This window comes from Nilaparvata lugens, chromosome 3 (assembly GCF_014356525.2).
Source record: "Nilaparvata lugens isolate BPH chromosome 3, ASM1435652v1, whole genome shotgun sequence".
NCBI classification, from domain to species: Eukaryota; Metazoa; Arthropoda; class Insecta; order Hemiptera; family Delphacidae; genus Nilaparvata; species Nilaparvata lugens.
In genome coordinates, this window is record NC_052506.1 from 65,714,093 (window position 1) to 65,786,181 (window position 72,089).

Here is a 72,089-nt window from a genome sequence, read left to right on the forward strand (position 1 = left end):
TGTTTAAATGTTTAAATGTTTAATGTTTAAATGTTTAAATGTTAAATGTTTAAATGTTTAAATGTTTAAATGTTAAATGTTCAATGTTTAAATGTTTAAATTGTGCCTAAGAAGATAATAGATAAGATAATTTTGAATAAAATTTAGAATTTAGAAATAGGCCGGCACATCTAGAAAATACCTGAGTCTATACCTAATTCATGCAGGTGAACGGGCTAGAGTCAAGAAAACTTCAATTAATCTTGCCATGCCTGATTTAATAGGTTTATACTATAGAATAACACTACAATTTGAAATAATAGAAAAATACAAACAGTTTCAATAAACATTGGCAGCTAAAATCGAACAACAGAAACAACAATATCATGTTACTTTGTTGACATTCTTCATCTGATTCGGGGGCGCATTACTATCCCCGTTTAGATAGCAATACGTCACAAAACCAAACAAGATCAGTCATAAAATAACCAATCAATTTCAACATGAAATTACTCAAGAAAAAAAAAACCCGTTGAACCCAAATTTCGTCGATAGTAACCCATATAACCCATTTCATAATAATTTTGAATCCCCACTTTTTATTGACATTCTCGAATGAACCTTTGTTTCACTACACTGCACTTTCGTTGGTTTGTACGTTGCTTTATCGTCGGGGTTACAGTACCTTGTTTTTGGCGGTGAGCTTTTACCGGTTGAATTTGGCTTGACGGCGACGTCCTCTTACGTCCCTAGACCTGTCGTCTGAACGGGTGTCTTGAAGCGGTTTTACATAAAGTTGCGGAACCAAAGGGGTGGTAGTACAAGAAGTTGGTTTGGGGACACACATGAACCGCTGTAAATAAATGTATTACAGCATTAATTTCTAACTCTTCCTACAATTCATCAAAAGCTAAAACAGGAGTTTATTCTGTTATTTAATTTAGATTTTATCTTGACGTTCTGATTTCCTTCTCAAAATTTAACAGATTTAAAACAAATTCACTTGCCAGAGTGTCATTAATCTACAATGCAACTTTATGAAAACACTCGTAATAAATTAATATAATGCTTTTAGAAAAATGAATACTTCATTAATTATGATGTTAACTTTTATGATATTTTTCGTTTGGTTTGCAAAATCAAATATAATTTTTCATATAGTAGCTCGGCTAGTATTGTTGGAAACTTGTGCGCTAGCCAACATTTATTTTATTTATTAATTATGAACTTTAGGACGCAATCCAAGTGTAAATAACGGGCATTTGCCCAAAACTGCTCAGAACCTTAATTAAAAATGAACATTCCAGAGTTTATGATTTGATTTACCAACAAATACAAGTCCAAAAACTAGTATCAACTGAAATTATGAATTTATCACCTAATAAAACAAGACACTTTATAACACAATAAAAGAAAAAAATATTAAAATTTGAACATTCATTAATATTAATTTCCTGGAGAAGAAAAACTTTCTTCTTCATCTATTAAGATTTCTATCATAAAAAATTACTAAATCATTCAAAAGCCTTAATGACATAAGAAAACAGAGTCTGAAAAATATAAATTAAAAAATGTCATAAACTCAATATGAACAATTCTTAAAAGTTTCATTTCAATTTAAAGGCTATCTTCCTGACTTTCAGCAATACTCTACGATAATATATCTCCAGGAACAATAACTCAAATGTAATGTAACTGAAAACTTTCTATACTTCTGTAGAAAAAAATTATAAGTATCTTCCATCACTAATAAAATCAAAAGGATTATTCTCAATCAATATTATTAACTTGAAAAATAACAGGCTTTGTTGATAAAATCTTTTGATTGAAGTTTCACTTTATTAATTTCCCTAAATTATATTTTAACCTTAGTTTACGTACCTTAGCGGTTATTTGAAGAAACAATTATTCGTACATGATGAAGAAACACAATTAAACCTTTCAGGACATGGCACTAATAGTAAATTTAAACATTAATAAAAAAATAAAACTAGCTCCTACATTAACTACTGAAATAAACTTATAAACCTGCCCAAAAAGGGCGAAACATAGTGACTACATCTTTACTCTCGTAGTGCTCCTAGCAAAGTGTCCTCCGAAACGTAATCTGGTCTGTCGGCTGGGGAATCGCCCCACTACTGTATTTAGAAACAGGTCTCCTATTGGGCGAACGGAATCAATTTGACCAATCGTCGCGTGGCTTCTACAGCCTTTGGACCAAATAGTAACTGCAAAATCGGTAGTTTGTTATAATTTCAATGCTTGCTGTTTTCCAACTTATCACATTTTATGTCGCGACAAGAAGGCTAAGTTTTAGAGATAATTCCATAATCTACATTCCTCGACGACTCGGAGCCACAATTTTTAAATATCTATCATGGGAAACTCGAAGTCATGGCCGTTCATAATAGAGAGAGAAAATAATTTATTTCGCTAACTCACTTACAATAATGGCTCTAGTCTATTGCGTATTAAATTTACTATTATAACTAGGGAAAAGGCCTGAATTAAAGAGAGTGTCCGGCACACTCCCCTTCCTTCCGGTGTGAAACACGCAAAAAGAAATCTAATCAGGATATGTTACCATAGAGGCATTCTGTATGATTTGGAGAGTCGAATTTCTGGATTGATAGTAGGATCCAATTTGAAGCGGGCCCTCTTCAAAAGAAATCTCTTTAATCATTCCGAAATTCAGCAAAATGTATAACTAATTGAGATTTGTGGCAAGAGTCTTTAAAACTGTGGCAAGAGTCAGGACAAAACAATATGGACGTGTCCACCTTTTAAGTAGGTACTAAAGACGGACCGAGTATAATAATCTTGAATACTTCAATCACTTTATTGAGTCCCTGGTTATTTTCTTGGCAAACTCTAACAAGGGAAAACGTTTAAAAGACATCATAGTTTTAATTGGTCCTATGTTACTCTGCTGTTGTAAAATATGGAGTACGTTGATTATAATAGTAAAGGATGAAACTTTTTCACTCTGCTGAATGTATTGAAATCTAACTATCATTACTATAGAGTTGAGAGTGCAATATATTTTTAACAATATAAAGCAATTCAGTAGGCAATACTATTCTACATCGACTACAATTCAAAGATAACAATGATTGAAATTGCATGATTAGATCAACGCGAGAGCTATATGACACAAGCACGATTTTGCATTCCACAATCATGAGAAAAACACTTTTCATTATAATATTCCAGTAGGAAACCTTTACCACAGAACGCTAGTCAAAACAAAACTATGATTGAGTGCCAGGCTATTATTTATCGCAAACTCAAAATACGTGACATTTTCTCTAAACACTGGAAGAGTAATTCTCAAGGCATGATTTAATAATATTAAAGTTCAGCTCTAACTTAGCATTGATGAACTGCTGCTGCTTGCCTTCTGATTACCAACATTATGAAATTTACCAATACCTTAACACATTAATAGGCTACTAATACACTATTACTGATTCTCAAGTTCACTGACATTTTCAACCTTACTGGAGCCTCACATAATTATTTCTCAACAATAAATTTCATATCCAACTAGTTTCAATTACTCTACTAGATCTCAAAATATCTCAACTTATTCACATGGAAAACTTGATTGCAATTTTACTATTCATCATTAAAAAATTTATCATTTCATTAAAGATTTTCCTATTTTTTTTATTTATTAATTCTTTTTGACTACTTATCTCTAAAGGGTCCTACTACTGTTAATTACCTCAATTTAATTTTCCCAACAAAAATTCTATTTCCTTTTTGACACGAATTTTCCTACATATTTCTACCTTATATCCCCATTTAAATTTTTAATCAACCTTTCAACTCTCAACTACAGAATAATTTAAACTCATGCTTAACTCAAGAGATTTTCCCTTTTCATTTCAAATTCAACTAGAAGAATTTCACTGTTAATTTTATTTTAATTTAACCCGTTCAGTACTGTTCCAATATTTATTTCTACTTTCACTGATAACCATTTTAACATTACCTAGGTACTCGAAAAAGTTTCTCTGTTATTTTATTTGTATACCTTAACTAATCACTTTAAATATTCATTGTCTAAAACTTTCAATTTTCGTTACCATACCAAATTTCTAAGCAACTTTAAACTCAATAATACCCCTTTTTTTACCAATTATTACTTGTGTTTTTGCGGCTGACTTTCCTACCAAACATTAACGAACCTTTTGACTGGGCTTCCCTAAACTGCATTACGCTGATTGTTTTCCTTACAATCACTACGAAGACTCACTAAATATTCTAGATTTCGGTTTACGTTATTCTACTGACGAGCCCCATAACTCTCGAATGAACCAGACCGTTTACTAGATACAAAAAAATCTTAGCTCACACCATCTTCGGTGCCTTTCGCTAAAATTATACAATTCCACCGTACAAATTTGCAAGGTTAGTCACAGCTAGATTCCTTGATTTGTTACATGGACAACTTTCGGGCAGTGCTCCGTTCTCTCTGGACACGGACCTACACTCGCGCCGATTACCTAAATTCAACAACAACACACACAGGCAGGACATCCCCTTGTCCTCCTCTAAATCTTGAGTCTCAACTAAACAAACAAAAAAATTCCCCACAGTCTACAGGAAACGTCACCAACACAACGGATCTTTACACTATCACTACGCATGCCTACCGCAAAAATCACACCTAAAAAAAAATATTTCCAATAATAAAACTGATTCACCTTTTCGAGAATAAACATTACTGATAAAGGGACTTAACAACCTCATCTCAATCAACTTATTTTTATACAAATTCCCAAGGATTTGATCATCGTTTCAACTTTAATCTACAATACCCAATTATTTAGTTTAAACATCTCAAGGCCAAAACTACTCATCAACTTTTCAAAACTACATATCAACAATAACTAATAAAACAGTTTCCTATTTATTCTCTGATTACCTTCGATCTACCTAAACTTATCAAAAAAATTTCCTATTTTCCTCAAACATTCTCCCATAATAATTTCCGAATTTTCCTAATTTACTTGGGTTGACCTTTAAAATCTCAATATTCACTTTCACTACTACTATAATGATATTCAACTACCAGACGTGAGACCAGAATACGTACGTTGACATTACAATAATTTCTATCATCATTCACGGAATTACAGAATGCAAAAAATTTATTCAGCACTTAGAATCAGTTGTTTTTCACCTATCTAGTTTCTTCTACCCAATTTTATTCTAACGTTAAACCTTTCAATATCAATGATCAATTTCAATATGAAGTTTCAGAATACTTTCAACTTAAGCCTCAATGATACTTGACTTTATCTTTAAGCACTTCAAAAGATTATCATTTTAATGGTTTAACATAACTGAATAACTTTCCTGTTTCATCTACAATTATTTAAACTTCAGAAAAATTGGAGTAGCAACAATAAATTATTCATTCAACTCCAAACCCAAAATATTGACAGTTAACACGTTCACAGAATGAATTATTAAGTATAGACTCAGAAAAATTGATCTAGTATTATTAGAGTAAGTTATGAAAAATTTAATTTTTTAGAAAATTTGAATTCCAGAGATTTAAATATCTCTAGACAGCAGAGTCGGCGCAGTTGTGTGCCTAAGAAGATAATAGATAAGATAATTTTGAATAAAATTTAGAATTTAGAAATAGGCCGGCACATCTAGAAAATACCTGAGTCTATACCTAATTCATGCAGGTGAACGGGCTAGAGTCAAGAAAACTTCAATTAATCTTGCCATGCCTGATTTAATAGGTTTATACTATAGAATAACACTACAATTTCCAATAATAAAACTGATTCACCTTTTCGAGAATAAACATTACTGATAAAGGGACTTAACAACCTCATCTCAATCAACTTATTTTATACAAATTCCCAAGGATTTGATCATCGTTTCAACTTTAATCTACAATACCCAATTATTTAGTTTAAACATCTCAAGGCCAAAACTACTCATCAACTTTTCAAAACTACATATCAACAATAACTAATAAAACAGTTTCCTATTTATTCTCTGATTACCTTCGATCTACCTAAACTTATCAAAAAAATTTCCTATTTTCCTCAAACATTCTCCCATAATAATTTCCGAATTTTCCTAATTTACTTGGGTTGACCTTTAAAATCTCAATATTCACTTTCACTACTACTATAATGATATTCAACTACCAGACGTGAGACCAGAATACGTACGTTGACATTACAATAATTTCTATCATCATTCACGGAATTACAGAATGCAAAAAATTTATTCAGCACTTAGAATCAGTTGTTTTTCACCTATCTTAGTTTCTTCTACTCATTTTTATTCTAACGTTAAACCTTTCAATATCAATGATCAATTTCAATATGAAGTTTCAGAATACTTTCAACTTAAGCATCAATGATACTTGACTTTATCTTTAAGCACTTCAAAAGATTATCATTTTAATGGTTTAACATAACTGAATAACTTTCCTGTTTCATCTACAATTATTTAAACTTCAGAAAAATTGGAGTAGCAACAATAAATTATTCATTCAACTCCAAACCCAAAATATTGACAGTTAACACGTTCACAGAATGAATTATTAAGTATAGACTCAGAAAAATTGATCTAGTATTATTAGAGTAAGTTATGAAAAATTTAATTTTTTAGAAAATTTGAATTCCAGAGATTTAAATATCTCTAGACAGCAGAGTGGCGCAGTTGTGTGCCTAAGAAGATAATTTTGAATAAAATTTAGAATTTAGAAATAGGCCGACACATCTAGAAAATACCTGAGTCTATACCTAATTCATGCAGGTGAACGGGCTAGAGTCAAGAAAACTTCAATTAATCTTGCCATGCCTGATTTAATAGGTTTATACTATAGAATAACACTACAATTTGAAATAATAGAAAAATACAAACAGTTTCAATAAACATTGGCAACTAAAATCGAACAACAGAAACAACAATTTCATGTTACTTTGTTGACATTCTTCATCTGATTCGGGGGCGCATTACTATCCCCGTTTAGATAGCAATACGTCACAAAACCAAACAAGATCAGTCATAAAATAACCAATCAATTTCAACATGAAATTACTCAAGAAAGAAAAAACCCGTTGAACCCAAATTTCGTCGATAGTAACCCATATAACCCATTTCATAATAATTTTGAATCCCCACTTTTTATTGACATTCTCGAATGAACCTTTGTTTCACTACACTGCACTTTCGTTGGTTTGTACGTTGCTTTATCGTCGGGGTTACAGTACCTTGTTTTTGGCGGTGAGCTTTTACCGGTTGAATTTGGCTTGACGGCGACGTCCTCTTACGTCCCTAGACCTGTCGTCTGAACGGGTGTCTTGAAGCGGTTTTACATAAAGTTGCGGAACCAAAGGGGTGGTAGTACAAGAAGTTGGTTTGGGGACACACATGAACCGCTGTAAATAAATGTATTACAGCATTAATTTCTAACTCTTCCTACAATTCATCAAAAGCTAAAACAGGAGTTTATTCTGTTATTTAATTTAGATTTTATCTTGACGTTCTGATTTCCTTCTCAAAATTTAACAGATTTAAAACAAATTTACTTGCCAGAGTGTCATTAATCTACAATGCAACTTTATGAAAACACTCGTAATAAATTAATATAATGCTTTTAGAAAAATGAATACTTCATTAATTATGATGTTAACTTTTATGATATTTTTCGTTTGGTTTGCAAAATCAAATATAATTTTTCATATAGTAGCTCGGCTAGTATTGTTGGAAACTTGTGCGCTAGCCAACATTTATTTTATTTATTATTTATGAACTATAGGACGCAATCCAAGTGTAAATAACGGGCATTCGCCCAAAACTGCTCAGAACCTTAATTAAAAATGAACATTCCAGAGTTTATGATTTGATTTACCTACAAATACAAGTCCAAAAACTAGTATCAACTGAAATTATGAATTTATCACCTAATAAAACAAGACACTTTATAACACAATAAAAGAAAAAAATATTGAAAATTTCACTTTAAGGAAAGATAATGTTTGCCTTATAAGATTCACCTTTAATTAAATAAAATTAGTAGACACATAGAAAATAATTTAAATTGTATTAAAATTTGAACATTCATTAATATTAATTTCCTGGAGAAGAAAAACTTTCTTCTTCATCTATTAAGATTTCTATCATAAAAAATTTACTAAATCATTCAAAAGCCTTAATGACATAAGAAAACAGAGTCTGAAAAATATAAATTAAAAAATGTCATAAACTCAATATGAACAATTCTTAAAAGTTTCATTTCAATTTAAAGGCTATCTTCCTGACTTTCAGCAATACTCTACGATAATATATCTCCAGAAACAATAACTCAAATGTAACGTAACTGAAAACTTTCTATACTTCTGTAGAAAAAAATTATAAGTATCTTCCATCACTAATAAAATCAAAAGGATTATTCTCAATCAATATTATTAACTTGAAAAATAACAGGCTTTGTTGATAAAATCTTTTGATTGAAGTTTCACTTTATTAATTTCCCTAAATTATATTTTAACCTTATTTTACGTACCTTAGCGGTTATTTGAAGAAACAATTATTCGTACATGATGAAGAAACACAATTAAACCTTTCAGGACATGGCACTACTAGTAAATTTAAACATTAATAAAAAATAAAACTAGCTCCTACATTAACTACTGAAATAAACTTATAAACCTGCCCAAAAAGGGCGAAACATAGTGACTACATCTTTACTCTCGTAGTGCTCCTAGCAAAGTGTCCTCCGGAACGTAATCTGGTCTCTCGACTGGGGAATCACATCTTGAAAATTGTATCTTTCCATCAACGTTGTAGACAGTTGCAGCCAGACCTGATAACAGCGCTCACACTCACATTCCGGGACGACACGTCACGGTACGATATAGGACAGAAAGCTGTATTATGTTTATTTAGAATTTTTTCTAGACATTTTTAATTGGTAAATTATTTATTACTTTTTGAGAAAACATAACAATAGGTCAATGTAACTCACTGAGCGCGAGGTCTACTGTTCACAGAACTACTTGTATAGAAGGAAAAAGAAGCCTCCTTCATACGCCAATATTAGAGTAAAAATCAGACTATAGAATTATTCATCATAAATCAGCTGACAGTGATTACACAGATGTGTGGAGAAGCCAGTCTATTGCTGTATTTCCATAAGGTCTATGGTTTCAATCAGGTACTTGTGGATGAGAATACTACGTGAGATCTACTGTTCACAGAACTACTAGTATACTAGTAGTATAAAGCATGGTATTTAGATGATATTCCTTCTATATACCGTGGTATAAACATTTATTATCATACCAGTTCAAATTTTCTGCTCATTGATCTCTTACTCATAATTCTTGTTACTTTGTAAAGACAATAATTTTTAATGATGGATTGATTATGACGTATTTCTTGCTTAATATAGGATCAATGAGAATCAGTTAATAACCTCCCTGAATGAAATTATAGTAGATCTCTGCTGGATATTTTTTATTGGAAATAAGCATTCTCAAAATAGAAAAGAGGGAAAAGTAAAATGAATGTGGTGTGTGATATCATCAAGTTAAGATCCTGCTATATTATCATCATTACATTCGTTAGCACATTGAGACATTCAATGAGATAGAATAAGATACCAGTGATATGGACTGAACACGACTTTTCCGAGCTGAATGGAGTGCGGCGAACAGTGATGTGATGCTATCTCCATTCTCCATCATGATAGACGAGCCCGTCTCATGATTCCATATAAATTCGTAGATAGACTACGGATAAAGCAGAAAGATGATTAATGTGCGTTCAATAGGTGCCCGATTAGGTATAATAACAATTTTCCACTTTTAGACGAGAAAAGTTCGGTCATAAAGCTGCATAAATTGCAATATAAGTAACAAAGTATCCTCGCCCCTCTTCCTACAAACAGTTTGTGAATAGGTCAAGTGCAGAATGAGATAATTTCATGCCGTAACTAGAGTTTGAACGTGGTAGAAGAACCAAGCCGATGACTGGTATCAGAGATTGATCATTGATGAATTGAGAAGGTTTAAAGTTACAAGTTCAGCTTTGGAAGTACACCTCATAAGCGGAAAATTATTTAGAATGATTGAAGACTATCTATCAAACTTGATGAGGAAATAGAACTAAAAACAAAAAACTTCACACTCTTGATTGTAATCTACACCTACTACATGTACAGAAATGTTTTTGGATTAATTAATAAATACTATAAATTGATCAGCCTGTATTTTTAAAATGAGCAAATTATCGTATGATGCTGTGAACTGTTTTCTGTTGTAGTTTGGACACTGTGTTATATTTGTGAATATTTGAAAAACACTTACTTTTCTTGGCCAGACTTGGTCAGCCTCAGGTTTATGAAGCTCCTCATCAGGAGTGGAATGTATACCTCAATACGCCGAAAAAAGTAAGTGTTTTTAAAATGTTACTCAGTGTCCAAACTACAACAAAATTATTAATATATAGTGTTTCATCATGGAAAGCAACATCAATTCCAACTGTTTTCTGTTGTACGATTTCCAATGAACTAGAAGAATCTGCTATTTCAACACCAAGAACTCCCTCTTCTATTCTCATCACTCAACTCCTAGAAAAGAACGTGTAGGCCCTACTACATAAAATGAATTTCGGTATCTATACACAATAATTTTCCTCCACACATTAATATTATTGTTGTCTACTGTGAGTATCGGGAAGTTAATTATGATATATTATGATTTTTTATTTTCTACAAATCGTTGATAACTGAAAAGAGTTGATTGTCACTGAATTATGAATAAATGGTGAAAGGGCAACAATATACAAAAGAAGGCAGACGGTGCTTTCTTTCCATCTTCAAGCACATTATCCTGATTGATCATTGATTATTGTTCAAGATTCTGATTCAGAAGACTTCAGACAACTTGTGAAAATGAATTCTATTCACTCAATTTATTGAAAAATTAGCTCACTGTAATGATATAAACTCAATGTTTATTGCAATGTTATATCACTCACACAATCATTATTATCATTCACATCTACTAACCATGATTATGCTCATCATAGAATACTCAGGTGGAGAAAATCAGGATAAAGATCATTTGGATATATTTTGAAGATGACATTGGCAAAATTGAATACCGATATCGATAACGCATGCAAATGTCTGTCTACTTTGGAAATGAAAGTGGACGTTACATTTGGCCGGGTCTCTCAACACCTCGCACCGAGAAAGGTGCTTCGAGATTGGCCTGGAAACTGGTTTTTTCTCCACAGTATTTAGGGTAACAAAGCACGATAACAGTGAGATCGTGGTTCAGAAAGTGGAAGAAGGAGAGAGATTCGCGCCAGAGGTCGTAGGTCGAATTTGTTCCCGGAACCGGTCGCAAGTCGCAACGACCGACCGCCGGTTGCAACTGACGTTGTACAAACAGGATGCCCACAGATAATATTTCTGCCAGGGATGCACTTCATGTTATCTTCCCAACAGCTACAATCCGATTATTTGAGACGATTGGGCACCGTGATCCGTGAATTTATTGTACTCTACTGGTTTCCCAAACGTTGCAAAATGAATGTTCAAGCATCAACTCACTCCTCTTGGATTTCGACTCTCATTGAAAAGCGTTGTATCATTAACATAGACTAACTGTACATTTGGTCTCCTCTTAACCTAAATGGTCTCTAGAGATAAATGTTGAGTACTTCTCTCCTGTGCAATCAAAAAAGGCCACAAGGTCGTCTCACTGGCAGCACCACGGGAGTCAATAGATGTGCGATTAGGTTCAGCCTTCTTGGTTGGTTCAGAATGAACTGCATCACTTTGATGGTGAGGTGTCTCTGAGAAAGGGAAAATCGTTAATCTCTCATTCCAATTCAATATTTTCAATATAAAAATTAATTTTTATTCTAAAAAAATACAAGGCTCATTTTTATTCAACCTTCGATTGATCATAAATAAAAGAATGATTCTCCCACCAGAAGTTACTTATACTTATTATTATTCTTCAACATAATTGTCTTGAAGTTTGATGCATTTGTTGTATCAGTGGACTAGTCTACCAAAAAATCCTCTTTAAATGAAAATCTGCCGCCAAATGAGCTTTAAGTGGGCTAAGACGTTGTTTTGGAGCTCCTCGTTAGTTTGGAAGCTTTTCCCTCAAATTCATATCTTGATTTTGTTAAAAGTTATAAGTTACTTTTGGCAAAGTCAGGTTTGTAATGTGGTTGATTGAAATTAACAGAAGCCGATAGGTAGCACAGCACCGAGATCTCATGGATCACAACGAATTCGGAAGTCTTTTCAACTGACGTCTTCAACTTTCCGACATCATTTACGCACAATATCCTCACTCAAAATGTTCCCACTTGGATAATCCTTCGTTCGATTTATACTGAACTATTGCCTTACGCTTGCAAAAATAAATAGCGCTACGCAACAAGCATTTGGCGGGAGACTCAAGTGAGGCAGCCATGTCTCGGGGTCTGTAACTCGATAACAATATGGAAGATCTGCGGCAACGATCATAGGGCTTTTGTACGGGAAGACAAGGTATTCAGCTCTGTGGAAATCACACTCTACCGCTTGTCTGAGTCAAATGATAATCATGTGATCGGAGGTTGAAAAAGATAACCTCGTATATAACCGTGTTTTTGCGGCGTCATCCATGGAAACGTCTATCCATTTCAGATAGATGAATTTCAAATGAACTATTCTCCATAAAAATATCAAGAGTACGCAAATTTTAGTTATCAATTATTTATAACGCACTGCAAGCTTTTCCTGGAATGCAGTGATTAAATGAACTCTCTTAGACCATACAATATTTCTCCAATTACAATTATTAATAATGAAAAAAAAGAATGGAGATGGAATTTTTGTAATTCGGTGACATTCGTTCAGTGGAATAGGAGGAAAAATTGCATGCTGGTGATGGCTATCTATATTTCTCTCATCTACATAGTAACTCAAATGTTGGTTTTATAAATTATTAATCTCTGCTTTTTCTATAACTTTTACAGTCTCCTTCAAAATTGTCACGCTCCATTTGTCAATAAATGACCAAGTCGCATGCTACAGTCCAGGCAGGTTTCAATTCCTATTCAAAGCTGGAGATAATATAGACTCCAAGCGCGCCTAATCAAAACGGGAATCAACAAAACTGGCGGCATTTGAAGTATTTGTCACATTTGAAAAATTACTCCAGTGACAGGATGTAGTTATTAATAAAATGGGAATACAAAGAGGCCTATCCGTACCGTACAAATTGAATCTGTGATTACAGTCAGATGTTTCTCGCCGAGGTCTTCTGAATATGATTTATTGCTTTATTCATTAAGAAAAATAACACGCGAGCTGGATTTCAGACCACACGCGAATGTAAAATTTTTGAGAAAGATGTACAAAGATTTATAGTCGATTATGGATGTGGCGTGTCCTCAGATGGTGATCATTTACGGTTGTTATTGTTACAGTATAACAACTTGAGTCAAAAGCATCTTTGACTCACAAGAGAAACACAATCTTATTAATCAGTAAAGTATGGTTCCAACTGAGAGTGTTTTTGTACCTATCTTAAGTCACTAACATGAATAAGGCTTATTCAATAAGCTAAAATCCTTTCGCAATCAATTACAGTCACATAGTTCCTATTTATTATCTTACAGGAGTTTACTGAGCTAGTTGTTTAGTGTCACAAGTCAGTTGATCAAATTTTGGCTCGGATGTTGAAATGTTAAATAACAAGTTTTGACAAGCAATATATTCTCCACCAAAGATCTTCAAAATATCATTAATACCCTCACATATTTTTAAAACTGTAGGCTAGAAACTGAACAATCTGTAAATTGATAGAACTGATCTCTTCAAATCCAATAACAAGGATTTCTCAACTGTTCATGAACGATCATTATTACTAAAAAATGGACTAATGGACAATTCAGGGTTCAAAAATTAATTCTTCGATGTAACTTTGTTACAGCATTACTCCACCAAAACACGATGAACTTACACAATTTCCGATAAATGATAATATCTCTTTCTAACACTATCTAAATTCAACAAATAACAATAATTTTTCCGAGTCCATTCATGATCCACACTCTCGACAATTCCAATTGAAAGTGACCGAACGTATAATAGGCCTTCAAATGAATTGACTAATTCAGTTCGTGTGCCTTGAGAGACAATGGCTATAGGCAACAACAACTCATTACACTCTGAGGTTTCCGAGACAGAATTGGACGGGAATTAGCAAAATAATAATTTCGCATGAAGCCATATTGGGACGGGGTGAGCTGGTGCAGGCGCAGAAGACGTGTGTTCGGACCATATTTGATTGCGACACACAGGCCTAGTACAGCGAATTACAACAGACCTACAAGAAATGTGATTGTAAGATGTAAGAGAGCGCAGATGATACTGCATTATTACTATTACTGTACCTAGGAGAGCATTATTAACTAGACAGAACGTTGTCTCCTATTTGGGCCAAGGACTCGCCATCTCCTTAATTCAATCCTTAAATAATCCGTTCAGTAATAACTGGAGGAGCAGATGAAATGTACAATTCTCCTTTTTGATTTAGGTTTTATTGTTCTTCCTCCTGTGTTCCTCTCAATCACCGCTCGTGAATACTCTCTTGCTCGTTCTTACATTGTTTTTCTCACTTTCTTCAAAGGCTTTGTCAAGATTCCAATCTAATCTGCAATCGGACGTCGCTCTATTTTATTAAATTATTGAAACCGGTCGTCTTTGTTATGAATATTTATTCGCTCATTCACAGTGAGCTTGAATCTCTACTTCCCATTTGACTGATTGCCGTTGCTACAATTCACCATGGCACGCTGCTTTCCAATCATTTTAAGACGAATAATAGATCTTAGAAGCGATAGTTTCCAGCAAAGGCTTCGATTCCATCTGGTATCAATTCCAGCCTGATATTCAATTCAGTTTCTGCATCTCGACTCTAAGTGCATTTGCCGATGCACCAAGCAACGGTTCCCATTATCCGCTCAGAAAAAGAGAGCATGCCCAATACAATTCTATTTTATATAGTTTTGGAAAATCTTGATAAATCTCACAACAATGATTTGAATCGTCCTTTTAATATTATTTTGATGCTATGATTTTGAATAATATTCATCATTGGCATCTCAAGCATAGCTCTATTCACTTTTTCATTTTTATTCTTGAAAGACTAAAGACATAGATAGATGGAATTTTTAAATACTTTTTTGAATGTTTGAAAAATATTTGAATACTTTGTGGTCTGTGGTGAGGAGCAATAGAGATTATGAAAGATCTTGTCTTATGAAAATTTGTAAGAAAATCATAGATCAATTTCCTAATGTATTTTTATCTGTTCATCATTCCTCTACCTTTCCAGCTTGATTATTCCTGTAGCATCCAGTCGATAACTTTACTAGTGATCTAATGAGCAGAGTAATCGACTACACTTTACCTGAAATGTTTCAATGTGTTTGATGTATTCTCGGAATTAAAAAAAATGTTTTCAATTGGAGAGGGAAGAGCTCTCTATGATTTGTTCATTTGGAGTAAATTATTTATAAGAAATGTTTAATATCTTGTTCAAATTTATGTAACTTAATGCAATTTGTTCTGCAGGAGCATTACAAGCACATTTTTTGAATTCGTGTTGAAGATACGCTGGAGTGCAGCATTCAATGTAACCCTACACTTGTATTTTCATTGTGTCTGTTTCTTACTTTATACCATCTCCAACCCTACCAGTTGGAATGAACAGGTAGCACGGTTTTGAGCATCAAATCGGCATGTAGCTTCTTTTGAGAATCCTCTTTTACAAGTGGTTATACAGGAGTAATAAAATTATTCTCTGTCTACAAAGCTAGTACAAAGCTCTCAGCTATTCGCTTGTATAACAGAAGGTAACGTCTTCTGTTAATTGGCAAGATAAAGTCCAAGATAAAATCTACAACGTGTTGCACTCTTTGGAATTCCTAAATTGTCAGAAATTTAATTGTAATCGGTGGTGGTAAGTGGTATTAGCTATTGTACATGCCTTGTCTGGCAATGAAGACCACCTCGCGAATATCCGACGAAAATGTGAATAGGTTTTTCACTTCCTCGTGAATGTCACGCATAGTTTTTACTGCATTATTCTCATGATGGTTCATTTCGACAAGTATGGAAAAGTTATTTGCATAGCCTCAACAGTCAAGAATAGTTAAAGTCAAGATAGGCCCATCCGAACAATACAAGGAAATGACTCAATCATTTCATTATTATCATTAGGACATATATTATTCTTGAACTCTGAACATCATGAAAACTTCAAATTTATTTTGTTATGCAAAATCAGAATACAATAGAGGTTTACAATATTGATTATTTTGTAGTAGCCTACATTGCGAATTTAATTTCACTACATCAGCACACAATATTCTCTTTTGGGAAGTCATCTTAAACATGGTCACACTACTCCTCTACTCTGAGAACCAGGATAATCAATTTTCACACTTCATGGATGAGCAAATTATAAAATCGAAAGAATATTATATCTGTTCAAACATTATAAAAAAGTGATCAAAATTACAATTCATTTGTTCTGTTGTTCTGAATGACGATATAGCCTACTCGATCCCAATCACAGGCATTATGGTCACATTTACATTACCACCATTATCATGCGACTCTAGTAAGACTGGTATTACGCATTTAAAACGCACATATCCGGCTGCAAGTCTGAGAAATCAAGTGAATAAAAAATGATAAGAAAAAATGGATTGGCATGATTAATCGATACGAACTTCTGTTCAGTAGCGGTGTATTATGAGTCGCCTTCAAGCTATACCAACATGCTGCTATTATGCTGTTGCAAGATACACGAGATAACCAATATTTTAAAACTGACAAGATATTTAAGAATGCGTCAGAAACAAGTTGATTGATTGTGGAGCCATATATAGGGACAGAGATTCTCTGCTACTCGTTGCCTTCTTGAATAATAAGGTTCGTTTAACGATTCTGGTACCACAGCAAACACATCTTTGGGACGAAAATTCCGAGTTCTGCATCAAAAAGTTTAAGATTCTTCATCTAGAATTCTAGAATTAGTATTTTTTATCAAAAAATCTTCATTATAAGTCCTTATGAGTGGATAGAATCTGAATCTGAAGTTGAAGTAACGTACAATATGACATTATAATAGATTCCTTCCTCTCAAGTACAAATTCATATTCAATCGAATGTTTGGATGTTTTGAAAAGATTATGTGGAACTCGTTCGCTGTAGAGCTGATCAGTAAAGTCTCTACAAATTTCGTTTATACATGAAAGTTTCACTCAGAGCTAATCACTGTTCACACTGGATTGATGGACAAATATTTCTATGAAATTGAAATAACAATAATTGCAACATGAATGGTATAATAAACATTGATCCAATTATAATCACATGTAATATCCCATGATTTAATTTCAGTGGTAACTAATACCAGAGAAAAATTATTTAGAAAATCTACAGCTACGGTACTGTATAATCTACTGTATATATGAGAGGTATAATCAAAGAAAAATAATTTATCTATGATCTTTTATACTCTAATAAAGGAAAGAATGAGCATGAACGGGATAGGGGATTCGCGAATGTCGCATCATCACGTTTGAACTACTTTACTAGCAATTTTATATAACGATTCTGAATTCACCGACGATGGTCAAATGCCTATTTTCATTATTATTAATCAATTGCTTCCAATTGAATAATCCAAACGAACTTATTCAACTTTTGATTCAAAGCTTATGCAACTATAAAGTCCAACCAAACAGGGCATACTCCAACTTTATTGATAGCGCGTGCGGTTCATAAATCAAAGGTTGCGGATCCGAGACCTATCAAACTCATTTTTTTTTCTGGAAGTTTTAATTCTGATGGAGATTATCCACTTAATTTTGAACAAAATATTGAAAAGTTATTTGAATTTACTGATGTTAACTGGACAAGAGAAGATTGTTTTATTTTACAATATCACATTTTTCTCGGTGCAAAGCTATTTCTTCAATTAAGTTGAAAAATTATTGTTTCAATATCATAAATCGCCACTACAAACAGGAATATTATTTACTTTCTGTCGGATCTCTTATTTTACCCCTGTCAGGTAAAATTTGTTATTATAAAGATCAGTTTTTGCTTGAGCTACCTCTCCTAAAACATGATAAACAAGGGTGTAATGAGAGGCTATTGGAAAAGTACACAGCACGGAAGATTCAATATAAATTTCAGGAATGGCTCGCAGTATTCACATCCTGGCTATCATTTATCATTAAGGTACGGAACAGTTCTTTTAATTATATAATCATTGTTATTATAAGCAGCTTTCAAGAACCGGATTGGGGATCCGGATACGTTATCAGCCGCGGGCAACAGTCTGAGAGGCTGACTGAGCTTGTCACACTGATCCATTGGCCATTGGCCTTGGACCCATTCCATTATTGAGATAGATCGAGCAGTTGGCACATTGCAATTTTATTCTCCGCCACCAACATAAAACTGACAAAGATGTCAGAAAAAATGTTGTGGGCCTATTCCACGAGTATAGTTGACGCTAACAGACGTTCAAGCTATAATCTCTGATTATCATGAATCTCAGAATAGTTTGTAGATTTTTGTGAATAATGATATCGATAGCCTACTCTTATCTTCCGAACTCCAGGTATGCTCTGATATCCTAATGATTTTTTTTAAGGATGTCCGTTATGGGTTCAAGTTTTCCTGAGAATCTGAATTCGTAAGTTTTTGCCAACTGTAGTGCACATTTTCAACTACTACCATTTGACAACCCACTGTGGGTTGAGGCATCCTTTTGAGCGTACATCACTAGCTAGTGCGATCATCACTAGTTATGGGAAAAAGTTCATGTGTCAATTTTTGTTATTCCTGATGATACCCACATGAGCTTTTTGCTTGTGCATGGGTGATGATGAGAGTGTGGTTGATTTGATGAGATGATCAAAGGTCTATGCCTACCGGCGTGTTTCGAACCGTCGATCAGCTAGTGCTAGCGGACTGAAGGTGCAGACTGACGCCTTTGTCGTCTTGGCTATCCTGGCAGGCAAGCTTCAAATTTATTATTGTAATCTCAGGTTTCATTTGTCTTGACAAAATTCTCAGGAAACGTAATATTTAGAAGGGTTGGAATTCATTATTACATCCTCTTCCTATTTCAATGACTCATTGAAGTTTGAACGATTATCGTTTTTTATAGATGGGAAATACCAAGGAGGAGTGGGAAAATGATTATTCTCATAATGGCTCTTCTCATGGAAAGAGCATCAGGAGGCTTCTACATATCAATGAAATGAAATTAATAATGATTCTCTAACAATTGATTCTGATTAAAAAAGCTGAACAGATAAGTGGTGTGGTACTAATATCGTTCAGTTTCTTTGTAAGAACGTACAGTATATTTAAACCTGCTGATCCCATTCTTGAATAATTATGTATTACAGTATTCATATAATATACAGTAGGCCTACGTTCATACAACATGAATTCTGTTCCGAATTTATCCAGAATGAAACTTGATATTGAAAGTGAAACAGTTCGATTTGTAAAATGCTATCACTGTTTGGAAGATAGCGCTTGAAAGGATGTGGATTCAGCATGATGTTGTTTACCGTGGCTTGATGTTGGCGATGCATTCCATTTTGGATTGGCAGGGCAGAGCAGAGCAGAGCAGTTACCTGACAAGGAATGGGCGTTGGTGTTATGCGTAACATGACAAAGCCAATCTTGCAGCGTCCGAGCCAACTCGTTTATCTTGACTATTGTTTGTCGGGCCACTGATTCATGGGCTGGCACTGGTTGCATAGCAGATGCAATGTTCACTGTTCACCCTCGAAACTTTCATTAGCATACTAGAAGCGTACACTAACCATGATGGCTGGCTAGTTCTTCACCGAGTGACCCGCGTACAGACAACACGTGCTACAAGGTGACGGCTAGAATAAATTTGTGCTTTTATAAGTATTTATAGTCGCAATCACGTCCGTTTGATGGCTGATAGCGGATTCAGATAACCGACGCGGGAGCATATTCAACACTGTTTATTGCATAGCACTGATAAGTCGCATTACCAGAGCTCTACGCTGTAATTACTCCTTCACTGTGCACCTTGTCAATTTCTCATGAACTACAATGGATTGATATCATATACATCATTACTCTCCATACAGTTATTATTCATTTGCAAAAATACAAGATCGTAATTCAATGTTATTATTTGAGAGTAAACCGGTTACCTGTCGAACATACAAGTAATAATTAAGAGTAATTGAGTGGTCTTGTTTTGAAAAAAGTTTTGCTTATTCAATACAAGCCTTCTACCGAGTAAGAAGCAAATCTGAAGATTTCATGATTGTTGGATTATCAGTTGGAGTGAATTGGAGCTGACTCTTCATTTGGTTCTTACATGAAAATGAAAAATAAGTTTTCATCAAATAGTCATCATAATGATGATGAGAATCATCCTCGTTTACCATAAATAAACTTCGGCATATTTTGAGAATAACCGCTTTCATTTGAATATTTATATTATCAGGAATTACAATGGTTCAGAGTTAAAAGTCAATAATAATAATAATAATAATAATAATACTAATAAAAATCCAGAGGACCCATCACAATACTGGCCAATCACTTGCCTCTGTACAGCCTATAAAACCCTAACAGCATGCCTCTCAGACTCAATTCAGAAGCATTTGGCTCAGGGCGACATATTCTTTGATGAGCAAAAAGGTTGCATGAAAGAAGGACGTGGATGCAAGGAAATTCTGACCATTGATGCGGTAGCAATGGGGCAGGCAGCCAATAAGAAGAGAAACATTCATATGGCATATATTGATTACCGCAAAGCATTCGATAGTGTCCCACACTCCTGGCTCATTGAAGTACTGCGCATTTATAAGATTGATCCTTCAGTTATTAGATTGCTTAGTCATCTCATGGCATGTAATAAATTAATTTGGATAAGCAAGCAAAATCACTAAATGAAAGGATTTTATAGGTCTCGAGTAAACAGCTGCTCTATTATCGCCGGGTGCGATAGCAACAAGTGAAAGATTAGATAATAATGGGTATCCTGGCTACAATTAGAACAGCCAAATAGAAAAGAATTTTATTTGCTATTCATTGTATTATATAAAATATTGGAATTTTGAGATTAGGCTATAATACTTACTGGTCGGCAACCTAAATAATCGATCAAGCCGTATAATTTGAAATTTAGCCAGGCACCTTTGGCAATTTTTTGTTGTAGCATTCAACTAGAGGATTTGGTAACCACATGGCATGCTATTATAAATGGCAAAACAACTTAAAAAGCTTATAAAAATTTATTGTATAAAATGAGCATGTACAAAATACATAAAATAAATAAAAATATTAAGGAAGTATGTATATTCGTTAGGCGCATGGATACATTTGTAATTTTTAGATGAACCAATCAAATTGCAGTAGTTGATGGGTGGCAATAACGAGCCGATTCAAATATAACCATTGATATTTATATAAATGATAAGAATTTATAAGTTATCACTACTCAGTTCATGATCCGATACATCCGAATAATTATAAAATGTAATACCTAAGATATAGGTAATAATTTAGCAGATTGGCACGGACTATTTTATCTTTTTAATGGCATAGTAGTTGAATATTTGAATGTATGCAAATTTGGGAGATGGAAGTATGATCATAGAGAATAGGGGTAGATCAGGGCCCACTTGCTTGCCAGACGCCACCATGGAATGCCACTAAATTTATAGAGCACAAGTCCCTTTTTTGTTAAATTGTACGTTTGAAAGATTTTAAGTTGAATTCATCAATTAATTTGTATAAGACTTCGTGATGCCATATTAAGGCGTAAGTCATTCAGATATTTAATTATTCCCTTGGAGAAGACGACTTTGGCCACAAGAAAACCCAAGATGATGGGAAATTCGGATCGCCACCATCATCTTTTGAATTTCAGCATGTGAGTGATAATTATCGAGAAATATATAGATCTAGGGCGCCCTTAGTGCTTCGAGTGAAACAAGATTAAAAAAGCTAGCTCGTTGAAAGGTTATATAAATATTGAAATTAATGAAAAACTTGCACAAGTCTTGAAAAGTACAAAAAACGTATTCTACTAATTAAGAACTTTATCAGATTTAAATGTCTAAGGAAACACAGATGGAAGAAATATTAAAATTTAATGTTGTAATATATATATATATGCTCACTCAATCATTAATTTTATTAGCAAATCATAAAGATATAAATGAAGCTCATGTTCACATGATAAATTAATTTATCTAATTTTCCACCAGAGGCCGAACCTTTAGCCCTGAGATATATATATATATATATATATATATATATATATATTGTAATGTATCTGAAATTTGGGTAGATGTAAAAATCCCTAGCTGAAGTACTAATAGGTCTGAGTAAAGTAACTGGCTAATATCGCCAATGAGATAACAATAAAGATTAGATAGCATCAGCTTGTTCTGGCTAAACGGTACAATAACCTAAAAAGGAATTGAAATAATTTTGCTAATATATAATATATTATATAAAATTTTTGAAGATTGAGGTTAGGTATATACATTCAGTGATCGGCGACCTAACGATCGACCGAGCCATGCAACGTAGAATCTGACCAGACACCTTGGCAGAGATCTATTGCGGCAAAACGGTATGCAATTTGAAAGAACAAATGGTCACGTGGCTAACTATTAGGAAGCATGAAATAAATAGTAGTATATAGAATATTAACTAGCATGTAGAGAGCATACTTAAAAAACCTAATAAAAATAATTAAATGTATCCAGGAAATAGGAGGTTACTAAGCGCATGAATACTGAAACAATTTGCATGCACCAATCACATAATGGCAGTTAATGGGCGGCAATAGTATGCCAACTCAAAAATATTTATATATATTTCTATAAATGATTGGGATTTATGTAAAAATGTTATATAGTCTATGTTATGGATATGGCCCGACGGCAAAGAAATTATTAAACATACAACATAAGTAATAATTTAATATTTTAGTACGACCTATTTGAACCTTAAACGGCGGAGGACTAGGATATTCAAATTTATGTAAATTTGAAAGTCGGAAATAAGAATTGTAAAATTGAGAAAGGAGAACCATCACTCGCCTGCCAAATGCCACCATGAGAGGACCCTAAATATTTTAGAGCGTAATACCTTGCTATAACTTGTAAAAGCTAAAGTTAGATTGAATTATTAAATTTCTTAAAAGACTTTGTGATGCTCTTATAAAGCAGAAGTCATTTTCAATTTCAAATAATTTTTGTAAACCCTTGGAAGAGACAATTCCGGCTACCATAGTCCAGGACCACCAGGAGTTGGATCGACATCGGCGGCTTATAAGAAGATTTCGACACGTGAGTGAGAAAATTGAATTAGTGATGGGCGCCCTTTGTGCCTCGAATTATCTAATAATCAAAGCTGGCTCGTCGAAAGGGTTTTATTATAAATTAAGAATTTAATAAAAAATACTTGCGCAAGTAAATATAGTATTAAAGGTATTTTATTAAAGGAATAATGAATCAGTACATTTCAGAAAATTCTAATAAATCAAAGAAGTATAAAATCTAGGCTATTAAAACATATTCACATGATCTTTAATTTTTGCAATATAATTTGCGATAGTTTGTTGTAGCTCTAATTCACTAGATGAATTACTCTACCTATTCCATCAGGTGCCGAATCTTGCACCCTGAGATGAAATATATATTCATTACAAGGAAATCTACTAGATACTAGAGAATTTAATATATATATTTGGATTATTGGTTGCCAATTTATCAAGTTGATTTAAGGAACCTATTTTTAATTGAATTGTCCAAGTCGACAAGTATTAGCAAGCTCATATCGCAGCTACATGCAAAAGGATGCATATGATTTTAAAATAAAGGCACATGGTAATGTTTCGTGCTATAAATCTAGAGTATAATGTTTAGCCTGTGATATTTTACTGATTTCAATTATTGTTCTATTTTTATATTATATATTTTTATCGCTCTTTATATTTTTTGCCTTGATCTATTTTTTGCAATATTTGTTAATATATGTATCAAATTATTTATGGTGTGCAATTTATTTTAATTCCTCAACACTATAGGATAAGTATCATATATATATATATTTATTTTTTCAATGAATTACAAGAATTATAGGGGAAGCTCATACCTGGGCCTATAAAGATTTTTATGAGACTATGTCCTATTAAAAAACCACGACCTGATTTTATAATATATATAAAATATTTACTGTTGGAGCAGCCGACGTCAGTAACTGGCAAGAGCAGAGAATTGCGGGAGCTCCTGGGCGAGCCAGTAAGATTTTGGTATAATATATATTCTAAGAACCACAACAAGGGTTATATAATTTATTACTCATGCTCTATCGACTGCAGCCAAGCAGGGCAACTCGTTATTGAAAAATATAACGTGACAGGCATCATGGTGGACAGTAGTGATGATTGGAAGTGGTCAAGAACATTTACAGTCTGACGAAATTCCAGTTCGCCAGGGAATCTTCCAAGGGGACAGTCTAAGCCCTTTATGGTTTTGTTTAGCATTGAATTCAAGTTGAAAGGAAATTCCAGAAATGTGTACCACTTATCCCACATGATGTACATGAATGACATAAAGCTCTATGCAGGAACAGAACACCAGCTAGGGGAGATGCTGCAGTTGGTGTGAACATTCTCTGCTGATATTAGAATGATATTTGGCCTGGAAAAATGCAAAACACTGAGTCCAAGTAACTGATTTATTTAGATTTGATAAAGACCAAGTGATAGCCACCAAAATTAACAAAAAATATATAATGAAGCTACCTTTGAACGATGACCTTAGTAGACGCTGTGGTATGGCATCAGAGACCAGGGACAGTACAGCACATTGTGTCTTCCTGCCAGTCAATGGTAGGCACTGAATACTTCAAGAGGCATAATGATGTTGCTGGCATACTGCACCAGGACCTGGCATTAAGGCATAAGTTGATTGTCGAGAAAGTTCCTTACTATCAATATGCTCCAACTTCAATCCTAGAGAACAATACCCACAAGCTGTATTGGGACAGATCTTTGCTGACTGACAGAACGATTCCACATAACAGGCCAGATTTAATCCTGATGAATAAGCTGACCAGGGGAACAGTCTTAATAGATGTAGGCATTCCATGCTGCCATAACATGGAACACTACTACAGTGGAAAGATTTCCAAGTATCTCACCCTGGCAGCTGAGATAAAGGATATCTGGCATCAAGAGAAAGTGGAAATCGTTCCAGTCATAATATCTGCAGTTGGATTGATGGGGAAAAAAGTGACTGCAAACCTAAGTCATCTGGGTACCTCGAGAAACAAGTTCTACTTGATGCAGAAGGCAGTGATGCTCAACACTGTACCAATGGTTAGGGCATTCTTAAACCTAGCAGCAGAATAATTCATCAAAGTCTTGTTAAGGACTGATTTTTAAGAAAAACTCACATAGTAATGTGATGAAAAATGGAAATAATAATAATAATAATAAAAGCCTTTATTGATGTTCAAGTACATTACAAGCAAGTGCACTTCTAAAACGTTAATATTATTCTGCCGGCGAAATACCCCATGGATTAAATCCGTCCGGGGGAGAGGAGTAAGTAACATTATATATTATTTGATTTGAAAACAAACTAAGTTGACATCCTTTTTTAGTTCAAAATAAAGAGATAAAAAAAAACTTGAAACTTAACAATACATTTGTGAATTGTCTTTTACAAAGATTACTTCAGAATACAACTCCTTAACTAATGGAAATCAATATTGCCAAGTCGCCTAAAGAAAGCAAAGGAAAAGACGTCTGTCCAACTGCTGCCACTCAGGTACTTCAACTCCTTCCATGTTAGCAAGCTGGTTCTAGTTTACGCACAAAGTGAACCACATCCTCTTCTTCTCTCAGTCGCATAGGGAGCAGAGCTAAAAGTCAATGTATATCAGTGATAACGAATTTAGATTTTCCCAGTTCTCTACTCTCATTTCATTCTCATTCTGCATAGGATGAATATACTGATCCCTTCTCAATCACCGACAGAAGCATAGAAAATATGTCACTTCCAAGTTTTAAAATTATGGAAGAAAGCTTACCTACCTAGGAACCACCAAGCTAATTTACCATAACCTGTGCGAAATTGAGCTTATTGCCTATAAGCCTAAATGTATTGGGCCAAATCATAACCAAATTGAAAAAATAGATAAAATAGATCAAAAAAGATAAGGGTAATCAGAGCTTTTTCTTCAATTTACCCTTTCAGTCCGATATCTTCATTGAGGATAATCGACTTATAATAATAATAGCGAACCACTTACAGTAAGTTGTGCAGATGTTATCAACTCTAATAATGTGCTTATCAGCTTATCAGCTTTATTTGAATCTTATTTTAGTATTTTTTAAGCTACTCCCACCTTGCTTCGAAGAGAGATGTGATTAGCCTATCTCTAGTTAATGATTCCTTATCAGATGGAACTTCGAACTCGAGAGATAAGACAGCAGTATTTGGCTTGCACCTATATCCGTTTGCTCTATAAGCGATCAAAGAAACGATCAGAATGCCATCTCCAGAAAACATTGTTAGATTATGCAAGAATATATTGAAAACCGGTTCAAATCAAGGTAGATTTTTTGTTTTTGAATCAAGAATGGTGTTAAATTTTTCAGTAGCTTAATGAGTCAAATTTCGCTTGATTTATGAGAAAACACGTTTGTAAGGAGCTCACCTGTGAAAACCACTGTTTTCTAGTGGCTCGATAGGAAATCCAGTGAATATTAATCTCCAAATATACAGTATTAGTCCAGGCAATGGATGCTCAAAAAAGGGTATAGTAGAAAAGTTTGGAAGACAATTTTTGACCTCGCAGTTCTGTTTAGGGTAGTGAGGAGGTAGACATATCAAAAGTCCCCACCCCTACCCACTGAGCTGAGTGGTTAGGGATGGTTCAAAGGTACCATTTTTTGGTTTCTCGCATATAACTCGAAAATTATAAATTTTACAGACATGACTATTCCATAAGAAATTGAAGCTTACATAATTTCCTACAATATCAATCGAACAACTTTTTCCATATCTCTTTCACTTTTCAAGAATTCCGCTCTGAAAGATGTGACATTTTTGAAAAAGGAAACATATTTTACTTCGATTTTTTTGCTATTTTTGCTCTTATAACTTTTTCAATATCGATGGGAAAAATCCATGCTGATCATAAGCTTATAGAGCATCAAATTCTCTTCAATTTGATGTATAATTTTACAAGTTCACGCACATCCCCACGACTGTTGCAGCAGCTTCAGTGTTGAGTGTGAGATCTTCAGTTATGCAAAAATAGACCAATTGACAAAGGAATTTGGATAGAATGTTTTGAACACAATTTTTAACTTCGCAGCTTTGTTGGGACCAGTAGGGGGTGAACATCTCAAAAGTCCCTATCCCTACCGCTTGTGCTGAAGGGATGAGGGTGGTTTAAACGTTACATTTTACAATGTTTTGCTTCCACGCTCATATCTTGAGAAAAGTGCATTCAAACGACATGAATAACTATAAAAAAAGCTTGACAAATACTCTACAATATTTGTTATGTAGTGATTTGTGATATCTCTAACAGTTTTTTGAGATATACGCTCTTAAATGTGTAATACTGATAAATGACAAATTTTAATCCTATTCTTTGATGTTTCACGGCCTACAACTCTCCAACAACACATGGTAAAAATGAATGCTCACCGTAGATTCGTAGAGCTTTGTTTTTTCTTCAATTTGATGTATTATTTCACAACTCAATGTTTTCCTTCTATTGTTATAGCAGATTCTAAGTGGGGAGTGAAATTTTAATTTTGTAACAATTGATCACTTGACAATGAAATTTAAGTCTGGAACATCTGGTACACATTTTTCACTTTGTAGCTTAATGAAGACTAGTTGGGAGGTAAACATAGCGAAAATACGCATCTCTAGCCCGTCTATTGTAGGTGTGGAACTGCTAAGTTGACACTTGTTGAAGAGTTGAAAATTTCACCCCCCACATTGAATCTGCTACAACAATAGAAGGAGAATATTAAGTAGTGAAATAAAACATCAAATTGAAGAGAAAACAAAGCTCTACAAATCTACGGTGAACATTCATTTTTAGGAGGAATTGTTGGAGAGTTGTAGGCCATGAAACATCAAAAAATATTTTTAAAATTTGTCATTCTAACAGTTTTACACATTTAAGAGCGTATATTATCTCGAAAACTGGTAGAGATATCACAAATCACTACATAACAAATATTTTAGAAAATTTATCAAGCTTTATTTTTTTACAGTTAGTCATGTCGGTTGAACGCACCTTTCTCAAGATATGAGCGTGTAAGCAAAACATTGTAAAATGTAACTTTTAAACCACCCTCATCCCTTTAGCACAAGCGGTAGGAATAGGTACTTTTGATATGTTCACCCCCTAACCGGTCCCAACAAAGCTGCGAAGTTAAAACTTGTGTTCAAAACATTCTATCCAAATTCCTTTGTCAATTGGTCTATTTTTGCATAACTGAAGATCTCACACTCAACACTGAAGCTGCTGCAACAGTCGAAGGGATGTGCGTAAACTTGTGAAATTATACATCAAATTGAAGAGAATTTGATGCTCTATAAGCTCATGCAAAAATGCAGCATGGATTTTTCCCATCGATATTGAAAAAGTTATAAGAGCAAAAATAGCAAAAAATCTAAGTAAAATGTTTTTTTTTAATATGTCACATCTTTTAGAGCGGATATCTCGAAAAGTGAAATAGATATAGGAAACGTTGTTGGATATTGTAGGAAATTATGTAAGCTTTAATTTCTTATAGAATAGTCATGTTTGTAAAATCCATAATTTTCGAGTTACATGCGAGAAACCAAAAAATGGTACCTGTGAACCACCCCACCCCCTTAGCACGGGTGGTAGGGGACTTTTGATATGTCCACCTTCTCACTACCCTAAACAGACTTGCGGGGTCAAAAATTGTCTTCCAAACTTTTCCCTCTATAACACTTCGTTGACTGGGCTATGGTACTGTATTTCTGATTTAAAAATTACGTTTTTGAAGACCGATTGATATTTTTACAAATTTTTAATTATAGTGCAGTGTGATAGCTCTACTAATATGATTGGGAGATTGCTCCAATCCTTGAAATCAAAATCTTTTTATCAAAAACTGCTACAACAGCTGGAAATAACATGGATTATAATTTTCCGTCCTATTACCCACGCACGATCTCTCTTCCAGTAGGCCTACGCATCACTCTCAGCCAAAATAGAAGAGAAAATTTTAAGTTGGCTGAAAATATTTATTTGTGCAACTATTACGCAAAGTGACACTTTGCTGCACCGAAAGAAACGTTTACGCACGAGCCGTAGGCGATTGCGGAATGGTTTCTTGAGTGCAGCAAAGGAGCTTTGCGCATGTATTTCACATTAAATTTATCCTACATTTGAAAAGTGAGTAATCATGAGTAAAATGTCATGAAATCAAAAAAGTGTTTGCCCTGTGTGATTTTGTAATTAGTAGAAAATTTGATAGATAATTGTATAAATTCAATCAATTTGAAAATTTAATTATATTCAAATCAATTTTAATTTTCAAATAGTTTATGAACCAATTGATTGAAGAAAAATCATTCAATTAATTTCAATTTTGATAATTTATAAATTAATTTTAAATATATATTTTCTCAAATTCACATAGATAAATTTTATTGAAGTTGAAAATTCTCAGCCAAAAAATAGACTGAATGTGAACTCCCTTAGCCTCATCATCCTTATCAATCTTTCACTTACCAGTCCAGTACGCTCTTCAACTGAGCTACTGAGCAACGCTCTGATGATAGAATACTTGAAAAGGGTTTCATCTAATGTAAGTATTGAAATTACTACCACAGTTATTGTTACCAACCCTTTACTATTTTTCCGCACTGGTCCTGTATATAACCAACTAACTATTTTGCGTTGTCATGTTGCAAAACTGGAGTACGCAAAGTACTTACTTTGCGCACTAGTGAGGAAAAATGATTACTTGCAGCCTGCAATCAGTGCAGAAGTGGTCACTTTTCAAGGTATCTGTAGAAAAAGTATGTTCTTGGCATTTTCTTGGGCTAGAATAGTTTTTTCAACCTACCTATGGAGGCAAATCAATGACAAAAACAGCCCTCTCTTCCCATCAATCCTCCAGTACACTTATCAAATTCGACAAATTGAACAAGAAAAGTCGTATTATTTAATTTTAGTTTTGTATTGTTGAATATAATGAAGATGGAAGTGACTGAGATGAGAATGTTAAGATGGATGTGCGGGGTTACAAGAAGAGATAAAATAAGAAATGAATTGATCAGAGGCACTGTAAAAGTTGGACCACTGGGAGAGAAAATGCAGGAGACAAGGATGAGGTGGTTTGGGCATGTACAGCGACGGGAGGAGGATTATGTTTGACGAAGAGTGCAGGATTTGGTTTTGGATGGTGTGAGAGGACGAGGGAGACCTATGATGAGGTGGGGAGATAGCGGCTGACTTGCGGGAAAGTGGTTGGTGGAGAGAGGAAGCATTGGATAGGGCTATGTGGAGAGGCAGACTAAGAGGAAGGAATGCCGACCCCATTTAAATGGGATAAGGCACAGCCAAAGAAGAAGAAGAAGAAGATTGTTGAATATAATGCTTCATCACTCGAGTAAAATATTTTTCTAGACTCTGGTGAATACATAATAAACTATCGTACTATAATGATAAAAAAATATTTCATAACAGGATATCGAACAACTGAGCAATACTGCAGTGACTGGATTATGACTTGAAAATAAGGAAAAAAAATTATTGTTTTGTTAATGATGTATGTAAGGTGATTAGGTACTTGTTCGTTGAAATTCAGTACTGAACTTAATTGTGTAACCTGTATTCTGATGATGCCCTTCAACGCAAAATCACTGCCACATGTTGCTCATCATTCATAAAGTGTGTTGGAGTATTTCCTCTTGAGTTACTTATTCTCACTCATTCAGAACTTCCAAGTTACTTATTCAAGTTTCAATTTACTATTTGCCTCAATTCTAAAAGCAAATACAGTCAATGCCCAGATAGAAAGAAAACCGACGACCCTCATTTATGTAAATACTATTACACATTCACATCGCAGCTGAATACTTGAGAACGTCTTCCATCTCTCTCACTATTGCAGCCTCGTTATTTCACATTAATCTTTGTGGACCTCAAAGATATCGAGAGTACCAATAATGGAATGAGAGTAGGTTAAATACGCTGTTAAAGACAATCGGCCATTACATTCAGGAACGAAGCACTATTCCAACATCAAAATGGGTATTCATACCTTTGCATTATAAATTTCACTTACTTATGTATTCATTGTTATATGGATGCATTTGTTCGGTCATACAAAGTTTTGCAATTTCTGAGGCTAAATGATCGGATTAATTTATCCGTCTCTATAATTACAGTGAAAGATTAGTAATTCTCATGAAATACAGATGATCCAGTGTCAAAACTATACCGCTCAGTGAAATGGTTGCAGGATTCATTGAAAATATTTTCATGTTAGAGCATTTCATTATTGTTACAGTATACCAAGATCATTCGTATTAGCTTGGGTTTCTTAACTCGTATGCAAAGATAGTATCAAATACATTTGAGAAACGTGATGCTGAATAACCGATCCATCTGTCTCATGTTCGATTCTCACAGTCATGACAAATCTTCTGGGAACCAGTTTTCAGCTTTAAGAAGAGCATGGATTTAATCAGTTGCAGCGAAAAGAAGAATCTGTTGATACAAAGATGAGATCAGAAGATAGCAATGAAAAGCCCGATCCCGTCAGGGACAGCTTTGAATATTCAGAAACAAAGCTGTTAAATTTATAACTAATGATGCTAAACCTATATTGTTGCAGGAGGTGCCGACATATCTTCTTTTCTTTTATTTAGTTTCAGCTTGTTAATTTATTTCGAAAATATCAGCATCGTGAGCTAGGTCCTGAATAGGGGACACAGTGATGTGATCTTCAACCGTTTGTCATCAAAGAAACACTATTCAGCGCCGAAAATAATTTATTCTATTAATCTTCTTGGGATGGCAAACGCATTCTGGAGGACCGAGGAATCATCCACGATGACCCAAGTCACCACACAATCCTTATAAGGACATTCATCTGTAGCCTAATAGGTTATTGGTTACGTTGATCCTTTACATGTCATCTGTCTTATGGTAAATTCAGGAAATCAAAATATTAGAAGTTCATATATTTTTTCAAGTATCGTCAGCCTGTTCAAACATGTTAATAATAATAATAATGATTTACCTCATCAAACAACCAAAGTAATGGATTTTCAAGATCATCGATTTCAGTGATATTGTGAAAGAGAACTTGATCAAATGATACTGAATTTTGCTTTACAGGCTGCAAGGAGAGAATGAGTATTGCATCTGGATACTGGATTTCGATAGCTCACTACGATTTAAGCTTTTAAGTAGGAACATATTGTTCATAAATTCAACAGGGCTACTTTTGCTAATTCGGATTAATAATTTATAATTTTATTACTAATTAGAAATCAATAATATAATAATTAAGTGCTGTATTAGCTTCATAGAGAAATATTTTAGCTGAATACAATAATATATTAATCATTCATCATCAATATGCGGTAGAGCACTACCACCGTAAGCATGTCACGGAGGTAGTGGGTAGAGCCGACCTTGCACCCCAAGGCCCCCCCCCCCACCAACAAACAACATGCTTGAGTTTTGGCTCCCACCAAGAACGTTAATTCAAAATATACTCCATTTTGAATTAAGGTGCGTACAGACGTACGCGCATTTCACTTTCCATCAGCGTGTTCGTGGTGCTCAAATCTGTAGGCACCTTAACATTCTCAAATACATATTTCAATGTCCTGGAATTCCAAAAAATGCAATTAATAAGCTTATATTTCAACTCCATTGACATTTTCTTTCGTTCAGAACTTGTGAAATTGTTCAAATCTGTAAAAAGTGTATTCATTAACTAGAATCTTAAAATTGGATTCACTCTTTTTTCTTTTTTCATCTTGCTTGTACCCTATTTTACTATTTTACTATTAAACTTGGTCAGCAGCTCACACTCGGTCATACACATCGGACCTTTGAGACTCCCTCCCCCCCGCATGACAGCAATAATTCTATAAAGACTGCTTCCATTGAATGCGCTATAACTCACAAGAACTATATGATTGATGTGGTCATAATACTCCTTATGAACCATATTTACTACCAAATATAGGTAATAAACTGCACATCAATTGGTATTATAGACAAGTGAAAAAGTGTCGAGAATGTGATGAGGAAGCTACAGCTTCTAATGAGTTATTTTTATTATTTTTTTTTTTAATTAGCTACAGCTCATTAAAGTAAGCATACATACTGAACAATGAACAGTGGATCATAAATTTTGGAATGTGATAGTTACCAAAAGAAACTTATATTCGATCTAGAGTGGGAATTTATAATTTTCGCTAAGTATAAGAAGTGAGCTAAGTGTCAGCCTTGATTTGAGCTCTGAATGACTGGGCTTAGCGGGAGGTGGTCACTAAGTGCCTCTAGCCACAGCTCCGTGGTGGTCGTCATTAGTGATAATCGTAAAATTAGAAAGCACAGAACGGTGAGTGTGAATCCAGCATCTCTTCCCAATAAACAAATTCAAGTGCAGTAGCTTGTTCTATTAACTTACCTGAACCAACGCGATAATCTTCACAACCTGTGATCCTCGTTAGACTTTGAGATTTATAAGAATTGATCGGAAATGCTTTGGTTCTCCCGACCTAGGGGTCTATCTTCAATACATCGCAAACTGCTATAATATTTTCCAATGTGCAAGCTTCCACACATTCTACGTCCTCGGGTGACTCGGCTACTCCGCAATAATTACTCCAGATTGCGTGTGTGTATATCACAAAGTTGAACCTATAATGTTGTGAGCAAACTCCACTTGCTGTACTTTTCACATAGTCGCAACATATAATAATATCCTGGAGAGTGCAGTTGTCTGCTATCTTCAAACTGATCGAATACACACACATAATGTGCTCAGTTCGAAGCAATAATATCAATCGTAATGTTTCAATTTGCGAAAATAATTTGGAAATTATTTTTAATAACCTCATCCATATTATGAAAAACGAAATCCTTTCCTCATAGAAGCAGTCGTCATCAGTATCAATTTGAAAATGAATAATAACTATCATCAAATTGAATAGGAAAGTATATGTAATGTGAAATGAATAAAGTTTGTTGTCGAGAAGAGACTAATCCTTGAAAAAAAATCCGTTTAACACTTTCGCAGAATGATTTCTGACTTGGAGATTATGAAAGGCTTTAAAACAAGGAGTGATATTATAACATGACATAGATAACTGATATTGAAAGCATAAGAACCAGCTTTGTGTGAAATTGCTCCAACATGAAATGCTTGAAGAGAGAAATATTCGAGAATATTCGGCACTTTTGAATATCTCCTTGGACTGGAAATATTGGCCGATTACTACTTCTCTAATTCACATAATTTTAACGATCCCATCAACTTTTTAGTTACGCTAGCGATGTGCTCTATTCTTTTGATGAGAAAATTCTTTCAACAATCTCTACCGTTTTGGTCAGTCTTTTGAATTTAATGTCTTAATTTCGCAAAGGTTCAAGCATTATCACGGTATTTCAGAATGTAATTTTCTGTGGTAGTTCCAAAGTTTCACTGTTACACGGTATAATCAATCGATTCCCATCCTTATGTCAGTTTTAAACAGCAAACTACTAAAATCTAATTCCTTTCTTATACACGTTTCCAATATAGCTTCCAAACTTTGGTAGCTCAATTTTGTTTTTAAGGATTGCAAAGACCAAGGAGCAAGGAGTGATGCGGAACATAACATGGGGATCCATTACTGATGCCAATCTGCTATTCGGTTACGGTTAACGAGAAAGCATATCTTCATGATATCGAATAAAGATAGCATTGGATTCAAATTGTTGAAGAAATATTCGTTGATTCTGGAGCCTACAGTGAAATTATGAAGAAATGAACAGTTCAACAACCGATAGTCCAGGCAACGAATTTTCAAAAAAAGGTATAAAGGAAAACGTTTGGAACACAATTTTTGACCCCGCAACTCTTTTGAGGATAGTGAGGAGGAGGTGAACATATCAGAAGTCCTCATTCCTACCCCCTGTGCTAAGGAGGTGGGGGTGGTTTGAAACTACCATATTTTGGTTCCTCGCACATATGTCGAACAAGGTGCGTCTTTCGGAGATTGTTGTCAAATACGATATAAAGCTTACAAATTAGCCTACAAGTTCCATCTTTATTACTCAACAACAATGCATTAACAAAATAAGTACTGAACGTAGGGTTGTAGAGAATTCAATTCTCTTAAATTTGATGTATTATTTCAACATTTTATGCTTTTCATCTGTTGTTATAACAGCGTCAACTGAGTGTGACATTCTTAATATAGCAACAATTGATCGTGAAAAGTTATAAGGCCAAAAAGATGAAAAAATCTAAACCGAAAGGGTTTTTCTTCAAAATGTGACACCTTTGAGAACTCATACCCAGAAAACTGAAAGAGATATGGGTAAATTTACAGATGAAACTTGTAGGCTAATTTGTAAGCTTTAATTTCGTATGAGATGCATATGAAAATATGTATATATATTCTATAATAAACTAGACTTGATACCGATTTAATCCTGTTTAAAATGAAATTTAGTTTAAACTGTTACTGTGCAAACGGCCCTAAATCTGCTGCAAGAGTTGTAGGGAAATGCGTAAAATTGTGAAATTAAACATCATATTTGGTAGTTTGTTAATGCATAGTTTCAGAGTTATGTGCGGGAAACCAAAAAATGGTACCTTTGAACCACTCTCACCTCATCAGCACATTGGGTAGGAGTGAGATCTTTTTATGTGTTTACATCTTACTATACTAAACAGGACGCATATTGGTGAAAGACGCATATTGTTCGAGATATGTGCAGAAAACCAAAATGTGGTACTTTCAAACCACCCCCACTCCCATAGCACAGCATGTAGGAGTGAGGACTTTTGATATGTTCACCCCCTTACCATCTTAGAAGAGCTGCGGGGTCAAAAAGTGTGTTCCAAACCTCTACACCTTTTTTTGAGCATTCGTTGCCTGGACTGTAAGTACAATCAATTATTACAGTTTGTATTGGGCTAATAGTCCAGGCAATGAATGCTTATGAAAGGGTAAATAGGGAAAAGTTTGTAAGACAATTTTTTACCCCAACGTCCTATTTAGTATAGTAAGATGTAAACACATAAAAAGACCTCACTCCTATCCAATGTGCTGATGAGGTGGGAGTGATTCAAAGGTACCATTTTTTGGTTTCCCGCACATAACTCTGAAACTATGCATTATACGGACATAATTGAAGCTCACATAATTTCCTACAATATGACTGGACAACTTTCTATATCTTTTCTAGTTTACGAGATACCCGCTCTTGAAGGTGTAACATTTTTGAAAAAGAACACATTTGCCTCCAATTTTTGCTCTTATAACTTTTCAAAAATCGATGGAAAAAATCTATGCTAATGATGAGCTCATGGAGCATGAAATTCTCTTCAATATGATGTATGATTTCACAATTTCTCGCATTTCCCCACAACTCTTACAGCAGATTTAGGGCCGTTCGCACAGTAACAGTTTAAACTGAATTTCATTTCAAACTGGATTGAATCTGTATCAAGTCTAGTTTATTATAATGTGTTACATTTTAAGTTTAAGCCACCAGCTGATTAAACTCAGTTAAAGCTTTGACTGTGCAAACGGCCCTTAGTGTTGAGTGTGAAATCCTTAGTTTTGCAAGAATATACCAATACAAAGGAATATTGGAGGGAATGTGTTGAACACAATTTTTGACTTTGCAGCTTTGTTGATACCAGTTGAGAGGTGAACATATCAAAAGTCCTCATCTCTACCACTTGTGCTGAAGGAATGAAGGTGGATTGAAAGTTGCATTTTTCAATTTTTTGCTTGCACTCTTATATGTTGGAAATATCTATTCAACCGACATGAGTATTGGAAAATGGAGCCTGATAAATTCTTCAAAATTTTTGATCTGCGGAGTTTTGTGATATTTCCAATAGTTTTCGAGAAATTTTTTCGAACAATTCATCGTAAAAAATAATTCTTATCGTAGGTTTGAAGAGCATTAAATTCTCTTAAATATGGTGTATTCATTTATTTATCTATTAGGTTAGCACAAACAATACAAAGATCGGAAAAGAAAAATCAGGCTATTGCCCAAAACTTCTTCAATTTCCTAATTTAGTTTCAAATTGTCCAAATATTATACATAGGTTATGTCCATTTCAATTTCTACACCAAATCACAATCTGAAAATACAAATTAGAATAGAACAAATAATTTTAAATATGGATAGATTATATTATTAGTATTATTTTACTATTCGATCCTTTACTTTCATTGTAATAGCAGCTTTAATGTGGGTGGGATGAAATTTTCAACTTTGCTGTTTTCAACTGAGTGACAACTTAGCGGTCCACATCAACAACAGAGGGACTAGGTACGCGAACTTTTGATATTTTTACCTCTCAACAAGTCCCAAATGAGCTGCAAAGTTGAAAATTGTGTTCCAGGAATTTCACTCCAATTTCATTGTCAAATGATCGATAAATTGCAAAAAATTCCTCACCCCCCCACATTGAACCTCATTATCTCACCACTTTCTGTAGATTGATTGATTCAGCAATCATAAGATTTTTTCAAGAGTACATTTCTTTTTCCGTATCCTATCATATTCAGAGATTGTGAAAATTTGTTAGCATCCAAAAAATAATAATTTCCTCAAACCCAGTAAAAATGTTAAAACCTAGAATTTCTTCATGACAGCTTTCCTACTCGCTGGCCATTAAAACCATACAACCTCATCAAGATGGATCAATTCCCATTAAAATCTCATTGGAAAGGATAATCATCATGTTTATAATTAGTACGAAGAACCTCAATAGAATGATGATAAAAGCAGCCGTGGTAGATAGTAAAAATTAAAAACCTATTTTGCAATTCCTGAGAAAGGTAATCAGGAATTAGATGCACAAGCGATGATGTTACTGAGACATGGTCAAGAGTTCTATAATATCTGTGCTAAGGCTGTGACAGAGAACATGCATTGTGTGGAAAAGGACTTCCTCTCCTCAACATCATATCCTCAAATAAATTTCAAACAACGAACAGCCACTTTCTACGTATTTGAAGTAAGTGGGTGAAAGAAGAAACGGCGAATAAGTTGAAGTTAGTCTGGCAGAACAGGCTTTATTTCTGGAGATATCCAACAATAGAGTGCAGGCAACTCTTTAAAAGTATCACTGGATTTTATAGCTGGAACACGGTGATTCATCACTCGTGAAGCCACTGGACAGCGAAACTTTGTATTGGCGAGTAAAAGAAGAGAAAAAAACTAAAAAGAACCGATCATCTATCACCCTTGGAAGCTTTCTATCCTTAATGTATTCCTTTCCAATATGTCTTACACTGGAAGTGGTCTTCATCAGATGTTTCTCGATAAATCATTTTTATTTTATTTATTGTCAATTCCACTTGGAGAAAAGTATCAATAATTCTCTGTTATGTAGGTAGAGAGGACGCCGAATATACTGCTGTTGCTAGATACAACTAGAAGCCACCCAATGGTGGTACATGAAGCAAACAACATTCTTTATAGTTATTTCGACAAGGATATGTCGAAGTGATTATGTTCCACCGGTAGTTTTCTACAACTTATAGATCATACTTTCTCCTTGTACTATCCTGTGCTCTATCCCAAATTTCCGACTCCAATCAGTCCAATACGAGGAAGCTGTACTAGGACAAGACTGATAAGATATTCTGATTAGATTAGGTTACTGATGAATAGTAACTTACTATTTTTCGAAAAATAATAAATTATTCAAAATTGAAGTTTTGCAAGAAATAGAGGGCAATTTCCTAAGAATGACTAATTTGACCCTCAATAATGATAAGAAATCAAATCAAATCATTTATTTGCCATACAATAAATACATATTCAAAACATAATAAAAGAAAATACATAATTTTATAATCAAAAGTATAAAATAATAAAATGAAAATTGAGAATAAATAATACCAAAATCATAATTAGATACTTTTCAATGGTAATTTGGCATCACCAGGAAAAGGAATTAAGCCTTGCCCGCTGGTGAGAGTTGCAATCAGTTAGTTATGCTTGAATAAATTTGTTACATTGGTTGTTTCCTAGTTTTATACAATAATAGAGAAGAAATAACAATCAACGCTTTAAAATATGTTCTCAAAAAATTAGATAATGGATCAAACATTTTAGAAGAGGAACCTATGTTGAGGACAGTTAGGCATTCCTCTTGTATCTTTCATCAATTTCCCATATACTTTTGAGAATTTCATACATGTTAAAATTCGCCAAATTTTCAAAACGACAAATGTGGGATAAAATCCCTCATAGGAAAGAACAATTCAATTTAATATTATCACATGAAGTTCCTGAGAAATTAATCAATTTCAATTCCATAAAAGGCTTTGCAAAAATATACTCTATTGAAAAGTAGCATAGTGGAGATCACACAACTGAGATCAACAAACATGACCAGATGGGTCAATGTATTAGTCAGCCTTCGTCCCAGGAGGTCTGGCAATGAAAAGCATAGATTGGGATTACGAGATGTAAGCTGTCCAAGGTGGGAGACACTTAACGATATTTCTAATTATAAAGCTTTAATCCCTTGAGTAACGACTGTATATCTAATTCAGTGAGACATTCACGGTATCTTGGTCTGCAAAAGCTCTCAAAGAGGAATCAAAAATAATAATAACTCTTCATATACGTATTTAGGGTTTAATGCAGGAGGATATGATGTTACTCGTATGTTATCAATCTCAATTGTATTCCCAAGCTTCATTGATACTCATTGACTATACCGAAGATTGACACTGGTAAAAAATTGAAGGCATCTCTCTCTTGTCCCAACCTTTTTGATCAACCTCGAGATTAATTTCCCTGCAGACAGAAAGATCAAAGCAGAATGTAGATTGAAGAGTATAGTTGTTTCCTGTTTTTTCATGGATGTGATTCATATTGAGAAGTTGGCACATTATTCTTATGAATATAATATCCCACTTCTTATTGCTGAGATATTCAATGACTTGCTAAAGTACGTATGATAATCATTTACATGTCATTTGAAGTGATTTGAAACGGAGAGTTGAATTGGAAATAAACTAGATTCAAGAAGCGATTATATAAACAATTTTCAAATCAGCTCCGGTCGCTTATTAGAATGTGGTAAATTTATTAATATTTTTTAGTGAAAAACTTGCCCTCTGTACCATGAAGAGCTTTCATAGATGATTGATCAGAATATCAACAGTAGTAAATATCATACCAACCGAAAGGACACTTGATTCGATTATTTCTAATCGATTCCAGTAATTTTTTCCCATACGTTCATCATGCGAAATTATGTGTGACAGAATGAGGTCTGGATACTCTCTGTTCTGATGAAGTACGGCAACTCAAAATTATTACTGCACTCATTTTTTCTTGGCATGAATGATTAAATAAAATAGGTACCACTAATGCAGGTGTGATAGAAGGAAAGTACGAGTATCTATGAAGCTGACCTATTCGCGCAGTGCAAGAGTATAGTTGTGAGTTACCGCGAGGAGAGGGGAAGGAGAAGATAGTAAACTGATCATAACTCATGCCGGTTCCAATGAAAAGCGTTTATAATTGACAGTGCAATGCTATAAACAACATAGCAGCTCTTATTAATTTCTTTAAGATAGCCTATGAACGGCGGTTCTTTTGTATGCATGCTAAAGACGGGCAACATAGTATGAGAGGGAGTGAGAGGGAGTGAGCACCCTCCACAAGATGTACTACATCATGCTTCATGTTAAACATGCGGAATCGGATATTTTCGAAGATAGAACAGCAGGCCTCTTTCCATGATATTCACGTGCTGGAGGAAAGCTCACATGAAATTTGTAGTTTTCTACAACAGCTAGTAAAGATAACCTCATTTTAAGCAAGTGGACATAGTACCTTGTTACCTTCCCGTGCAGCTCAGTAATGTCAAAGCTAATTGGAAAACATTGTAAGTGGTTTACCCTGCTTAATCGCGATAGAAGATACTGGCTGCGGAATGTCGGCTCTTCCTCAATACAAACAGTAATCCGTTAGCGAGTACCACCTTTTTGACATGGAATGGTTGGCACGTCATCGGGCCGCTGATAATGAGCTGATTTGTGAGTGGACAGATAGACTACGACAATCTGTTTAAATTGCGAAAAACTGCTCAGAAATCCAGACAACCATTTCGGTGGGTTCCGTTTTTCTGAATAACATTCAACTCCGACTTACTTCATTCCCAATTTAAACTCATAATTCAAAATATTCATCATCATAATTATCCAATGTGGATTGATATATTGTGTATGTATAATTTTTATACATGAGAATGATTGTAGATTGAATTTATATTGACTGATTATGATCATCGTATTAATTTTAGGATTTTTTCTAGACGAAACATGAGTAAGAGCGCGATACAAGTTGTTATTGCAATAATGTGTGGAGGAAATGGATGAAAATTCAAATCTTTTCAATATGAGTACATCGATATTATTTCAGTATCAGCCCTTGATTCTGCAAAGGAATCTCACCTCTCCTGCCAGAGCTCCGCACTGCAGCAACTTTGATCCGAATCCATGATGTTTCTCATGTTTCTGTGTTTTTTTTAACCCGGTATTTCCACATTGTATCATGTGAGATTCATATTCACGGTAATACTATATACTTGATCAGAACTCGTTATTTAGGGGACAGGTCTCTTCTACAACCTTTATTTATTGTCAATTTTGTCCATTGTTTGAATCAATTAAACATCAGAAATATGCTTTTGATATCAATCAACTGTTTCTCATAAAAATAATTCATCTCAACAGTCGGTATACAAGTATGAAATTCATACGAAACTCATGAATCATATTTATGCTGAATAATTTTGAAATAAGTGCAACAACTTTAATATGTCACTTTAGGAGTTGAGGCATTGAATAGACTACGTAATAATATCACCAGCTACAACAAAAACTTCCAGGCAATAAGTTGATGCATGTTAATACATATTACAAACGTGTTCGCAATATGCTGTACGATTATTTGAAATCTCTTCATGGGAAAAGTCCGGGTCATTTTGTTACATCTACGTACCGCGTGTTACAAATAAATTCGTTTTGATGCCGATTCAGCTGTGTAATCGGACTAGTGCTGGACGTTGCTGCGACTTCGAATCAGCAATATTCCTTGAGAACGTTTTATCTGCGTGTAATTTTGCGTGTCGGACATCGATTTGTGGAGTGCAGGACTGGAGGAGGACTGGCGAACGGAGCCAAGCGAGTAGAGCACATTAGCATCAGCGAGGAATATGCCCGTTATTGGAACTGCTGCAGTGATTAACGGCGGTGATAAAATGTAATAGAATCAACAGTAACGGCATAGAAGATGCGTTCAGGGGTGAGTATACTTGGATGTATTTTACTTCAGCGATAGGGAATGAAGAGTGGAAGGATTCTTGTAATGTAAGTGCTCTCGTGAACGTGAACTATTGCTGGTACCACAGTGTTTTGCTTGCACTACGCTTTGCTGATGGATCAGAAGATAGCTGTCTGAGATCACGACGAGTTTTATGATTAGCTTCGAGTGAGTTATTCCGCGGTGTAGGCTATGTATGTTGGCATCAAGTGCAATGCGTCGAAATAGGCCGCTCAAATGTAAGGCCGACTATGAACTATGAAGCTTGTACGCAGAAAGCTGGATGTTATAGCCTAGTCAAGGTTCGGGAATAGATGATGTTTAGGTGTCTGCATTTCGATTGTATCCACCATCGTCATAAAATTCATTTTTCAATATTTTTTTCTATCTACAACCTAGTTCATGATTTGTAAAGTGGATCGTATGGCTTTTTGTTGGGGGGAGTCACTTTCGGGAAGGTCTCACCTTGATATTATAATTTAAGCTGTCAATGTGCTAAAATACAACTGTCATAATTCAGCCGGGACCGACACTTCAACATGCCCATCCGATAACATGATTTGTAATAATGTTTTGTAACAAATAGTATGGCCCATTTATTCTATGCAACCCATGAACTGCAATCTCTTTGTAAACTCATTTTAACCGTGAGACAGATACTTCAAAACTGGATGCAGCAGAAAAAAAACCAATCAATCATAATATGAGACGATTAAAACTTCTAAACACTCCTTTTAACACTTCTAAATAGAGACTGCTCCAATATTACTCAGTGAAATATTTGGTATTTTTGAGATTACCCAAGGTGCCTTGAATTACATAAGACTCTTGATAATACATTTTCAAATTACTTATTTATTATATTATAAATCACTTACTTCCATGTTGGAAGCTCCTCAATATAATAGAGGTTAGATAACTATTACACATCGAAATCTCCATAAGAACAATGGAAACGAGGTCTTTCGTCCATGTTTTCAGATAGACCTTGAAAGAGAGTGGTAAGTACACAATAATCCTCCGTTTAGAAAAAGTGATGGTGCATAATATATCTTATCAAGTGAATCACATCGCTACCTTTTTGAACCATATTTTCCTTCAATTCCCTTCTCCCCATATAAATCCTCATTCCTCACCACCATTGGAACGATCCCAACTATCACTCCGATTACGATTCTATTTGCAAACGCCCTCCAGGCTCCAAAACCGAGAAGAAGAAGAATTATACCATGGACTCAAGTTACAAATAGTATTCCCGCTGATCTGTAGTACAATACTATTCAACATAATATTATCACAAGCTGCCTGCAATAACAATTTGATAGGAATTCTCATCTAACGTAGTCGTGTGAAATCAAGAACACAACACCAGCTCTAGCCAGGTCGTTCCAGCAAAACCTAGATCATGAAGAATCGTAAGCCTTTATTAACTATTGTTTATTGTCAATAATCGAAGTGTAATAATTCTATTTGTATTTTTTCACTGTAAGCCGTTGCTTTCAATTTATTTGAGCCCCGGCCGCATTATGCAGTTCATAGATTGGCGTTCGCCTTGCATGATAAGAAGTGCAGCGATTTACGATAAAATACTCCATGACATGAGAGTTAACAGTTGGTATCGAATGGAAATTGATGTTTTAAATGTGTTCTGAAAATGTTTTCCAACGTGCTGTTGACTTGAAGCAGTTGGTCGTGTTCGGTTAGCTGCAATCCGAAGGTCGATTCGTATATTAATCTTGAACGTATGTACTGAAAAGCAGCCCGGAAAAGTAACTAGAAACTCATTAGACCGTCATAACGTTACCTTTTAATATTGATAGCATTTATTATAAATTATAATAAAGAGCTCTTCGGTATAAAATTATCATCAGTTATTAATTTCTTGGTGTACTTCAATAATTTTGCATGATTGAATTATATCCATTCAAGTGCAGTCAATAAAATTTAATAGTCCGCAACGGGAGTTTGTGTTTCTAATTCAATAGTAAGGAAAATTGCAGCTGAGAGCACAGATATTGGAATAGAAAGATGTAGAAATTGAATCTGATCTGTAATTCGTAACCTGATAAAATGATTGAATCGTTTCATTAAGATGGTATATCAATTTTAGGAGTCGAGACTCACATTTTGTTCAACAATAATTAGAGTATAATTACAAAGAATCACAAGCACCCTGATTATTATGTTATCTCAGACACGACTAGTTTTGGGTGTTTATTCCATTATCAATTATTATAGAATTTGATTATGTCACTTGATAACGGGATTGAAACTATTTCTGTCTGGGATAGAATAATATGAGGGTGAAAGTAATTTTTTTGTAAATTTGTGTTCAGTTAGTTCACCCTTCTAATGAAAACTCGTCATGCTTATAATAGTTCATTGAGTTATATTGTTCAATTTGGTAGATATTGGAGTGAACCAAGAATGAGAGTATCTGGTATGTGAGTGTGAGTATAGGCTCCATTTTGAGTGCAAAAACGAAGTGACCAGGGAAGTGGAGAGTGAAGCAGGTGCAGAGGAGATGGACGGCGTTGTGTTGTGTAACAATAATTTAGCAATGATGCAAGAGCGCCTCGCCTCCTCGTGCTCATGCACAGCTCTGAGGTCTGCGCTCAGTTCGTGAAGATCTCAGCTGAACCGTATCCGCACTCGCACTTGCTGACCACTCACACGCGGAAGAAACGCCTTCTTCGCAGCATGGGAATTCTCTTTCTTGATCCCATCTTCCTTCAATTGCATTGTAATTATTGAGCATTGCTCCAGGTTAATACAGTCCTAAATACTTTTACAATACTAATCGTACGTAGCTTCTGGCTAAATCGGAATAAGAATGTAGTACGGTAGTGATGGGAGTTAGCAAATTCTTTCACGAGAATGAATAAAAAATGTACTTTTTTTGTTTGATAAGAAGTCTTCCTCCTTTGTTAAACTCTTAAAAATAGATGAAGATCGATTAATTCTCTCTATTATTTGCTACAGAAAATGTTCACAATAGCCTGAAACTGGTACTTGCGAATGATAATTATAAGGTATGGAATTTGGAGACACAGTTCAAAGATACACAATTGGCAAAAATAGAAATCGACTGGGAGAAAAGTGATCAGGGAATCAAATCTTGAATGGAAGTTTCATACATAATTCTACAGTAATTTACACTACTCTTTCACCTCCAACATCAATTATTATTACTGAAAGTGTTGTAAGTTTCTTAAGAATTTATTCATCTATCATCAATTCAGAGCTCTTTATTAATGACAAATCAAAATTGACAGTTATTTGAATGGAGAAGATAAATTGAAAATCCACTTCAAATTCATTATTGCTCAAGTGTCTACCACCCCATTGGAATATAGTGCATTTCGTTCTCACTATTCAATCTACAACCGCATGGGTGACCAAATATCAATCTTATCGTAATTAAAAAATCAAAACCATTCATAACAATAGAACAGTGTTGCCCTGGTTCAGCCGTCGTTTTATCCATTGCAGGTCTTTAATTGACATCAAGATAAGCGTAGAAATTTATTTCTCGTCACACCAGAAGCAGCATTGGGAAACGAAGGGCTCAGTGCCGTGCGGACGGCATTATTATTTCTCATTGTCATAACGACTGTCGTGAGTGAAATGTAAATTAAATGGATTGAAGGGAGACTGAAGTATGAAAAGTTGACTGGATAGATACTACACTCTCACAAAGAGTAGAGCTGTATTAGAATAATGATCAGGGTGATAATAATCGTAAAATAATAATGTTTGCTTATGGCGTTTGTTTCTTGCAGAAAACCAATTACACCCGCTTTATCTGCATCGCGCTGTTGTGAAAAGTGAAGCAAAACATTGGACAGAGTGAGTAACTTGGAGTGAGTCTCCTTCCTTGCACGGTCCGGATATATAAGCTTGGTCGTGAACCTCGTGTTTGTATTGTTACAAGCCAGTATACAGCACTCTGGCTCTGCACAATACTTGCTTGTACTTGCAGTGTTCATACGGCGAAGGCGAAGCCACCGGTTGAGTGGGTGTCAAGCCCAAGTGGAATACTCACGCTTGCGTCTGTTCTTCTTCTATTGTTTACACCCATGTATTTCAAGCTCATTACTAGACGTTGTTTTGTTCTGGTGAAAATCATAAATACAGCACTACGCGTACAATACACGATGATATTGTAGCAAAGTAGGACGCGTTGTATTACTACAATAATTGCTCCTATTGAGTTGCTCTAGTCCATGTATTGAGGAAATTAGAATATTGATGTGAAGCTGGTGTTTTTATCGTCAAATTAATATCTTGATGAACCTATGTAAATGTAGGGGTTATATTGGTTACAAACAATCAATTCAAAAGAGAGTAGATAAATATATATATATATATAATATATATATATATATATATATATATATATATATATATATATATATATTCATATACATATACATATATATATATATGCATATTTATTTATTTATTTATTTATTTATTTACATATTTTATCAAATTGAAACGTGGGAAATCAGTGATAGAGGAGGACAGAAGATGACTATACTGATCAGGTATAATGCAATAAAAGATGATTTAATTGTCAGTGTCTAATTATTGTCATTGACTACATTAAAATAAGTTGCTGGAACAGGTCATGCTATCCTCTTCACAGTGTCACAGTGATTTTCTCCTTTCCACAGTATGTACGGTTTAGTATAATTAAAATTTCTATGAGCACTACCTTTTCTTATTAGTCATCATGGAAGAAATGTTTCTTCTTCCCCAAATACTCTTGTGGTGTTATTCACCTCATTTGATTATCCAAAACACATCATCTTTAGAATAACATGCAACGTTTTCCATCCTCTGAATAGTTACCATATTCTACAATAATGTACCATATTTCATACATGCTATAAAATCTTTAATTCATTTTCGATGAACAATACATTTTCCAATACACATGGGAACTGGGAGAACGACAATATATTGACAAATAGATGGAATTAAATAGAGAATGCATTTATTCAAATGCTAATTAATATATAGTAACTATTATTTAACGAAAATCCTAAATAAATGCTGCAAATCACCACGAAGACTTCTGCCACTGCAGACATTGACAACAGGGTTAACAGCTAGATGGAAATTCGATGAGAACTACTATCCAAAAATTAGTTGCCAGCCCGGGAATCGAACCCGGTACCTCTCAATTGCTAGTCAGGAATGCTTACCCTTACACCAAACTGACAGTCTCTGGATAGCAGTGCTCATTTTATACGAAGCCATAGCGGCCTACCAGTTATAGATGGAATTAAATAGAGAATGCATTTATTCAAATGCTAATTAATATATAACTATTATTTAACGAAAATCCTAAATAAATGCTGCAAATCGAGAGGTACTGGGTTCGATTCCCGGGCTGGCAACTAATTTTTGGATAGTAGTTCTCATCGAATTTCCATCTAGCTGTTAACCCTGTTGTCAATGTCTGCAGTAGCAGAAGTCTTCGGGGTGATTTGCAGCATTTATTTAGGATTTTCGATAAAAATAATAGTTATATATTGACAAATCTTCACTCCTTTCATCATTTGTAGCAATCATCCTGATCTATGGATATTTTCAACGAGCCAAACTTGTCTCGACTGGAAATCTCTGCATATTTTCCAACGTAATCTTTAGTAATCTAATAGCTCTCAAGTGAAGCTCATGGTAGTTGAATAATAAGACAAATCGATGACGTGATTACATTATTATTTTTGACACAAAGTGTTATGACTGTGTGTTGAAACAACAGAGTTAACGAATGATAGGGGACCTTTCAATATATTTATGTGGCATGTGATATCTAGGGGCTGCATGTGGATGGACGGATCGTGAACAGCCGACCTATAACCTATAGAATAGATTCTTTTCCTCTCCCCTACAAGACTCAATCTCTACTCTTTCTCATTCTTTGTATCTCCCAGTGTATCTGCACATCCATGATACAATCAATAATGAAAACAACGGTTGTCTGGTAATTACTCTGCACACGATTTAACCCGGCAAGATATGTGTTAGCTGGCTCATTGCACCACTAAATAAATAACACCGCCGGATGAAAATTCGAAAAGAACGTGCCTCACAAAATAATAAATCGTCATAAAAGCGTGGCCCGTATTTGCATTCATGGCTATTTAATTTATCACCTCATAATAGAGTCACAAGTGAAACCCCTTCGCGAATTTAGCGCTCAAATAAATACATAAATATGTGAGGCAGATCGCTCGTTGAGAATCGCATTACAAGTTCGCTGGTGTTTGTTATTCAGCTTTAGTTGTAATGCAATAGTGAAAGTTCCCCACAATACTCGATGATGCCCATGGTCTACTCCAACTGAATCCATTGTCGCACTTCTATTCGTTCCACCTACACACCAACCATTGTACTGTGATCTCTCTCTCAATTCTTCCTTCTCTTCTATCCTATTTTGTTTTCTCCTCTCAATTTTGTATTCATGAGCTTTCAATTATCATTAATGATCATGAAAATTAGTAACTGTCATGTTAGATTTATATTAACTGTTTAGGAGTAACCGAGTAAAGTATGTGATGAATTCCGTTGAGTGTCACACATCAATGTTGGGTAATTCACTTTTTAGAATGATTCGATTCTTGTTTTCAAAAGCAATCGTTATAACCTAATGTCCAACTTTACATGGCTTTCCAGAATCAGTAGCTGCTAATATTGATGAGATTTCATCCATTCTTTTTTTATCGAATGCTCTAAACGGGATTTTAGAGTGAAAATCAGCCGCTAATTAGCTTTGGAATAGACTATACGACTTAAGTGAGCTTAAAAATGTCCCGTCAATTATAAAAAAATGTCTGATGCTGTTAAAAGCGTATCAAACAGCTTTTTGCTGATTGCATCTTGATGAGGACCAGAAATTTTCACAATTCTCGGAAGATGAATATTTTAGATACTCAGGCAACTGAAGCATGCCTTCTTTTTTGTCATGAGAAGAAGCGTCAATTTTGGTTACACGCTTGTCATCTTCTCTCGGAATGAGGAATTCACAAAAAATTCTTCTTCCTAACCAACATCATGTTGGGTTACGACTTTGTAGCAATCATAACTAATAAATGGCAACACTCTTCCAAACACTGTACATGACTTTGATTGTGGTTTTGAATACTCAAAACACAACCACGAAAATATTCTTGGATAGCTGGAATAGTTTTGAAAAATTTACTTGATGAAGATGTAAGCTAAATTTTCACACGTAGCTCGAAAAAATAGGTATGAACGCGTTTTCCTTACAAGTCATAATAAATTATTCACATTTAGAATGCTTCTGTTTTTTCTGCTAAAATTCTGATTTCGTGACACATCAATTGAATGGATATTAACGAAAGCTATCTAACAAATTTCGTATTCCAAATCATTTCAGTTTTCTTTAAATTCAAGAAACAGAATTTCAAACTTTGAAAAAACGAGCAAACCAGCTTAATCCCACTCGTTCAAGACCCTATAATAGAGATTATCATAATAGTCATTACAGTAGTGTATAAATAATATTCCTGATCTAATTTCTTGTCCGAATACGATTCAATGAGTGTCCATTCAAAAATAACATCATGACGCTTGCAATTAATATGTTTGGTATCAGTTGAACGATATCATAGTAAAGCAAATTATTCGATCATAAAATGGTGGTGATGTGGTCCACTAAGCCGTCATGACAAGTCTTTCTCACAGTGTTTCAAATTATTTACTTTCTATGCGTCTTCTTGGCAATTTTTCCCCTCAATTCATTGGTTCCTTTTCTTTCACTACTTGCCTACTGATGCTGAATAAGAAGTGGTCAACAACAGAACGAACAGTTTCTTGCATTTTATTTATTTATTTATACATTAATAGATACAATCATTCTCAACTATGAATGATTGGGAAAGGAACAACAGGCTTGAAGCCCAAAACTGTTCCTTTCCCAAATTTAGATAGAAATTTTCCAAAAATAGGTTATGTTTTCACTACATGTTTTTTTGTCCAATTTTGAGTCCAAAATATTTATAAACTAGTAATTTAGAATTTAGGAAAGTTGAAAACCAAATTAAATAATAATACTTCACTAAATCATCACTAATAACTGAAAATACTGTATTAATAATTGAACATTTTAAAACGCGAAAAGAAACTCAAACGTACTCCTAAAACAACAGCTGACAGCATTTTATCAGTGCAATGAATTTTCCTCTTGCAAGCAAGCCAAAATGAGTTCAACAGTTCAAGCAATACGAAATATGAAGTGTAGAGGCTGTTGTTCAAAGTTTTCTTCAAGATCTGAAGAAGGTCAAAGAATGACATTGTACACAATTAGATACTTGAATCGTAGAATGTAAGAAGAAATTATTTCAAATCTCTCAGATCTTGAAACATTGAGCTTTTGAAGAGTTCAATACATTGTTTTTTTTGTTTGACATGATTAGACAGATTATGACATTAGCCAAACAGAAGCTTGAGTTCAATATTGAGAAAGAAAACAAGAGCAGTTCTTAGCTAGGTTACGAACAGCAATACTTTGCTAAGAGTGATATTCCTTTTTATGCGAATGCATCTGTTGAAGCTTGAAGGTCATGTTAATCAAACAGTTAAAAGCTCTTTTAAAGGTAAAATTTACAAAAACAACAGCAAAAAGTTGATGATGGTTCAATCATAATTGAATAGCTAATGTAGAAAAAGAGAATTTTCTCATCACTGTTGGATGTGAAATTCCAGTTGAAACTATTACAGAAAATCGCCAATCAATGCTGCTACACTGTCGCGAAGAAGCGGAAAATATAATGGAAAATAAACATTTATCTGATAAAACCCAGTCTGAGAAGTTGACAGAATGCTCTCAAATAATCTCTTGATAGCTTTCAAAGCTTCTCTGTCAACCCAATAAGAACTGCAAGTCATATTCGTAATTTGTAGAGTTTCATAGTTGCTGTATTAATCCATAGCTTTTGACATGTTTGAGATATTTTCTGAATGTACTAAACTTATCTTCACATAAGCGCTTCATTTTGTCACAGGTTGCAGTTGTCTAGAGGGATTATGCATTTTATCGTTCAAAGTGCAACATTGATCAAAGTATTGTCTCGTCATGTGCAGTAGTGACACTTCTATCTGAAAGCGTGAATTAGAGTGGTACTTGAATCTGGTCAGGAAATTAATTCGTATAGTTTATTCATTGAACGAGCGTTAGCAGAGTTCTTTCTTTTGACTTACTGAAGCCAAAAGTCGTTGTCTGTCTGTGTGTATGTTCTACAATATCTTTAGAAAGAATTGATCAATCAGCTTCAAATTTTGAACATGTATTCTTCGAACCTTTTTACAGGTCAAGTTCGTTGGACAGCAAAACTGACTAACTCCTTCGTCCTTTCTCAGGATATAAAAATAAAATTGAAAGTGCATAAGAAAAAATGGTTATAATCGTTTTTGAGATTACGCCACAACTTGGCATGAAAATGATTGAGTCAAATCATTCGAATAATTAATTAATGTGCTGGAAGAGTAGTCAATTGCAGCGAATTTTGTAGAATATTGGGCGGGGCTTTAAGAGTCGACCTCGACTTTATTTATTGGTAATTAATATTTCCCGTTGACAGTTATCAAATTAGAAGTGATCATGTTATTTTTGTTTTTGCTTGATGTAATTGAACATTAAATAACAAATTAAGTTGATTCGGAATTTGATGACTCTAGTAGCCTATCCATGGACCTCTTGCTTATTCTGGAATTTTTGGCATAGCCTGACGCTCACTTTTCGTTTCACTTAACCAAAAGTGTAAGAGCAGCCAACCCACTGATTCTTTCTTCCATGGAAGTTCATTCATACATAAGAGTTCATTCTTAATAGTTAGTATAACATATTGTGGCTGATTTCTCATGTCCTAAACTTTACTTTAATAAATATTAAAGTGGAATTTTAATGTGAATTTGCATATATCTGAATAGAGTGTATTCAATCACTTTGATTGTTGACTACCATTATATGAATTCTTCCTTTGATCTTAGCTTAGGGATGAAAATTTGGATGTAAACTAACATGTAACACAATTTTATTTCTATCTAAATATTGACAACTTCAGTATTCACTTATGATCTATCAATATCAATAGGTTTGTCTTGTGCCATGCAATGACATCATTGAAGGAAATAGGAGCAGCTGATGGAATATTATGTTTTTCGATTTAGTTTCTAGCTGATTTTGAAACATGAAAATATCCGGCCCAGTAGCACAAAAGGGTGTTCAATCAGGATTAAATCTCTTGAGAATTAATCAGAGCAAGGTTTTTTTTAATAGAAGGCTTCTCTGATTGGTTCTCGTGGTATTTAGTCCGGATTATGAATTAACAGACAGTGCTCTCAAGGCCATGGCTGCGTTCAAACATAGAGTAACAGAGGAACCAATACAACAGAAGCTGAATAAATAAGTTACATTTCTATCACCTCACAATGAACAATACATCCAACTACCATAAGTTTGGAGAGTTCGATTTCAAATTTATTTTGCTATCATCTGGTCATATTCTGAATCTATTCTTCCAGATGTTCCATGAATACTGCAATGTTTTAAAATAAGGTCGCCTAAATTGGTAACTCAACTACAGCTATTACTATTAATCTTTCTCATTTGCTCACACTATCTTACGTTTTCAACAGACTATGGAAAACTTTTTTCTGATCAGCTGCTACTTGAGGGACCAATATAATCCTTTCTCAAGGAACTTCAGCGAATTTTCCCAGAGCTGAGACCTGTTCCAATAATGTTTTTTGTCGCAACCCCACTATATTCTTGATTTAATCAAAATCGAAAGAGCAGTTTTCGAGATCCGTCCGACATACATACATATCCACAACACACATATTCAAACAGAATTCGCTCTCTTAGTATAATTGACTTCAATGATTATGATTTCATTCGATGAGAGCTTATTTCACATTAATAATAACAGCAACATACTATAATAATAATAATAATAATAATAATAATAATAATAATAATAATAATAATAATAATAACAATAATAATAATAATGATAGAGTATCATTGAAGGCATCAAAAGCAAAAATGTCAAACATGTTTGAAATTGAAACAGTAGCGATCATCAACATTATCTATTATATTATTGTCTAATATTATTATCTTCATCTAATCTAAAGTAACCAAATTATAGAAAGATTCACATCAATGTATCAGAATTTTTTGAATGGGGAGCATTGATGCTATTAAGAGGAATACTGACAGTCAACAAACTGTTATGCATATTCTCCAATATTTTAATCGAAAGCTACCTTCTATCTCATTTGGTAAAACAATCAATGTTTGAGAATGATGAATGATGTTTGAGAATTCATGGGAAAAGCGTCTTACTTCTATCGAATATATTTTTACATTAGGAAAAACAACAACAGCTATTTGGCCGTTTTAATCAATAACCCCATTCGTTCGCCCAAGTTGAATTTTGGCCGAATTTCCTTATTTAGTCCAGGCGCTGGCTTACATTGAGCATACATGAGAGAGGCAGAAAATTTGACTTCGGATTATTGTTAGGGGGTCTTTAGTGTATATGAAACTCGATGTCGTCACGTCCCAGGGTGGTCGACAGCATGGGGGGAGGGGGGAAAGTAGTAAAAAACGCGCGTTTATAAAATCGCCTGTCCTGCAGTTACTATTCATATTACAGCTTTTAACTTTTTCTCAATATTATGTACACATAACTAGCTTTCAATGTGGTCCTATACATTTTTGGGATAAACCGCATAGTTTTTCCGTAAAAAAATAAAATATCTCGAAAAAATGAATTTTTTTATTATTCTTTGCAAACAGATTCCACAACGGACACTTCTGAAGTTTTAAAAATACCATCCATATATCATACTGAATTATTGAAATTTCATCGAAACTGTTTAAACAGTTTTCGCGATCGGATATACAAACAAAATATTAGTCTTGATAGAATAGAATCAATTGATAGGAGCAACTCCTGTCATAAAAGTTTGTTTTATGAAAAATAAAAATTATCTATACTCCCAGTAGTGCGACTGAAGTGCCCAATCAATTTGTTCTCGATAAATGCATTCTAATTAGTTCTTCAACTTGGTGCCAACCTAATGAAGACATTTCAACATAATGCGAACCTGAGAGTAATTATTAATTTAGTTGCCAGTTAACAACTGTTTCGAAGAGGTACTCTCTCTAGATTATAATTCTATAGTAACATATTATATGGACATTTCAATTATAATTAAGAGATTAAAAGAAGAATTATATACATGCTAAAAGACGAACTTTAAACCCTTAAAAACCACCCTTAGAGTTGAAATATCGCCAAAATATTTCTTAGTGAGCACCTAGGACGTATAAGGAAGCTATATTCCAATTTTTGTTGCATTACATCCAGTAGTTCTCTTGAAATCGTGATCAGTGAGTCAGTGAGTCAGTGAGTCAGTGAGATAAGAATTTTATAAGTATATAGATAGATTAACTAGCCGTCAGGCTCTCTTCGCTCGCCATATCTGTCTAGCCAGGGGGCTCCGCCCCCTGGACCCCCGACTGGATCGTCCAAAAATGAGATCAGCGGGCTCACTTAGCTTGCCTGCATGTAGACCTCAGCGTATCCTCTGTACCGAATTCTGGACCCCCGACTGGATTGTCCAAAAATGAGATCAGCGGGCTCGCTTCGCTCGCCTGTATGTGGACCTCAGCGGAACCTCTGTACCGAATTTGAAAGTATTATGTCAATTTGATCTCGAAAAGCACCTGTTACTTCGCGCGCCTGTTATCGGCGTATCTTTGGCGAACAAAATTCTCCCAACTCAGCTAAACCTTTGTACTGAATTTTTTAATATATTTCCATCAATTATTGAAAAAGGTGAGGAAACGCAGAAAAACTGAGAAAACGCTAATTTTGGCTAACTGGATAAATTGGTATTTAGGAGGTCCTGGATAAATGCATTTCAATCTTCAACTTGGTGCCAACCTAACAAAGTCAACTCAACTCAATGCCAACCTGACAAAATTTTCAATTTAGTCACCAGAACAACTGTTTCAAAGAGGTACTCTCTCTAAATTATAATTCTATATTAACATATGGTATGGACATTTCAATCATAATTTTAGAATATTGGAATAAGAATTAGCATTTACATGCTGAAAGAACTCTAAACGCTTAAAAACCACCCTTTGAGTTAAAATATCGCCAAAAGATTTCTTAGTGCGCCTCTATAAAGGGCCAACTGAACATACCTACCAAATTTGAACGTTTTTGGTCCGGTAGATTTTTAGTTCTGCGAGTGAGTGAGTGAGTGAGTCAGTCAGTGAGTGAGTGCCATTTCGCTTTTAATATATATAGATGCTCTAATGGATCTTCTGGTTTTTAATTTTTGGATTTTAAATGTTGACCTTGAAGTTTCAGTACAGTAGAAAAAGCTATTGGACAAAATGTGTTATACTTTTTGGAATAAAGATACCTCAATAACTTATTTTGAATAATCTCCAAATCATTAACGGCAGTGCTTGACGACATAATAGTCTAAATTATGGGTGTGTAAATAACTAATAGCTTTTTGGGTGGTTGTATCGACAATAGTTTGTTGTAAACAACTATGCTACTATCATCAAAAGCTTACCGAGTTGAAAGAAGAAAAAAGTCGGGAGAAAAAATGCTACTTCGAATTATCAATTGCATGCCTAATTGCTTGCAATTAATAGTCCACACGACAGCTGATTCTTTACCAAGTTACATTGAGATGTATTGCATGCGTCATTGCATGCAATTTATAATCCACTCGACAGCTGATTTATGATTAACAATTCTAAAGTCTGATTTTTACGGTACTATTTACGTTCAAAGGAGACTCGTTTCCCTTTTGTATTATCCTTGAAATGCAAAATTTCAAAAAACCTTATATATACGTCGACGAGAAAAAAGAAGATACCTGTCAAATTTCATGAAAATCTATTGCTGCGTTTCGCTGTAAATGCGGAACATAAAAATATAAACACAAAAATAACATACCTGTCAAATTTCATGAAACTCTATCGCTGCATTTCGCTGTAAATGCGGAACATAGCCTAAATATAAACATAGATGTAAACATAAAGAGAAATGCAAAACCGTCGACTTGAATCTCGCTCAGACATCACTTCGCTCGGTCAATAAAAAACTTACTCTGATGATCTGATTCCTGCTTCTTCGAAATTTCTCCAATTTATTTCTACTCTAAAGAACTAAAAGTTAATCTATAGCGATCAAATGCTTTATCGATTCAGAATGATTTAGCATCACGGAAGCTTAGAAAATTTGCAACTGCGTAATTGGAAAAGCTTTCATGACATGAGGCGCTGCCTCAATTTATTGAAGTATCTTTAAGGTTCCGGTAAAATAAGTATTTGTTAATCAATATGTAACCTATCATCTAAGAGAACTGAATAATTCAATTTTTTTTAAACTTCTCAATATTACCTAGAATGGCAAAGGATGATCATAATCTACGATTCAAACTTGTTATGTTGTATGTTCTTGACAGGTATGTCTTTGGGATCTATCTTGCAGTTCATTTGAACATGTTTAGTTATTCTCATAATAATATAATATATCTCAACGCTTTATAATGACTGTTGTGCAATAATAAATGATGATGATTGAACAGACTGGAATACTAAATTTTGTTGCCAATATTTGTCAAGCAAAATTCATTCCTTTGTAGTCTACGCTTGAAAACCTCCTAACCAACTCTATAAATCAGCTGCATCACCCGTTTTCGCAACAATACAAACATTAAAAACCCATTAGAAAAATAAGTCCTTCGTAACAAATCATCTTTTTTCTCATCTTCACTGTTGGAAGTTCTGTGTTACACCATCGCTACGATTATACGGTTCTTAAACTGGATTCCTTCTGCAAGGAATTCAGAAATGAGAACAGCACAGTCGAACAATCTGTCAATCTGTGCAAATAAAAACAAACCTTTACATGCAGTAACTTATTGATTATAGCAGCAAGATAATATGGATAAATTAAGTTGCTTTAAACAATGACTTATGATCAACAGGATTGAATGTGATGAATCTTGAGAATTGTTAAAGATTATTAGAAATTAATTCAATTAAGCAACAAAGCAAACATATTATTCAATCGACTCCCAGTTATTGTTCTTGTCTCTTTAGTCAGCGTGTAGGTATAATGATAAACAAGTGGAATTACGAGCCGCTGTCACTCCAGAGACTAATTTGAGTATTTATCATCCATTGTAATCAGTCACACAGTGATTGTGAATCATTATGAATTATGACGAGTTGAGAAAGGAATGGATTCATTACTTTCTAGTAAAGTGAATTACCGATTGGCTCATCTCCATTGAACAATGACTAATTGGAATTTCAACAATACCTAAATCTTTTATGGTTGTCCTCATTTGACAAATTTATTCGTTGAATTTGAATACAACGGTGATGAATACTGGTACAGGATTGAGGTGTCTGCTTTGAAATTTCACCTCAGAATTAAAAAAAAATCGCGTTTTAGTTATAAGGTGAAGTAGTATTTTTAAATACAGCTTAATGTTGGTGGCTTTTTCATGAGAACCATCCAACACGTATCCTTCCAGGTATGAAAGTTGAGTCACTGACCACATACATCCAATAACTCTCACATTTCGTAAATTTATAACTGATTCTGGAGATGAAGTCTATCTTATCATTCAATAGTTCAAATAAATTAGCAGCAAAATTTCACTTATTATTTCAATGTTTTTTGATTCACTTGGAGAAGGAATGATTCTGATTTTGCACTCTTTGTTTATTTCATTCCCTGATATTATTATTCTCAATTGAAAAACTATTTCATTCCATCCGTTAATGATTGAATGGACGAAATAATATTTGTGAATGTATATCTAGATAGATACTTTTATTTTTGTACATACATACATAGATAGCACTTACGGTTTGCAATCAAATCATGTTTGAAGTGTATTGAACTCCATGATGTGTGTTGAACTATTATTCATATTCCCTCATATAATGTTTTTATAACTTTGATACAGTTGTTATATCCATGATATTGATATTATAGCTATTTTTATTGTATGTGAGGATATCACGGCCTTTATTCCATTGGTAATAATTTCTTTGCTTTCTTATTTGATTCCAAGCAGAATCTAGGTTTTCCAAAACTGGCCTCTTTTATTACTTGTTCATTTTTCAATTTCCACTCATATGAATCCAGGTTGAATTCAACTATTTAAACATAGATTCGAATCCACTAAGTGAAGATCATAGCCTCATATCCAATGATTATAAGTTATTCAGTTCAAGTCTCTGTGAGTTATCCACTTCCTCATCTGACTCTCGATGAATCAATATTGAATAGTAAGGTTTGAATAGAGAATGTTTGTTGATTGCAACTTGTAGATTGCACTTTAGTGAGTCCACGAAATAATTTGGCTCGTATAGAAAGTGAACAGCTTTGAACGCTGAGAGCAGAGAGAACATTGGTATGGTGAACGGTTATCGGTGAGGCGTTTGAGAGCGTGTGATAAATGGTAGGTACTGAGTGCATCGAGTACTGAGCACAGCCAGAGGAATTTGCATCTAATGAACAGTATAGGCCGTAGACTGCACCACACCGCACCGCACATAGACCCTTTCATCTGATGGGTCCATGCAAATGATCATTGCACACTGCACCGCAGCCGTACTGTTACCAGCCTCTTTACCAGTTTGCGAGCGGCCTGAGCAATATTCGCGCAATAGTGAGCAACACCCGCGCAACCGATGTTCTCGATTATAAGCATTGACCGCGTTTAGTCCCTGCTAAGGACAACTCGGCACTGCTGCATTTGAAAAATAGGCCCCTATTTTGTTGCGAACTCATACTCGTACTTTCACCTGGCTTCAGGGCGATCTTACTTTATATGAGTTGTTGTGTTGTTTAGATTTCCATGTAGAGGAATAGTTTTGATTTATCCGTGCTCATGCTTGATTGATACTTGAATTCGAGGGAGTTCTTAGTGATGCGTTGCACTGCGAGGTAAAATACGTTCGTAGATTTGTACTAATCGTCTTGTTTTAATTTTTGAAGTGCAGTAGGTGATTGGAATTATGGTAGGCCTATATGTGATGAAACCATGCAATTATGTCCGGACAATAACTAAGAGTTTTGTAAAACCAAGCAATTATGTCTGAATAATAACAAAGGATTCTGTAAAACCACGAATTGAAATTGGCGATCCAGCATTGCGTAGTGAACTGGAAATCTCAGTCTTCTACCGCTGCACCGCTCTTGGATTTTCGAATGTGAATTATCTGAAATGGTCCAAAAAAGCTCTTCCACAGCACACATTAATGTGGGAATCGTTGTCTGCAAAGTGTCTGGCATGAATTCGTTTCGATTATTCGTGACGTGCGTGATCAGGTGCCGTATACTGATTGCAGTGCACTGATTGTCAATACTCGGCCGATTCCCAATGGGAACTCGTCACTGGGCAGTGGTGAGTGGTGAGTGGTGAGCAAGGGCAGAAATCGATCTGGCTGCTCGCTACAGGCGGCAACTTATCATAAAAAGCCGCTACCCGCAGAATTACTCGATCCAATTCCACAGATCAGCGCAACTTTAATGACGAAGCATTACTGCGTTCTTGAAATAACTCGGTAATGCTTTAATGGCGTGCGAATGTAGTGATGTATTCCGTTCAAGATAGATAGATAGATAGCTCTGAGAGCTGACAGTCCATTTACAATGAAAGAATTCTCTTACTTATTTTATTCGTCCAAGGCAAAAGCGAAATCACTTTTGTTTTGTATGAAATTAGTTCTAATGCAGAAATCATGTTACTTTTATAACCTATTTCTTGTTCGCCAAACATAACATGAATTATGTTCGCTGCCTCCTATCATTTTCTTATCTATCCGAAAGATTGTTAATATTGAACTGGAAGCTGACGAACACTTGTTTCAATCGGTCATATTTCATCAATAACATAGACTCAATGCTATTCCACATAGAAATGTAGATGGTGTACCGTGTACTCTATCAGTGTTATTATCCTGTACGGAGCTGTAGTATACGGTTAGAACAAACTGGCCGATTTGGGCGTCCAGCCAGGCAGAGTTCTGAATGACTGATTTCTTCCAGGAAGCTGAATCTTGGTGTTGTTTGAAGCCTGGAGCTTCAATTTCATTGCTTGCCGAAATGTTGCACAAATTCGGCTCTCATAATGTGTCACGTCGAAATTCAGCCCTCGAATTAGCAAGTAGTTCGGCGCTGATTGGCAATCACTACCGGTTCTTTGTATCCGAAATTCAGCTCATCTGCTACTCATAGCCTATTCATAGCTCTTTTCAGTCGAATTAATGTATGGAAAGACTTTCGTACATTATTTCTATTATCTATATTAATATAAGGTTGGAAATGTTCTTCAGTATACTGTGAAGATAATTATTATGAGTTGCAAATCAACACGAAAATCTCAACACGAAGTACTCACTGAACACTATTTTGAAAAAAAAATTCACAGGTGTCTCCAATTGTCATTAATCTTTGCAACACGATCATGAAATGATTGGAGAGAAATTTATAGCTGTTTCAGAAAGGTTTCAATTTTTGCCTGTAGAGTCATCTGAAGACTATAGAATTTTGTGTTTACAATAATTGGTATTTGTTCATGTTGATTTACGAACAGTTTTTCCACTCGACATGTTCACACAACTGTATTGATGTGGAGCATTACAAAGACATCACATAACATGATGACAGTGTCGGTGACAATTGGTGACGCGGACAAAGCAGATGAGTCCCTGACATTCCTGATAACTTGCGACGCCTAATTGCCATCCATAAACAGTCGGCAGCCACGATTGGCCGTAGTAATGTTTTCATCCACACTTGACCGCGCTCTGAATAACAAGCTGTTACTCTGTATTGTGAAGATAACGATCTTGTTCCATTACCTTTTTTCTTAAGCTAAGAAATCCTAAGCAGTTTCTCATCATGACTGTCTGTATATTTTTCTAGTACTAAAATATTTAATACTATACCAATTCATACTATTATTGTCATTAGACTAACAGTGGCAAGTGACTGAACTTCCTGGTAGTATGACCTTTCAGACCGATTGTTCAGCATTTGAGACGGTAGTCATCCAAGTTTTCTATTCAGAAAACGCACTCCTCGATAAACTCTTCATGAACACTGTATTTTCCTTACTTCTTCCTTGGTAGTTCTAACTGTAGTATCTTTTGTTGTGTCGTGACTCAGTAATTTGATGTTGAATCATCAAGGAAATCATAATTTGGCAATTAAGTAATTAATTCTGAATTTTTAAGCGGTAGAAGAACACTTTCGATATCTAGAAATAATTATACAAAGTTATATTCTGCTGAACTATAAAAATGTATGGTAGTATGAACGCTGTGGATTATTTGCTTCTTATTGTGAAATTCTCTTTTTCTATCTCTCTATCACTCTCTCTCTCTCTCTCTCTCTCTCTCTCTCTCTCTCTCTCTCTCTCTAAATAAAGTACTCAATCAATCATTCATTGAATCCCTCTCTGTCTGACATGATGGTTCAACATATTATACTATTTCCATATGAGTTGTAACGGTACATTTTGATACCAATAAAAATTCCATTAACTGAAATAAATTACTAGGTCTCAGACAGAATAGCAAGAATATCTGTCACCAATGGTGTTATCAATCGAAAATATAGATAAGATGATAACGACTAGAAAAGCCAAGATTATGGCTAACATTTTTAAATGAAAATTAATTTCTCAATATTATTTAATAAAATAATGATATATTGTGTGAATTTGAGGTAAGGTTCTATATAAACAACGCTTGTCGGCAATACCAATAACGACCAAGCTGAACATCTACTATTTAATTAGATACTCGTTAGCAAAATAATTGCATCTAGATAGCACATGTAGCATTCATTGAGACGAGGACAAGAGGGTTTTGTAAACTAAGCATACCAAATAAATGTTACATGAACGATTAAGAAAACACAAAAAAATTATTTATTGTATCTTATAGCATGAACAAAAATTATTAAAAAACAAAACAAAAAGATAAAGGAAATGGGATTTATTTTTATTGTGCGCATTAATACATATTACAGTCTGGGGATGTACCAATCATAATACAGTATTTGCTCGGCGATAAAAATTATTTAATTCAAAATCTCTATGTGGTTGTTATTAAAATTATAAAAATTTGTCAGTGTTGTAGAATACATGAAACATTGTAATTAGGTTAAAATAAGAATAAAGGATAAAGGTATTCAATTTTAAGATAGTAATATGCTCTAGTAATGCGGACTACTTGGCAGCACTAAATTGTGTCATCGCGGATTATTTAGAATCCACCAATAGGAAAAGATATTTAAATTTTATGTAAATTAAAAAAGTCGGAAGTATCATCGAAAGAGAATAGGAGAAGACCACCTGCCCACTTGCTTGCCAGAGGTCATCAGGAACACCCACCAATTATGAGAGCATTAGACTGAATCCCTTATTGTACATTAATTAATTTTTGCCAAAGTTCAAGTTTCGATTTATGTATTTAAAAATATATTCATATAACTCAGTGATGTCACTGTATGACATGAGTTATCAATTTAAATATCCCCATTGGAGAGAACGACAGCAGCCTACCAGAGAAGAACAGGACACACGAGGCAAAAACCATGCTACATCTTTAAAATTTGTGAAAAAATCTTTGCACGTGAGTTATTGAAATATAATTCATTGAGAGGATCCTCAGTGCTACAAATGATTAGAAGTTTCATAAAGCTAGCTCATCGAAGGTATTACTTAAAAATCAAGCTTGATTCAAAGATAATTGCGCAAGTAGTATTAATAAGGGAAAAGTCATATTAAGAATTCATATGAGAATTAAATGTTAAATTAGTTATCACTATTTGAAGTTATCAAATAGGTTCAATCAATGTATATAAATATCAGTATTATATTTTGCATAATAAGATTTATAGAAGCTCAAAGTTCATAAGATGAATTATTTATCTAACTTCCACTGACGGCCGAACTTATACCCTAAGAATTTTTTATATTTAGGATATCAAATATTATTGAATTGTTTAATATTATTGAAATTTTGAATCATGGAATTCCTATTCGATAAGCAGAAGGGAGTCGAATATTTGAGCTATAGGAATTAGTAAATGTATGCTGATATAAAAATCATGAAAATTGATAATTGATGCTATTAAGCAGAATAAGAATTAAATTGAGTGAGCTGTGATATTTTTCTTGTGTATTTCTCATATTGTTTTTGCATTTATTATTTCATATATTATCTTCTGCCCGTTGATTTCATTGTAATTATATATGTATTGTTTGAATGGTGTTCTTTTCATTTTCAATCCTGTCTTCTTGCATGACCAATCTTGTACTAGTATTTTTATTTATTATTATTGACGCATTAATAGAAGTATCAACCAACTGTATTCTTCATCGAATAAGTTGGATAAATCAGCGATCACTAAATCTTCAGAAATAATACGTTCTCAAGAGATATCAACGGAAAAAGATAAATGGATCAACCTATTCACTGGAATCAAATTGATTGAAATACAGAGTCTTAGTATTAAGTCGAAGCAGTATTATAGCCTCTTCAACATCTATAATTGCAAAACTGGTCAATGCAGCCGTAAAAATTACCGATTGACAGAGCAGCAGCAGTTTGCAGTAACTGATAGCAGAATTTGGTATAAGCTCCTCGAAGAGCTGGTAAGAATTATATATTATTATTGGTATTTCAGCAGTTGTTGTCAAATCACCAAAAATATTCAAATATCTCATGCTCTACCGACAGACTGCCAGCTGGGCATATGTAGGTCAAATACGGCTTTACAGAGTGTACAATTTCAATCATGCTTTTCTTCATATCAGTTAACTTTATTTTTGTCAATTTTGCAAAATGAGGGAACTTCTCTACAAAATTTTGAATAATTATCCGATTCTACTCTAAACTCCGATATATTCATTTACAATATTATAAATTTTCACATTAATAATATAACCAGAAATGTACATGCAATTTTCAATTTTGAAAAGGTCACCCAACCAGGATCATTCAAGCTCTGAGTGGCTAGCCCTTTAATCTTTCAACGTAATAAAACAATCCTTGGATCAGGTATAGGTCACATTGCATTACCCGATTCCGATAGGTCTAGGAGATATCTCTAGTAGAGCCTGTTACAGCCATTCATAATTGATTCGATCAGCTCAATCATGCAAAATTCAAGTACTGGAAATTACTGGCATAATCGTTCACCTCGATTTCCCAAGTTGGTGAATTAATGATCCTACTTGTTCCTCAATGCCTACTCAATCTCAAGTACAGTGGTTATTCAATGATGGAAGTCTCATCACTTGTTCCTAAATTGCTAATCAATAATTGGAAATGCTCTGTTAAAAAGATCTATAAAGCTAAGTTGCATTAAACTTAAAGTATGATCTGGATTATAAAAACATTTATTTAGAATAACTCTAAGTCCTTAGAAAAAAGATAAATCATATCTTTCAACATTCTACATGCTTAGATTGCTATTTTAATCACACACATTCTGTTATTTAATATTTTGAAACAATTAGAGTTCGATAGCTGAACTCAATTCGTTCCAGACATAGAAAGAATTCATTCTTCAAACCAAGATCTGAAGTTGAATCAAAGAAAAATTTAGTCATGTAGCTTCCAGTTGCATTCCATTAACTAGTTGGAAGATGAGAGTAATCTTACCCAAAGTTTTCAATCACGTTACTTTTTCGGTGCGCATGGCTCCCTCCATGAAATTTTCATGGTAGATTCATATTGCTTGATTTCATACTTTTAGTGTGATTGCAATTCCAAATTCAAATGTTATTTGAAGCTATGTCTCATGGCATTGAATTTGATGAACAAAGTCGACTTGACAATTGACAGTTGATTTATTTAATAGATGTTGGCACTCCAAAGTCAGTCAGGTGGCTTGTCGGTTGTGCATGGAACTATCTCTTGTAGTTGTGTCAAGATGCAGTCAGTACCTTTAATAATTGCTGGTCGACACTGAATCAACTAACTGCCTGAGGCCTGAGGCGATCCAGCATGAGACTCGGCTGCGACCTGCGACAGCACTTTTCAGCGTTAATCAACTGAGTTGCTTCACCGCAGTTTCGCATTAGCGTACCGAATTGCATCGATCTTGAACCATTTGCAAGTATAAACTGTTGCCTGCCACTGAGGTATTCCACATAGTTTGTTAGTTGATCGTTTGTCTTGATGTATATCGTATGCTTCATGTACATGCATTTGTCTTTTGTTAGAAGGCTAACTATCACTTGCGCCTATAAGCATTCATCTCCATTAATGCTGCTCCATTCGAGTAGAGCTGCTCCAGTCAATAGTAGGCCTTCTATGAAGAGTATAAAAGATATTGAGTGATTGAAACTCTCTATTGACCTACTTTCTTATAGTCTGACGGTTATGTATCGGCTTCATTATTTTGCCGACGGGACAGAATTGTATCTGGTACTACGAAACAAAGTGAGGAAGGAAGTGATACGCAAGTATTTTCAATCACAGTATCTTAATGTTGTGATCCGAATCAAATTATAAGCTGATAAAAAGTGGTGAATCTAACTGATATTATAAGAAACAAGACTCAATTGTGAGTTTCAGAGTAGATAATTATTATAAAGATGGAGAAAAACTGGAAACAACTGGTTATACGTAGAAAAACTAAAATAAGTGAGAAGTTTAAGATGGAAGTGAATGATTATTTTTCTCTGAAGACTTTAGAGATTATACATTTCACGATCAATATATTATTCATTCGCACAAGAAGTTTCGTATTTTACGGGAAACGCAATTCAGTAGTCTATAATCATTTTTAATTATTATTAAATCAAAATTCAAATTAAATGCTGTAAATTACCCCGAAGGCTCCTGCTTCTGCAAATATTGAAAACAGGGTTAACAGCTACATAGAGATTCTATGAGAGCTATCCAAAAATTATTTGCCAGCACGGAAATTTAGCCCGGTACCTCCTAATTGCTATAGTGAGGTCCACGTTATGACAGTGATGAAAGATAACAGAACAACGTTGCCGATCCTCTCTTTGTCAATGTCTTCTATAGACGGTAGCTGATACAGGTTTATTGATGTAATATCAACTGTCCGTTCTCGTTTAAAATAATCAATCATATTTTATTAAGAAAGAAATTATATTTTTCAATAATTTCATTAAGAATTTTCATAATTAGGATAAAATATTTTGTTAATTATTAATTCTACATTGATAAAAGACGATCTGGCAACAGAGCAAAGCGAGAAAAAGATAGGGCTATCCGCATTGTTGAATGATAGACAAGGATAGCAATATCATTTCTAATCAAACACTGCCCTTAAAACGTGGACCTCACTATAGTCAGATATGCTTGCCTTCACTCCAAACTGACAATCTCTGGACTGCAACGCTCATTTTATACGAAGACAAAGCGGACAACCAGTCTACAGATGAAAATTGCATGAATTCAAGTGCTAATCAATGAATATTATTGTGAAACGAAAATCGAAATTGAATGCTGTAATATATGTAATTAGAGCATTTAATTTGAATTTTAGTTTAATAATAAATTATTATTCATTGATTAGCATTTGAATAAGTTCAATTTCTCATTAATTTGCATCTATACAATCATTTTTGAACTTCTAGTCGAACTCCATTTTGTAGCATATTATCAAGTACTTTCAATAAAACTTCAAAAGTACTTTCTAGAAAAAGTACTTTCAAGAACTTCATTGGGAGAATCGCTGATTCAAGTCCGATTCTCGAACTAAAGCATCGTTATTTTTAAAAGTTCGAAGTCACTTCGCGATAACAAGATAACAACTGATCACTAGTATTAGACCTATCAGAGTTCAATCTTAAAAAAAAACTTGAAGCTTTTAGAGAGTACGGAATACTACAGCATGGTCTGAAAGTTTATTCGCTACCAGAAGACATGAAACAATCATGAACCAAATGATTTGTAGACAAGAGTCTACAGTTCACAGAAATAACAATTTATAGCTTCAGGAATACTTCCGTTGTGGAGATATAAAACCCGTTGCGAGCTCCCACTGTTCTGATTAGAGGATCGAGTCGTTGTCCGTTTATGGGTTTGGGAAATTTTGGGTTCGTTCAACGAATACTTTTGAATGCTCCTATAACTTTGAATTTTCGACACATTCTTTGCACCACTACAGACCAAGTATCTTTTAACAGGGTTTCTATGCTTTCATTCTCTCATTATAATATTCTTCACTTCTCGATACAAATGTTTATATTTTTTACATTTTATACGCTTATTTCTCTATACAGATCGAGTTCATTGCCCAGATAAATCGCAACTTGAACCATTTCTGTTGAATTTCCACTGCTTTCAATAAAACTGCAGACGACATCTCAAAATTTGAGATGATCATGAACCAGGATTTGACATGACGAATACTACCATAAAATGCTTGATTTCTAATTCCACCCCTTTTTTCCACTTCAATAAACTCAAATACGAATAATTCTTATTCCACCAATCTTAATACAAGAATCTAAAATAATGTCCAATTTGAAAAAACTAAGCTTTGCCTTAACCTACATGCATATAAATTTCGTTACAGATAATTTTTTTGAACTGTGCTTTTTTACAATTTGTCGTACTTCATACAGAGAACCTATTAAGTTACCATTGGTACTTTCACAATCCCCCGCGTTCAATGCAATGAGGTCAAACTCGAAGAGTGGCTGCACATAACATGGGGTTTCTTCAATATACATGCACACCTCGGTATACTTGGCTAAATATATTTGATGGCATTCTAATTATGTAGCATATTAATTAATAGAAAGAACCGCATCAATTACTCATGTAATTACACTCATGTTTCAATTAACTGTCACTGTTCTTCTGTTGAAGGTCGATAGTTTAAACTGCGAGCACGCTGTTGACTTTTCTCGTTGCAATGATGTAACATGGTCAATTGATTGATTTACATAGGACATTACTTTATTACATTGATGGAGACACATTCTTCAAATGGATATTGGTCAGTTTGTATTGTCCACTTCAATGTTGAATAAGTAAAGAACATTGTAAAATTATTCAATATATTACACTTGCATAACTTAGAACATGGATAATTAGTTCTATTGGATTATGTATGCGACTCAAACTTGAATAGCGTCAAAGCACAGGAGATTTCATCTGAGGAATTAAGTGAGCAGAATAAAATGATACTGAGTCTAGATTCATCTTTTTGGCAATTAGCGTGATTATATAAGAAGCTAGAGTTGAAAAGAGAGAATTTGATACACTTTTGAAAGCTGCAATGTTTATCTTGTGGAACCATGAAATAATATAATCGTTTCCTATCATATTTTGCAATGCACTACACTACACTACACAATTAACAAACTTCAAACGGAACTGTAACCCATACTTTTCCCGCGATTGATAACATTTTTCTCAGGATATTCATCTCTCATCTCCAATGGATGCTCATTTTCTCCAAGTACTCTCTTCTCCATGTACTTCATTATTGTCAAAGATAAATTAATTTTATGGGGGAAACAAGAATACGTAAGATATTTCGCTAGCAACACTTCAAGAATTATTATCAGTATAGAATAGATTAAAATGATTGTAATACTCTCCTACTAGATCAGGATGAATTGGCTACTTGATAGTGGAATATCACGCCAACTTAATAGTTCGATTATATCATCTAAGAAGCTTTTCAATAAGGATACAGGCGTTCAATATCCATTTCAATAATTTCTGAACACATAAAATTTAAAGACACATCAAAGAGTATCCCAATTATGGAACGTATTCTTATTGGAACAAACGCTACATTCAGGCTACAACAGCTTGATTCGATTTGAAACAAGGCATTACTTTGAACGGCTACTTTACATCGATCGCTATTGTAGGTTTAATTCAGAAGTCATCGCGGTAGGTCTTGGAGCCAGAGCTCCTCTGAAGCCAAAGCCAGAGATTACTCTGAAGCCAGCTAATAATTGGATTCGACATTGTTTGTTGAACTTTTCCGAATAGGATTTCAATCTTATCATCCACCTATAGTTTTACAATAATTATCATGTTTACATTATTCTTTAATAGATTCGATTACTGCTCAAGCTACAAAAGAATGTGACAGAAATTCCTCTATCATCAAGAATAAATTGGCATCAATCAACTTGATTTATTCAATTTTCCAACACAAACTGATGAAAAATCCCATTCCAACAAGAACACGGATATAACATTGCTGGAGACATGGCCTTGCTTGTGTCGAGGGAGTGTTGTAGTTGTAGACCATTTTATTCGATTTCCTCAGACGGTTATCGACAGAATTGACACTTTAAATCATAATTAGGTGCATGCCACGCTTCTCGTAAATCAAATGGGATTATCGAATCCGTATCGTAGGCCTACTGCACTAACAAGCCGCTATTGAACAGAAAGGGTGCTATAATGTTCCTAGTTTGCCGAAGAGGAAAGCTATGTTTAGGTTAATATTGACAGAGAATAATGTAACAGTCTAATAGAGTGTTGAGAAGTTACATACTTCAATATTGAAAATGGAGTTGGAAAGAAGAGGGAGTACATATAACATTCATATAACATCATTGAACATGACTGTATTATGTTGAACTGAATCAGAATAATGATAATATTATAAAATGGTACATGAGAGCAATAGCGTTAGTAATGTGGGTGTGCCCTGTCGTTTGGCCACTCTGTACCTACAGCTTGTATCAACCGTTGTTTATTAGATAAGTAGAAAATATTCGAATTTTGAAAGAGTCAATTAATTTGATACTTAGAAACCAGCAGCATTACAGCAGCAATGTTATCGACCAATGGACCAATAAATGATGCCCGTAAATATTTCAAAACCTATTAGCGAATACAATGGAGTCCCACAATACAGAAGGCGTACGTTTGCGTGCTAAGAGTAGCCTACAGCTCTCGTGGCCACATAACAAGACAGTATACAGCATCAATGTGGGGAGCTACCATTTCTAAAACGACCACAGACCATCTCTTGTATTCTCTATTCATCGTGCTGGTCTCCTGCAGTGCAAGCCTATCCTATCTATTCAAAGTCGGGCATTTTTTACTTTATTTGAACGAACCTGCTTCCGTCATATTTCGCCAAAAACAAGCGTTTCTTACTTTAAAATATGTTTGTACATGCAACATAAGTCCAGTAGTCTTGGCTTACGACCCACGCGTTCTAACCTCACGAAGGTTTTTCGTGGCATGTATGCTTTTGTGGTGATCGAATTGTTCGAAATTTGTAACTCATGTGTTCTACAACAGAAACTCCAAAAAGCAAATATTGAAGATTTTCAATCTTCTTGAGAAATGATAATGGTAATATTTGTTCATAACTTTTACTTTTCTTCTAGTAATTACTGACAGAGAATCTGTAAGCACTCCTCTTCTAATTGTATAAAGTGAAAAGATTCTCAAAAAAATTATAAATTTAGAATAATCTGAACATGATTTGTACAGCTCCTGGTCCGTTAATTAAGAATATTCTCTACAGGTACACAAAATTTACCGTATCGTTTAATGGATGACATTATCATCCGTCCATCCATAATATCAAATTGATTCACATATTTTTCAGTCAGGCTCATTACAGGTTTCTCAAATGAAGTGGTGGTGAACTCTTGGGAAATTTTGTAGATAAGGAGCTTTGATCCAGTCTTGAGTTGCGAATCCCAGGTCTAATCAAACGCGTTCCAATATGAAAATATAAAATTCAATTAAATATCTTATTAAGTTATTTTCGGTAGCCTGATTTTGGTAGTAAACCAGTTCGGAGAACTTGATTGGCTCTGCGCGGAAGCAATAACCAGATGATGTTGATGCATCATGTTGTACGCCACAAACTAATTCAATATAGGATTGAGAAATGGGTATCTTGGCAGGCAGGGTTGTGAGCCCAGCTCTGGCTCTTCATTTCAGACGCCAAAAAATGATGAATGGCTAATTAGGTAAATTACCTTCGCCTCGGTACGTACGCCAGTCCGTATCCTCGCTACCATTTTCGGCAAGACAAGATGCAGCTTCTCAGGCAGTAGGCAATCTGCCGGCCAATCCAGCCAATCTCGCGGTGGTGCAAAAACATACTGCACCCTCGTTGCATAACGAAGACACGCTTGCTGACAAACTGACGAATCTCTCAGTTGGCAATGCTGGTTATTGGAGCGAGATAATTAATTTCTTAATACGTTTGAATTGAATTAAAACGTCGAAATTTTGAGATATCGCCGTTTCAAACAACTG